This window comes from Serinus canaria, chromosome 5 (genome assembly GCF_022539315.1).
Source record: "Serinus canaria isolate serCan28SL12 chromosome 5, serCan2020, whole genome shotgun sequence".
In the NCBI taxonomy this organism is placed as follows: Eukaryota; Metazoa; Chordata; class Aves; order Passeriformes; family Fringillidae; genus Serinus; species Serinus canaria.
Window position 1 is genome coordinate 568682 of NC_066319.1, and position 72089 is coordinate 640770.

Sequence of the window (72089 nt, forward strand, 5' to 3'; positions counted from 1 at the left end):
CTTTCCCTGTATGCAGACACAAGTGCACATACTCAGGCCCTACATTTATATGGAATCATGTTCCCACTCCCGTCCAGTCCCCAACACTGCACCTCTACCTGGCAGGTATAAAAGAGCAAGCCCTTTCAACCACACCACATCCTTTATCTCCCTTTCCAGAGAGCTTGTGTTGTGTTGGCACTGGTGGAGGTGTCTGACCACAGCTCTTTCTCCTGTCACATTCTATGGCCTCACTTCCCGTGGCACAGAAACCTTTTCTTCCACGCACATGAGACTTGCAGAGACACTCCACTTCCCTACTCTTCACTTCCCTTCACTCCCCTAAATGTTACTGCAGTCACATTCCCTCATTACCCATGTGGTGGGTTTAAGGATTTGTCAGAGGATAAAATATTTTGCACCTGTCAAATCATGGCCCAGACCAGTGAAATAGTCTGTTAAGACACATTTGACAGCAAACCCCAATTTTCAAACACATTTGTTTCTCCACAATTTGCCCTAGACAATCACCTAACAATTGAGCTGTGCAAGGAATCTTGTCTTGTACTGCTGTTATATTCCATGAATATAACTTTCATGTTATATTACCTAAAGTGTTCAGTTATTACCTTACCAGATCAGGTTTCACTCACTTTTATTATTTACAAAGGCTCAACCTACATGGGAAAACAAGCCCAACATAAAATTTGAGGAATCCAAGGCCTGAACCTGAAGGAGTACAAAGCAGCCCCTCATCTGAGGCTGTCTCAGCCTCCTTCAGAGTGACCCACAGAGATCTCCAGGAGGCAGACAGAGAGATGCTGGCAGATAACATTTCACTGCTCCTTTGATGTTCCACATGTCAGTAAACCATGGCAAATGGTCCGGAGGCAGCAGGACTGCAGTCCATGACTCTTTTCTCACCAGCACGGGGAACACAGCACTCAGCAGGACAATGCAGTGGAATGCTGCCCCAGGATCAGCCCAGCAAGGAGAACAGCAGGTGCAGAGCACACACCCCCCTCCTGTCCCCTGGGTTTATTGTCCCGTGGTGTGGCTCACAGAGAAAGGATCACAGGAGCATTTGGTGCACTACTGTGCCCAGGCTGGGCTGTGCCTTGGAGCACAGGGAGCATTTGCTGCTGTGGAACAGGACACCAAGGAGCAGGCATGCCTGCCATTGCAGGGATAACAGCACAGCCCCCTCCCAGCCAGGGCCTCTGGGCTCCTTTTCCTCCTGCTAGGCAGGGTCACTGTGGCAGTCACATCTTCTGGAAAAATCCTTTGCCCAGGATTTTCTCCTGGGAAGCTGAGAAGCCTCAGAGAAAAAGGAAAACAAATTCTTATTCATTTGCTTCTCCCATGTTGTGCTCACATGTGGAATGTGTTTGGAGACTGTTTACCAACAGGTGATTATTTCATTGGTTTCATGTGAATTGTTTTGATTTAATAACCAATCAGTGTGTCAGGGCTCTGGAAAGATTCACGCGTTTTCATTATTATCTTTTTAGCCTTCTGTCTGTATCCTTTCTGTATTCTTTAGTATAGTCTAGTTTAGTATTCTTTAATAAAATATAGTATCATAAAATAATAAATGAACCTTCTGAGAATATGGATTCAGATCCATCATTCCTTCCTTTGTCTGAGAACCCCACAAATACAATAGGTGACACCTGAAATGGGGGAGCAGAGCTCTTGCACAGCTACACAGGCAGCTTTCCTCCACTGCCAGGGGCAGCACAGCCTGAGAACACTCGTGTCCTTGTGACTGCAGCTCCAATTACAGACCCATCTAAGCTCAGCAGAGGAAGTATGAAGCAGATGGACAGGGTATAGGTCACCTGAAAGTATTCCATGAACTGAACCCCTCCTCCAAACCAGAGTCTAATGCTGAGAAATATTTCTGCCTTCTGCCATCAGACCCCAACATGGTGATGCCCTGATCAGTGCTGAAAGCAAAATCCTTGCCATGGAGTGAGATCTGTCATCAGGGCAGCAAACACAACTTTAAAGCACATTCTTGCACAGCAGCTGTTAGTGCCAGGGACTGATGTTTCTCCCTGAGCTGCCACAGACTCTGTGCATGCTTTGAGATACACAGAAGCTCCTGCTCCTCCCTTACCTATACACACCAAACCAAGCCCATCCCAGGGCTGTTTCCATTGTTTTCCTTCAGGAGAATAAGGATAACTCGGGCAGGAACCCTGGCACTTGGAGAGAATTAGGACTAGAGTCCTTCCTTTAGGCCAAGAGCACTTTTCTGAGGCCAGCCCAGCCCAGCTGCTGGCACTGAGAAACTGCCTTCACTGGAAAGGGTGTCTGGTGGGGAAAGTGTCACCCAGTGTTCATGGGGCAGAGCAAGTGCACAAAACCTGCACACTGACATGATCTCAGTATTGTTTTGCCTATTACCTTCTAAAGATTGCAGCTGGTTAGCACACCTTGTCTGCATTTAAATAAGAATTTAATTTGCTGTTGAGTACTAACCCTAAAGGAATGGAGATGATGCCTCTTCAGCCATGTTAGGAATATCAGATGCTAAGCTTGACTTACCAGCAATACCTGTTATTTGATAAGAGTGAAACCAAATCCACCAACCTAAATCTGATAAATTATTTTTCAGTACAAATTAAATAAAGCAAATTTTGAACACTAAACAGCATTCAGATATTAACATTTGCTCTTATCATAATGGTTTTATAAAATAAGCATGTTTGCAAAGTAAGGCAAGGTCTTGCTTGACCTTTGAGAGATATGAACTCCCATATATATACACACCCTTCATTAGTTGTAGCAAGCCTGTACCATCAACCCCCATCTTCAAGGATCATATTTTCATTATCCACATCAAAGCACCAGAAAAGAATGAGAAGGGTGACATGGTATTAGAAACAAGGTCTTGTGTTTTCAACATAAAATACTTCAACTTGTAATTTGGATGTTGCCAGAGCTACTCTGAGGCTTTAACCAAGGCATTTGATACTCCAACTTGTCACTGTTCATGAGTTTTCCCATCTTCAAAAGAGAAATAATAAATCTCTACCTTATGAGGTTCTTCTTTCTCATTCCACAGGGGAAAGCTTTGAGGTCCAAAGTAAATTCAAACTGAAAGACAGAAAAATATTTTCAACTAAAGTAAAAACCATCAAGGTCTACAAAGACACTATTTTTTCCCATTAAAAAAAAAAATCAAAAACAAAGTGAGAGGGAGGCTTTCTGTGGAGAATGAAACCCACTAAATCTTACTCTCTCTTGCATGTCCTAGAGCTGCCCTCAGAAATCTGGTTATTGGGTCCATGGTGGGAATCTTTTCCTCTCTTGCATCTTGATGGCTTTCTGAAAAAATGGCCTTGATGTTTGCTTTCCTTACAGGACAGAAAGGGATGGGCTTTTATTGCACTAGTGTCTATACGAAAAATCACAGAATCATAGAATGTCTTGAGTTGGAAGCAACCTGAGAGGCTGCCTAGTTCCTGCTGTGGGCAGGGACACATTTCATTGGACCAGGTTTCTCAAAGCCCTATCTAATGTCAGCTTGAACACCTCCAGGGATGAGGCATCCACAGCTTCTCTGGGAAACCTGTTCCAGTGCCTCACCACCCCAATGGGGAAGAATTTCTTCCCAACATCTAACGCAGACCTGCCCTGCTTAAGTCTGGAATTCCTGCTCCCAGCTGAGATGTGGGGAGATGCAGTTGGACCCACCAGGAAGCAGGTTTAGCTCCCACCCAGGTTTAGCTCCCACCCAGAAGTCACAAGGGTTTCCTACCCTCTCTGCCTTCTCTGCGTGACAGCAGAATCAGCCAGCTGTCCTGGCAAGGGGGGAGGGGACAGCTCTGCTGGCCACTGAGTCACTCAGAGGTGTCAGGTGAAGACCAGAAAATCTTGTCACATCTGCCACACCACTGCCAGCATTTAGTCATCATTTTGTGCCCTCTGACAACATCAAGCTGTCACCTGGGAAGGGATCAGACTTCTGCCCCCAGACTCAGTTGTACTGAGAAGCCACTGAAATGATTAATGTCTATGCCAGCAATCATGGGCAGATATTCAGGTGTCTGTAGTGACCCGGTACACCTCTCATGCAACATTAGAAACCTAAGCTTGTGACTAAGTTGGAATAACAATATGTGTTAGACATTGTCACCATGGTATTTTATGAAAAATCCTTCGCCAGGATTTCTTCTCCTGGGAAGCTGGGAAGCTTCAGCTCCTCCCTGTTTTAATCCTCTGGAATGTGATTTGGAGAATTGTTTACCCCCAATGTGAATTGTTTTAATTTAATGACCAATCACAGCCAGCTGTGTTGGACTATGAGTCTGTCACAGGTTTTTATTATTAATTCTTGTCCAGCCTTCTGATGTCTCCTTTCTCTTTCTTTAGTATAGTTTTATATATCATTCTAATAAAATATAATATAAAATATATAATATAAAACAAAATATAAAAGACATAAAATATAAACTATAATAAAAATTATATAATATATAATAAAATAAAATATAATATATAAAAGACGTGATGAGATATGAGGTATGAGAGGAGATATATGATATATCAACCTTCTGAGAACTTGGAGTCAAATTCCCATCTCTCACCTCCTCCTGGGGACCTCACACCACCCCAAGACATCACCCAGAGATGTGAGGACCATCTGCACTCCTGCTGAAGCAATGAGCATGAACTGTCCTCAGGCCTTAGGAAAAGTCAGCTCCTGCAAATACTACTTATTTCTGCAATAGCTCATGGCTAGTCTAAGCATCAAATATGCAAAATAACAGCAAAAAAAACCATCTCAAATTACACTTGCTCATTACAGAATAACATCAACTTAAACCAAGAACCCAATGGCTTAACCAAGGATATCACTTGGTTTAGGAATGCTAAATAGGACCATTTGCACTGGTTAAACTTCAGCAGGAATGTGTTCAGCAATTGAAAGCCACAAAAGATTCATTTTACTAATTGTTATGTGCTTGTTTTTCTGTTTTGCAGACTGCTAATTACTTGTGCATGGTGTAGGTTGGCACATGCCAGTCAGGATTTTGTATTTTGGTCATTCTGCTGCCAAGAAAGGAATGACCAAAATACAAAATGCTGCAATTGCTCCTCCTTTGGCCATTCAGTGACAGCAGATAAAATGAATGTCCTAACATTCCAAATGAGGGGGCCAGGACACCTTCAACAGTCTTTATTTGGCTGTTGAACCAAAGCTGACAGTAAACCTGTAATATACTGGATTAGCACTTCAGCAAATTACTCAGTTGTTAATTGGAACACTGGAAATTAAGGGTCATCTGTTATGCTCCCACACGTATTCCTTGAGACAAAGACCTGGGTTTTACACATCTCTGTGATGCATGATAAATTTGGGGCTAAGCAGGCCTGGTTTAGCTGTCTTACACAGGTTAAGAAAGACTGAATTTGTCCCTCATGGCCAAACTCAAAGTTAAGTATTCCTTTCCCAGCATTCAAAAGGCATCCTGAAAAGAAAAGAGCAGATTTCCCTCAGCTCAGATGTTTCTCATTCTTGCCTCTTAATTGTCAATTTAAAGATACAGTAATTTTTACTTTTATTCTGAAATAATTACAGGCAGTAAAAACATGTGTAGTTAATACATTTGCCTAAATAAGGAGGGGGAGAAGAAAGAAAAAAAGGCATACAACAGCTAGGCAGAGTAAGTTGAGTTCTGATGAATACCAAATTGCAAAGATGGCCAGTGCAGTTGTCCAGGTATCTGTCCCCTAGAGTTGCTATTATTTACAGGTAATAAATGCAATTTATGAATACCAAACTGATATATAAATACTTGTACATTCATTTTTAGATAATTTATTTATAATATATATTTATTTAGAAATTGATATTTAAATAGCTATAAATACCAAATGTATACATTTGGTATTCTGGAATATACATTAAATTTGAGTATGAGTAAGGTGAATACTGTGGTAAAAGACACAACAAAAGCATTGCCCAGAAAGCCTTATCCTCCTACCAGGATTTCATCCTATCTTTTGAAACACAGGAATTCTTTATGTGCTTCACTTCCTGTCCATCAAGTGTCTGTTTCCCCTTCATGCATCCCATATTCCTACCTTGGCCTTAGAAAAGGGAATACAAACCCCTACATGTGTTTGGCCATGGGTGAAGATCTCCTTCTCACAGAGCTTTTCTGCTCCTGGGAGACAAGGCCTGGTACTGAAAACAAATGAGGAAAACACATTGTGGATACACTAAAAGTCTGGTCTCCTGCTAGCTTAGCCAAGCAAGGTTTCACCTCCAGAAATAACACACAGCCATTCATAAGGTCTCCATGAAAATGAAAAGCAAAAACTTATTTAGGTTTTGGGGTTTATGGAACAGAACATCCTTTGGGGTGTGGAATATATCAGCCTCAGGAACAAGCAGGCCATGTTCTCCTCCTCTTCCTCTGAATAAAAAAAAAAACCACAAACAGAAAGGCAGAGAGCCACTATGACTGAATGGCAAAAGCAAGTGGTGTTATTTGTGCCAAAGTCACAGAGAAGAGACAGAAGGAGAAATCCTGTTGGGGAGGTTACAGCTGGGGCTGACCAAAGAGGCTGAAGCATCCAATTGTCACTGTGATATTTTCTGAAAAATCCCTTTGAAAGGATTTTTCTTCTGAAAAGCTGAGGACCCTCAGAAAAGAAATGTCAACAATAATTATCTGATTGCTTGGAATGTGATTGGAGGTTGCTTACCAACAGGTGCATCTTGGATTGGTTCCATGGGAATTTTTTTTACTTGATGATCAATCACAGCCAGCTGTGTCAGACTCTGCATCTGTAACAGGTTTTTATTATCATTCTTGTCCAGCCTTCTGATGTGTCCTTTCTCTTTCTTTAGTATAGTTTTAGTAATGTAATGTAATGTAATGTAATGTAATGTAATATAATATAATAATATCAAATCAGGCTTCTAAGAACTTGGAGTCAGATTCTCATCTCTCACCTCATCCTGGGGACCCTCACAACACCACAACAATTGGTGACCACATCCAACCATTAAAAACTTTGAAATTTCAACTGGTTTCTTAGCAAGTTCCAAAGCAGAACCATTTGCATAATCCCAGCAGCTCACAAATCACAGCAGTCTGTGATGTGCTTATTTCAACAAAGGGATATTACTCAGGACAGGGTGCGTGTGCTGCATCACTCTGACAAGAACATAGGGCCAGATCAATGGCATCAACTCCCCACCTCCCAGCAAAACCAGCAGTTTTTACAAATCCCTGTTTATTCTTCAATTGAGTCTGGAATCCCACACCCAAGTTAAAAATAACTAGGCCTGACTCTAAATTACTGTTTAGCTATATGAATATCTAAATATCTAAATATTAAAAATATATAAATATTATATAGGATAATATTCATATATTTTTATAAAATACATAAATATTATTTATATGAATATTTATTAAACTACGAATAAAGGGGGGTGTCATTCTTATTGACACCTTATCAAGAATTTATTGATGATTATCCTGATTAAAGAAGACAAAGAATGCTGTTAGACCACACAGAAACATCATTCTTTAACAGTATTGGCCACTAAAAAGTTATACCAAGGTCCCAGACAAGCAGCCAAGAAAAAAAATCAACCCCTTTCCCTCTTCTAAGAGGAAACAAAAAACCCAAGCATAATAACATGGTAAAATTTCAAATAAACCATGCTTGTATGGGGAATGAAGATTAGAAAATTGGAATATCCTCTGAAATACTTCCCAGTATGAGATAATGAGACAAGACAGAAGTTAAGCAGTCCTCATAAAAAAGATTTAACCACATCAAAACTTAGTAACAATTTAGGTGGTTTTCAAAGTATTTTTTCGTTATGGCCAAATGAAGAGATTGCAATCCTAACAAAATTTAATTTTGACATTTAAGAAGATTTTGAAAGAAAACTTTATTTTTATGATGACAGACATAAGAGACCTGTGTTACGATGGCTTTGTTAATGGCAGTGAAAAATACTTTCTTTATAAGAAAACCAGGTGAACAAACCCAAGAGGGGACCATACACATGTTGCACTTCTGAAATTCTTTCTGTGCCTGTTTTCATTCTGCTCACTGCAGTTATTCCACACAATCAAGATCACTCCCCCAGCTGAGACTGGATACTATTTTCCCCAGTTAAAATAATGAGACAAAAAAGGCCACAGGAGTTTCAGAGGAGTAGGAAGAGCTCCTGGCCCACAAATCATTGCTATTCAAGAGTTAATTCATAAGAAGCCAGCCCTGCACACCAGTGGGGAGATGCTGTCAGCACAGAGAGAAGCATTTTCACCTGTGCAGCCCTGGAAATGTCAGCTCAGTTTGCCATGGTTCCCACCAAGCAGCAGGGAACAGCTGCCCTCCCTCCCTCCCCAGGTTCTGCCTCCTTCTCAGCTCAGCCTGCTGGCTCTGCTATGCATGGCAAACTCCTGAAAGGGTTAAAGTGTCACCATGATATCTTCTGAAAAATCCTCTTGGCCCGGGATTTTCTCCTGGGACGATTAGAAGCCTCAGAGAGGAATGAAAACAAAAATTATCTGATTGCTGCTCCAGTGTTTGCTGCTTTGGAATGTGGTCTGGAGATCATTTACCAACAAGTGAATGTTTGACTGGTTCTATGTGAATTGTTTTTAACTAATGACCAATCACCATCAGCTGTGTCCGACTCTGAGTCAGTTTTTATCGTTCTTGTTTAAGCTTCTGATGTAAAATATTATAATATAATATAATATAATAATATAATATAATATAATATAATATAATATAATATAATATAATATAATATAATATAATATAATATATATAATATAATATAATATAATATAATATAATATATTTCATGTATCATAGGCCATATAATATAGTATATATCATATATCATAAAATAATAAATCAGCCTTCTGAGAACATGGAGTCAAATTCTCATCTCTCACCTCATCCTGGGGACCCTCACAAACCACATTAAATAATTACAATTTTTAACTGACAGATTTCCTCCAAGCTTCTTCTGTTCTCCATCAAATAAGCTAAGTGTAGTCCTTTTAATAAGTGTTAATGGATTAAAATTCTGCCAATGATGTCAGGATGTAATTTTTCAAGAATGTGATATCTTCAAATGGTTTACACATTGCTAAAGCCCATAGAATTCAGTTCATTATACAATCATACTGATAATGTATGCAGATTTCAGAAAAAATCAGACCATAAAGGTCCATAATAACTTTTCTGTATATGGGATTTGGTATTGCAAAGAGCAGAAAAACTCACAGTAAAGGATTAGACTGTTAGTATTAATACCCACGTTTTACTGCAGCAGTCTTTCCTAAAGCTGAATGCATTTTATTCATGCCTACTTGCCCAAGATGAAACATTTTCCTGCCTCTAAAAGTAGTCAAAAAATGTAAATACTGTTTCATAATTTTTTTAGTGATGTATCTTATCAGCAAATACATGTCAACAGGTGTCCTGTCAATCATAGGGAACAGTTCATCCAGTGTAAACAGTTCTATTTACTGGAATGCTGTCAGTATAACTGTAGCTTTGAAAAGGTTCCTGCCTTCAAGCACATGATTATGTGAAATGCTATGGGAAATGCACACTGTGTTTTCTTTCACATTAAGGGCTGATCAAAAAACAATAATGAAAAAAATAATTTCTGAAAAACTATTTCAATACAAAGGATCTGAATTTTTTTGCATTCTCTTCTGTTGTTGCCTTAGTTTTACACCTTTTAAATCTACACACGTGTTTATGAATATTACAAAATATAATTATAGACTTGGGCATATTGAAAATGTACTTTTTGGCAAATTAATTTTAAAATTATTTTAATTTAAAAAGAATTTCAGAAATTTTTTTTTTTGAAATTTGAAAAAATTACAATTGTACCTTCATAGAAAAAAAATTGAAAGGGGGGCTATTAATCTATACCCCCTCCTTTTGTTATACTTTTTTCAATAGGTCCATGTATTATTGAAGGGGTTTTGTAGAGATACACTTACATGAGTTCTGTATCACATTACTGCTGATGAATGCCCAACACACAGGTATGTTATGAAAGGTCATCAGTTACAAGTGAAGCTGCGTAATGCATGCCTGCTTGAATACATCTGCCACTTCTCTGCACTGGCTCTGTGCCTGCTGTGGCAGCAGCAAGCAGGGCAGCTGGGAACACCTGTTTAACCCAGTTTCATTTTGGGGAGTCACTGGGAACTCCCATTCAGCACAGGCAGGCTTTGCTCCAGTGGCCATCTGGGCTCCTCTCAATAAGAGCCAGTGAAAAGGAACCCTAAAGTGCTCTAATGCTAGAAGGACCTCTAGAGAAACACCCAAAGATTTCCATAATTGTCTCAAAAATTTCTCAACACTTAAATTTTTCAGGTTTTCTTAATATAGAAAGAACCAAGGAGCCATTCTGCATGTGGATGAGAATGGAAGGGGGGTGAACAGCCCATGGCTTCTGCTGAAATTCTGTCCCACAGCAATTCCTCAGTGCCCTGGTAATGAGAACACCTCGTGGCTCGCTTCTGACATCAGGAATGTGCTCTCTTTTGCTGTCCAATCCTGTTAAGAACAAAAAGCCATTGCTGGCACACTCTCCCCTGCCTCTTGCCACTGCTAGCACTCCCACAAACGTCTCTCAGTCTGACCCACTGCTTCAAGGAGCTCTTGGAGCATAAAAGGGCAGACTTGGGGAGATGCAGTCACTCCTACTTTAGTTGGGAAGGGTTTCCACATGCCAAGAAGCATAAAAATATGCAAATAAACACATGCTCCATCATTCATTAGCAGATCATGTTTGCACACAGTGTTTCAAAGCTGAAATTTGATTCTGGAAAAGACCCCTATATTCTGAAGAATGTTGGATGAGCTGAAGTACTGTATAAAGCTCTCCTGATTGTTCCAGTGAACTTGTGCTTGCTTCAAAAGCTTGTGCAGCACTCCCCAGAGCCCAGCCCGGGTCAGGTGAGGCTGAGCACGTGGGGAGAAGGGGAGGTGAAGCCAAGCCACCCCGGCTGCCCATGCTCATCTTACCTGTGACACCCAGCAGCCCAGCAGGGTGCAAGGCAAGTTGCTCTTTTTCCAGCCTCTGTGGGCATCAATCCCATTAGGGCTGTGGAAGGCTGCTTCATTATCCAGACATCTATTTCATTATGAATATCTGTCTAGACGTGGCAGAGATCAGAGTACAGAGTGCTCCTGGTGCAGCACACAGCACCAGGGAGCTGAGCAGTGCCCTGAGCTCAGCCTGGCAGCTTCTCCTGCCCAGGCACAGCAGCAGCACAGCAGCTGGGGACTGCTCCCAGGAGCAAACCTCCTCCCAAACACCAAGGGAAGGCCTGGCAGTGTGCCTCTGCACACCCTTGCACTCAGTCAGAGCAGGGGTGTAAGGGGTTTTCTCCCCATAACAACTGATGTGTTTTCCAAGGAGAAAAAATTAAAGTCAATTATACAGGAGAGCAGATTTGGTTGCCATAATTCTTCAGTTCCCTATGGATTTCTGAAGGATGGAGAGGAAGACACACGGGTTCATAGCTCAACATCTGTCTGAGGGCATTAGCAGCTCTTCAGAGCAATAGCTGCCAGCCGCACTGACACTGAGAGGGGCAGGGTGCACAGTGTGTGTGTGACAGAGTGGCAGCGTGCACAGTGTGTGTGACAGAGTTTGCCCAGTGACACTGACAGAGTGGCAGTGTGCTTAATCTCTTGCTTCATTACCTTGCAGACATAATTGAATCAAGTAAGGACAAATTTACTTTTTTCACTGACAAAATTTAGAAGCAAACTGTCATTGTTCCAAGCCTACTCTTAAACTCACATCTAAATATTTCCAAAAATGCCTAGCCATGGATAGCCACCAATTTATTGCACAAATTATTTCTCCCTTGGTTAACTTCTACTTCCAATTTAATTACCTTTTAAAAATTAATTTACTAGTGGTTATTAGGTAATGAGGATGACACTTGACACAAGTCAAGTAAAGGCAATCTAAACATATTATCTGGGTAACTGAGGTAGTCTAGTGTGCAAAAACAAACATAAAAGCACTTTTAGAAAATAACAATGATGATGCTGAGAGCAAAAAGACTAACTGTGCATGAATCTGTAGGGGCAGTGTCTTAAATGATCTAATTCTCATCCTAAAAGTGAACAAGGTCTAGAAAGCATGTTCCCTTTTCTGCTCCAGGTTCCCCTTAGGAGCTGAAAGAGTAGAGCTTTTTTTGGGCTCATCTTTTTATAACATAATTTAGTAAAACCTAAATAAAAATTTAAGCCCCCGAAGAGAAAATTAAATTAGGATACTTGGACTTCCAGTTTTACTCTTTCAGTCCTGGATTCAGATGTGTTATACAGCTATCATTCTTACTGAGTGTAAAGTTTAAAGGAAAAAATGTTATGTCTTCAAGAAAAGAAACTGCAATCATTGAGAAATAAATATTGCAACTAAAACCCCTTGGTTTCACATTTGTCCTTTTCCTTCCCCCCCTTATTTTTTTGACATTTCTATTACTGAAAATTGGCAGGTGCAAACACCATTCTTCACAATCCTTAGTGCCTGCCTTATAGATGAAAAATCCACTTGTTCTGCCACAACACAGCATCTTCCTTCTTCTGCCAGTGCCCACAAACACACCACAGAGCCTGGACCTCCACAGTTTGCCCAGTAAATAGATATTCCTTAAATTCTCAAGTCACTTTTGAGCACCTAATTGGCTTAATTCCTTGATGCAATAGTTCAAGAAATTAACCTAAATTTCTATATGAATGTCTGGTTTGACATCTTTATATAAATGCCAAATGATTCTGTGTTTGTAGTATTTTTTTTTTCTTGTTTATTTTATTTGTTTGGCTGTTTTTCTTAGATTTATTGTCAGTTACTGTGTTGTTTTTACCCATGCACAGCCCAGAATGTCCCCATATGGGCCAATTAGTGCAGTATTTAATCACCTGATTTAATTACCTTTCCTCTGGTAAACATACTTTCTTAACAGCTCTCCACGTGCTGACCACATGGATTAATAACACCCACCAGTTCCCACTAATTTTCCTGGTTTTTGCCACTCTTCAATTTTAAATGTACACATTTAAATGAGATGCTGAATAAAGTCATGTTCCATCCACTTCTGGATTTCTATCAGCTGGACTGGAAGCAGCACAGCTGTTAACTGGAGTTTCTGCTTAAATGTTCACAGCTCTGAATAGTTTGAACAATTCTGAGTGGCTTATTCATTTTTACTCCATGGAACCATGGAAACACCAAAGAAGTTTGGTGTTTCCCAGTCTGTAAATGTCCAGATTATCCAACATAATGGGATTCTCAGGTTCATGACAGCAATTATAATGCACTTCCCAAGCTGTTTCTGGAAATCCTCATTCCTTGCAGTCTCTGTGTGCTGTGTAAAGCTCTCTGGCAGGTGCCTGAAATACCAGGTGTGAGCTTCAGAAGGTGTAGGGCTGCTTTTAAACCATATTATCAGGATTCTCTCAGGGGATGATTAAACAAATACATCTCATTTACTTGAGCACATATTAACAGCACTAGCTACATTTTATACTAGGAGAATGTTTAACTGTCCAATCAAAATCCCATTTTTGAGGGTGCAATATGAGGGTGTCTGTGTGTCCATTTGTGCAGTACAGATGCCTTTCCCCTCAACATTGCTTTCTGCGCTGCTCCTGGCACACAGGGTGGGCAGCACTCACAGAAGGGAGGAACACTTCCCAAAAAATGGGTTCTCTTGGTACCCCTCTCATGCAGTACATAATCCTGTGTGTTATTGACTTACCATAACCCAAAGCCTACAACAAATACAAAATTATTAATTTCCTTATGGGATTCTGCATGGTGATTTCACTACATCATCTGAATTCTTTGAAAACATTAATGAACAGATCCTCTCAACATGCTTTTGAAGTTAGAGGATATTTTTATCACTATTTTACACAAGGGGAATGGAATATTTAAGATAAAAGCCAAAATGTTCAGTGTCAGCTAATTTTGTTTGCCAATTTTGGAAGTCTGAGGTTCTGAGTTTTCCAAGAGCTAAGGGGTTTTTTTTAGGCTTTTTATATGCTCAGAGGAAAGAGCCTGATTCCACCAGTTGTTGCTGAGAACACAAAATGTTTCACGTGTTCAACATTATTTGATACCAAGCTTCAGCTGGTATCAAATCAAAACAAGCACTCGCAGCAGAGGAGCTTTGCTGTGAATGGTGAGCCCATTTCATGAAAGGAACCATCACTCTGGCCAAAAACCAAAACAGCATCCTTTCCCTTCCTTCCTTTAGTATTTCACAAGATTTCTTCCATCTTAATCAAGAAATGAGATTTTGGGTAGAGCTCTGTCCTCTTCACTGAATGCTCCAGATCACAACCAAAGGAATTCTACCAAAAGAACTGGATATTGAAGAGAAAAAAAAAACCCAAAAATCCATCTCATCTCTTTCAACTGGAGACTGGCAAAGTCCTGGAAACTTTGTCCCGGAGACTTTGTCCCCATTCCTCTGTGTGGTTCAGAAATAAGTTTTGCACCTTTGAGATTGGTTCTGAGAGCAAAGAGGGGGAAGAAGAGTTGGTTTTCAGAAAAAACTGCACTCTGTCATTCCTACCGCAAAACAACATGGTCCACAACACAAACAACCAACAAACCAGAGCTCTCCTTTATTTTAGTTAGTTTTAGCTAAGTGAAGCAGATAAGTTCCCTTAACCGTAGTTTTGTTTCCATTTCTTTAAACCTATTTAAACCTGCTCTAAACTAAAACACCCAAAACCCCACCAAAATCTCTCACCTGCAACCCACCAAGCCAAACCTAAACCACATTTCCAGCACCAAAAAAATTAATAACAGAGTAGACCAAGCTAGAGCCCACAAAAACAAACTTTCTGTGTTTATATAGTCTTAGAGAGCAACAAGAAGTTTCATTTTTTAATAATGGTTTTTTTTTTTTTTGTGCTAGTGAATTCTTTGCCTGTTAAATAAACAGTTTTTTCCACTTTTCTCCATAAAATATTTTTTCTGAACCAGTTAAGGGAAGAGCCACTTAATTTTGCTTTCCAAAAGAAACCCCTTTAAAAGTTTTCCTCCCAAAATTACCCTAAACCAGACCAAATATAATTTTTGGCACCCAACATGTAGCTTGATAAAGCAGAAAATACCCGTACTGATTGCATTTTAGTTTTGTTTACTCTGTAATGAGATAAAGCTGTCAGTAACCATTTTAAATTCCTAATGTCTCTCAGAATAAAAGTGTCTCTTCATGTATTTCTAGTCCCTAAGTATTTTTTAAGCTTTGATATCTTTCTAGTCACTAAAATTTTTTTCTTTTCCAAAAATAACTCCAATATTATCCCTAACACAGTTTTTACAGTAGAAAAGCACAGATTAAAATAGCCATCACACTAAGCTCATTGATAATAATTTATAGTTTACAAAAGTACTAGTCTGTTCAAGATAAATTTATGTTTTCTTCATCCTACCCTGCAACCCAATTCCATTAACATGTTTTAAGATGCTTTATTAATAATTGCACCCAGTTTGTTAAAAGAAAAGCAAAAAATGAAGCTTTTCAGCCTTTCCTTTCCTTCTTATCCTCTAAATCTATTACATAGCTTTTTAAAAAGGGTCAGTTTCCCCTAAATGTTAGACACACCACTTTCCTGGTATTTAATCTAGTAAGCTTCCTCTATACAGCCTACAACCTCTCTGAAATAAAAGCTAAAATATCCAGAACAACTAATAAAACCCCCAACCCAAAAGTAAACCCACGAGTAAAAAATCCTGAACAGCATAAAAAATAAAAAGATACAAGCCAAACGCTAAAAAAATTTTTCTTACCTGAAACTTTCCACATAAACAAATTCAAAACCCAGCAAAAGTAGAGAAATACCTAAAAAAAGTACCATAATGACTCTAAAGAGAAAAAAAATTCATTACAATAAGCAAAGCCCTAACCTATATTATCACCCACTCCTAAATACTAAAGACAAAAGAATAAATCAGCAGCTCCCCCAATCACTCAAGCTACAAGCAACAGGCCAGCCACTCAAGTTGAAACTTGTCACAGACATATTTTATGAAAAATCCTTTTGCCAGGATTTTTTTCCTCTGAGAAGTTGAGAGGCCTCAGAAACAAAATGTAAACAATAATTATCTGCAGCTGTGGAATGCAACAGGTGTCGCTTTGATTTTGGTCTCGTGTGAATTGTTTTTAATTAATGGCCAATCACAGTTCAGCTGGCTCGGACTCTCTGGTCAGTCACAGGATTTTATTATCATTCCTTTCTATTCCTTTCAAACCTTCTGATGAAATCCTTACTTCTATTCTTTTAATAGAGTTTATTATGTCATTTACTTTTAATATAATATATATCATAAAATAATAAAGCAGCCCTCTGAAACATGGAGTCGAGATTCTCATCTCTTCCGTCGTCCTGGGACCCCTGTGAACACCACCACAATAACTAAACCAAACATTAAACCTAAGCCTGTAAACTAAATCAAACAATAAACTGAAATCACTGGCAGCCACTGCAAAAAAGAAAAAAAAAAAAACCCAAAAAACCCCCCAAAAAAACCCCACACAAAAAACCCCAATTGGCCAGTGAGCAACAATAAAAACCCAGGGCAAAGACCCTCCCAAACCAAGCACTGAGAGCAAAGTTAAAGCAACTAACACAAAATCAAAAAGCACTAATAAAGTCCTAGTCCCTAAAAAACCTTTGTAGCCTAAAAAGAAATTACACTCAAAGACTCAATAAATCTATAGTTAGTTAGTTAATCCCTCTTTAAAATTACAATTCTAAATAGCACTAAAGCAAAAATATTGAAAGTCCCCATCACGTAATCCAAATATCAACCTAATAATAATAAGAGGTGCTAACTCTCACCATCTCTGGGCAGGGGTCCTAAGAAGTGTAACACAAAAATACCTATATACAAACCATCTCTGTATGCAACAAACTCAATAAAAAACAAGTAACCAAAAAATTCAATGCTTAAAAAATGGCAGTAGCAGAAATGGTCTTCTCAAATAACCTAAACACTATAAATCCAGACTTAATACCATGTACATCTGTAATATAGTGAAAATTTGTACAACTTAGACCACAAAAATACACTTGTACTTACACAATAATAAAAAAAATCCCAGAGAAACCATGCTTAGTACAACAAAAAAAGCTCCAAACATATACGAATGCTATATATAACCCAACACATACAAAAATCACAACTGTAAAAGCATATCTACAAAAATTAAAAAATTAAAAAATCACAAAAAACCTCAAAGAAAAAATTAAAAATTACCTTCTCCAAACCTCAGTAGTGCCACTCAAAACTTCTGATACTAAATGTTAATGTCCCCCAAACAGGGAGAGAAGGTGCCCCCACTACATGATGGTAAAAAAATCCATGAAGAAATTAGATAAAAAAATCTACTTCTACTCTAACACAACAAGTGCTTAAATAAAAAAAACAAGACTCAAAGAAAAAGTTCCACCTAAAAAAACCAGCTCCAGTGACCCATAACCAAGCTACCAAATATAATAACAACATATCCAAGCCCCTTAAAAAAACCCCAAAACATATACCCAAAGGAAAAAAAAACAAAACCAAGCTTAAGTAAAATCTAGAAAAAACTGTTTTTTTAAACTGTATAAATTCATTAACCTAGCACATCAAAACCACAAGAATATAAGACCTTAATCAACACTATACACAATACCCATTAATCCCACCAAAACATATAAAGACAAAATCTGTTTGTATTACTAGAGTAACAAAAAGATCACAAAGTTTTACTTTAGTAAAAACGAAAGTAAATCTAACTAAAAGGAAGTAAAAAAAGCCACTCTATTGTAACAAGCCCAAAGCCCCCATCCATTTTAAGCATAGACTTCCTCCATAGTCAGTTTTACAAAAACCTAAAGCACTCAGGTTAACATTTGAAATAACAGCTGTAAAACCAAAATGCATCAAACAATTAAATACCTGACCTTAAGTATCAAAAAACCCATCTACAGTAAAACTTCTTAAAAAAACCCAATAACAATTACCACCTTAACAATACATCAGCAACAGCATCAAACAACCCAAAATAGCATAATTCCCATCCAAAAAATACACTATATACTAAACCACCAAAAAATAATCAGCAAAACCCACCCACCCTTCAACAAGCCCATTTAGCCTATACAAAAATCTAAAACACATGAAAATTAACTATAAACTATCATACCTTAAATACTGCTGTATTAAACACTAATACCATCATTAAACCCTGCTGTAACAAACTTATTAAAACTCCAATACAAACTAAAATCCAAAACAACAAAATAACACTATTTGTATTACCAGTACCTTTTTCTCCTTTCCTCTAACAACAAAATACAAACCTGTTTACTCTCACATAAAAAACACAATACACCTAAAACCAACTACCCCAAAAATAAAAACACAACCCCACCATTTACCATAAACTCATCCAAACTATACTAAAAAGCAGTAAAGCTCCAAACCATCTACAATACATTAATTGCATCATTGAGTAAAAAAACCACAGCAACAAAAATGTCTAAAAAGAATCACCAAAATTCTCCTAAAACCAATTTCACCATCAGAGAAATTAAAAAGCCTACTCAAAAAAAACAGTCCCTAAAAATAAAATAGCAAAATAAGCAGCATCAAATTCCCACCAATTTAATCAACAAAATCACAACAATATCTCCACCAATCAACAATAAAACTCCACAAACTTTCCCAAGCACTATAAGCTTTTAAAAAATGCACATTCCTAAATGCAACCAAATTATAAACCCTCTTTACCTAATCATCTCAAAAAGAACACTTTCCTATAAAACCCCAAACAACAAGAAACCTTAACACCAGTTTAACAAAAAATTGCTCATACAATAACACTGAACAGAGTCCAAACAAAACCAAACATAAAAAATGTACTCTGCAACCAAGAACCATCATCTGTCCTAAAACCTTTAACAGAAAGTACCAAAAAAACCTCAAGGCCAACCACAAAGATTTTAAAGTCAAAACTAAAAACTCTTCCTAAAAAACTACTTAAAGCCAACTACAATCCCCCCCCCAAAAAAAACCAAACAAACAAACCAACAAAAACCACAGCTTATAAAGAAATCCAAACTTCGTCAGAAGTAATAACACTAAACCACAACTCCTCCTGGCACCCCAACTACCAATGTCAAAGTGAATACTCAAAGAAAAATTCCCTCTGCCCTCCACAGCATCAACTCCACCTAAAGCAGATTACCCTCATCACACAACACACCCATATTAAAACACTAAATCACCCTAAGATTTTAAAATATTTACAAATTAACCTAAAAGTAAAAACTTGAGTCTCACTAACAAAAACCCCCAAAAGTAACACATACTAAAAAACCCGCACCATGTAACCAACTACCAACAAAAAAAGTTAAACTCTTTTCACCATTTGAAAATCAAGCAAAAAAAACCCCAACCATATAAAACCCCATGCAACAAATCACAAACCTACTAAACAAAGTAAATCAAATCAACTCACTAAACTCAAAGCTATTCAATTAGCCCAAAACATTACTAAAAAAACCCCCAACTTCTACCTCTACACTAATTTTAAATAGTAACCAGTACTCTATAAAACTAACTAAAAAACCCAAACTAATTACCAGGGTGAAAAAAAACCACTTTAAGCTACTAAGAAGTAAAAAAATAAAATCACTATCAAAGTAAAAAAGCTTCCTATAAAAGTCCATCATATAAAGACCCATATTCTCAAAAATAAAGCTAATAAAAACCACCAGAACAACAAACAAGTAAATCAAGCTATAAAAATACAAGTATCAAAACCAAATTTAAATTCGGAACACAAAAGTGAATCCTAACTAAATAAACTCAGAGTGACTCCAGTCATCCATATAAAAATACCACCTGTAAGTAACACAAAACCAAAGAGTAAACCTAACCGTACACAATATTTCTCAAGTTGTCCATTACTGTAAAACATATACTACCATCAAACAAACCAAACCCCCATTACATAATCAGCAATAATCCAAATATAAATAAAAAAAACCCTGGCAATTTAATTACATTACTCTACCCCAAACACACCAAAACAAACATGATGTGCTCACAATAGTAAAAGCCACGATAAAGTAATTAAAACCTTACCTATAATACACTACAGCCCATAACACCAAGCTAAACCTTAAAAACACATCCTTTAAAAGCATAGAACTAAAAAAAAATAAATCAAACAACAGAACTCATTTCAAAAACAACTCTATCAACACCTAAGCTAAAAAACCTACCATTAAATATAGATAAAAATAAGTATATAGCATATCCCCTACCACATACCAATTACAAAGTAAAAAATACAATAGACTGTTAAAAAACACCCTAAAATTTGGGGTGGGGGATCTTTCAAAAATTAAGAACAACATCTAACAAAAGCCACCTAATTAATTAAGACCCAAAGTTCCAAACCAACCCTACCCAACCTAAATCCTTACATACAGTAAACAAAAGCAAAGTCCTAATAATAAATGTCAAAAGTTGATTAAAAAAGACAATTTCAATTAATTCTACCTCAAATACAAACAAACATATTCATAAAGTTGTTTTTACTCAAAGGCCAAATGACACAGATTAAATAATAAAAAAAAAAAAGGCAACACAATGTATACCTCAAAAAAATTTAATTATTAAGTGGGAACTATGGGTAAATATCACTGCTTGTTAAATGTTACTGCCATTGTCTATACATAACTGTACACTATATATACCTATGTATAATAAATATGTTTATAAAGTTAGAATATATATTAGTTTTAGTTATAAACCAACAACATAAGAATAAAAAGTAAAATAGCCTCAAGTAACTTTATGAAACTCATATCCCCACACATCTGTGTAACTCAAAAACAAGTTTCACACCTTTAAGATTAGTTCTACAAACAAAACAAAGAACAAAATCACAGAGTTTGTTTTCAAGAAAACTCCTACATGTTCCTACTGCAAAACAACAGTCTACAACAACACCACACAGACAAGAAACCAGAGCTCACCTTTATTTTAGTTGGTTTTAGCTAATTAAAGCCGATAAGTTCCCTAAACTGTAGGTTTTTTCTTTTCTTTAAATCTATTTAAAGCTACTCCAAACTATAATACCCAAAAAACCACCAAAATCACCCACCAAGCCAAACCTAAACCACAACACTTTCAATACCAGAAAAATCAGTAACAGAGTAAACCAAGCCCACAAAAAACCTGAGTTTATAGCATCTTTTAAACCAACAAGAAGTTTTATTGTTTAATATTGTTCATTATTTATTCTAGTAAATGCTTTACCTATTAAATAAACATTTTTTCTGCTTTTCTGCAAATAAATTTGTTTTTCCAAACCTATTAGAAAAAAGCAGCTTAACTTTGCTTTGTAAAGAAAAACCCCCTTTAAAAATATTTTTCCCAAAATCACCCAAAACCAAAACATATGCCTATGTGCAAAGGGGAAGACTTAGAGACAAATTAACATGTGCAAGCATCCTGATCATCTCTGAAAAGTCTTAGACCAAGGACTGAGGAATGGGAAGTGATTCAGCAGGAAAATATTCTATAATTCTAATATAAGACCAGGGACTGAAGATTGGGAATTGATTCAGTAGGAAAATGTTCTATAATTCCAATATATTTTATCATATTCAGTATACATTTATGTGAGCTTCCCATAGCACCTTTAAATTCTGGATGCATGAATTGTGTGAAGGCAATCCAGCTTCCAGAGCTTCAAAACTTCTTCGATGCTTAAAAAATTCTCTATCTTTTACACGTCAATGAGCCTGAAATGAAATATCCTGAAACAACCACAAAATTAACCCCCCTGTATCAATGTCCAACATACATTTTCTCTTCTAGGTGAAGGAGAACAGAAAAGTGTCACAGAAGAGGAAGCCTGGGAAATGATTTAAAGGTCAGGTGGAGGAAAAGACAAACTGAGAACCAGAGAAAAAAGCAAAGGCAGACTATGCAATAAGATTATGATGCAAGATGAAAAGATGAAAATCACTTTTTCCAAGTTTTATAGCTATACTGGAATATATGTGGATTCTGGGGTTTTGTTTTTGTTTGTGGTTTTAGGTTACTGCAGCTTTTTTCTGTCACTCTCTGTGGTAGTTTTACATGGGAGGCACCTACAGATGCAGTACAAAAGCTTTTACATAACAGTATGTCAATCTCAAAATTAAAAAAATTCTCAAAGAAACAAACCAAAACCACACCAAACAGCATTTGGTGCCCATTATGGTTCCTGGACCTCTTAATCTCCATGAGGGCAGACTCTCACTTACATCTTCCAATCTCAGAAAGATGCCCCAAACCAGGCCAAAAGGTCAGAAACTTTAATTCATTCCTCATCAGGGTGCATTATTTATTATAAATCCACACATATGGAATGATTATAAATCCACACATATAAATATGGAGAGTAAACACAAAACTCACTTGGGAGGAGATATCCAGAACACCAAGCTTTAAGGTCCTCTAGGACAAGACTTACCTGCTCGGTGAGTGCATTGCCAAAAGTATCCAAGCCAGCTTCCCACTCTGAGCTGCCTTCTGGAAGAGTCTCTCCCACCCTTTTGTTCTCTGTTGCCTACACAGGCTGTTAGGAGTACCAACCTCCTGTGTCACAGCACACATCCCAGCTGAGACAGCCACCATACCCAGAGTGTCACCACACAATTCCAGAAAGATTCAGCCCAAGCAGAGTAACACCCCAGCTCTTCAGGAGGCTGCCAAGCATCTGCTTTTTTTTGTCCTTCAGCCCTTTTATCTCCTCCTGTTGCTGCCCTGCCCCTGTGTGCCCTCTGCTCCCTGTGTGATTGCTCAGCACCCCTGGGCACTCCATGGCTCCTTACCTGCCATAGCATTCACTTGTCCTGCACAGCTGGAGCCACTGGGGATCAGCCACAGCTCTACTCCTAACCACCACAAACTCTGTGCCTGCATTTTAGTGAGTGCACTAGTCATTAACCAACACTAAACCCATACTGTGCAGACCTGCAATCTATCAAAGCATTAAAATAAATTTAAATAATTAAAATATTTGCTCTTTATATACTCAGCCCCACTCCCAACCACCACAAACTCTGTGCCCACTAGTGATATTACACAAGTACAAGCCCCAACCTTCCCCCTGCAAGGAAGTCCTTCCATGACTGTTGTCAGGTGAAGGTACTACCAGGTGGAAAATAATCATTCTCTCCCTTCCCCTTCTTTCAGGCTCCCATTTGCAGCTACTGTTGGGCACTGCTGGTGCCTTGTGAAGGCTAGCCTAGAACAGAGACTAGGCAGAGTTAAAGAATAAAAGTATTCCACAGATCTGAGTAATCAGTTTTGAATTCAACTCTTTTGACATCCATCACATTTTAAACTCCAGACTTCGTCATCACATATGCTATTCAGGGAGGAAATGCCATGTGTTTTGAACTTGGCATTTAGGTCTCATACAGTAAGAAGCAGTGAATAATTGTTGCCTAGTCCCTTTTTCCATGACTTGTTATTTCATACACTTTAAACAGAACTTCTCACTTGCAGGGTGAAGTGCTCCTAAACTATGTTATTTGTATTCAGGCTGTTCACTGCTTTAATTGCTCCTCTCATCCATTTTTATTCTTTTGTAATTCAACCACATTTATTTGAAATGTATAGGACAAGACCAGGATTCAGGCAAGAATTTGCACAAGGGTTTGTTCCCCATGAGTTTTTGTGCTATTTTGACCAGAGAAGATGTTTTCATGGCCATTTTTACAATAACTCCAAGGTCTCTTTCCTGACTAATGATATCTTTTTGACAACCCATTGCCACATAGTTTGGGCTGTTTTCCTTCTTGAGTTTCATTTTTGCCCACTATTTCAGCAACTAACATGCTTCTCCACCTCTTCATAGGTTTCAGCTAACTGAATAACTGAATTTCAATAATTTTTGTCAGTTTACCCTGGAACCCCTTTTTGAAATTATTTGTGGCTCTATTAAAGCCTCTGAAGTGCCTCTGGATCCCCTGCCCCAGCCTGGCAGGGGTGCCAAGCACAGGCACAAAGCTCCACTCCACCCTAACCCAGCTCCTGAGTGCCAAAGGACCACAAATGCCACCTAGGGAAAGGCACAGGGCTGTCTAAGGACAAACATGAGATGAAGCTTTCATCTTGACCCTGCCTTCATCTCAAGTTTCCATCTGAACACTGCTGGAACCCAGAAGGGGGAGTGTTCTTTTCTATCTTTCTTCTAATTCCCCCTTCTTGGAGTTTCTTGAGTAACTAAAAATCATATGGGCTCAAAGTTTGCTAAGTTAAATAGGCCAAGTTAATGGTCTGAGAAGCATTTTATATTGATTGAATGTTGTTATAATAAGCAAGTAAATGAATAATAGTACAAACCATAGCCTGCAGCCTCTGAATGTTTTTGTAAGAATTTCCCAGTGGGATGAGATCTTTGACATCCTTTTCACACTTGCAACACTGAAAAAACTTAACCCTGTGTGGTACAACAGTGAAATCAGCAAAATGTGTATTTCAGATAAATGCTATTCCTTAATTAGTTTGTAAAGACAAGCCAGCAGGTAGCAAAGAAGATTGGCAAGGAAATGAAGTGGGCTGTAGCACACCTCCACTGCTTCCCAAATACACATTGCTTTCTACCTAACTGGCAATCTGACAGAGAAACTTCTTAGGTAATGAAAAGTTATGAGAAGTTTTGTGCCAGTAATGTGTGTGGAATGTGCTGGGAAGCACTTTCTGCCTATGAAGTCTAGATATGTTCACAGTAGGTAAGAAAACAAATGCATGTACAATTAATAGTGCAGAACATTACTCAATAGCAATATGAAATACAAAAACCTCCCTTCAAGCTGCTGTATCTCTGGAAACAATTTATGCTAGTTATAAATGGTAAACATGTACCTAGCTAACAAATCTATGATCAACTTCTGATTGAATCCCTTCTCATATCAGGTTTTAATTTTCTCAATAACTTTTTTTTGTCCCTGCAAGTATTGCAATTGAACCAACTGATTCCACTCAAGTGCATGCCAAAGACATTAAGAAAACATGGGATTCATCAGTTTTATGTTTTGACTATCAGAATGGTGCATGCACAAGCCTGTCTAAAAACTTTTCAAGATTGCTATGGACATCTATGTATAAGTCTTACATGTCATGAGAGCAGTGAAAGTAACAAGTATATTTAGCAAAACCCAACATACCTCTTGTACACACAATATCAAACAAAGAAGTTCCCAGCATACATTTTACAATAAACACTGAGAATCTGAAAAAAATCCCATAAGTCAAAAATAGTCTGTACAACTTCAGCTGTATCAAAATCATAAATTAAAATTAATTTGAAAACCTTGCTGTTCATCATGATAGGGAAATATTGAGTGACCCTCCCTCTTTATTCTACTGAAATTAGATCACCTCACTATGTGGACATGTCCCACATCCTAGTTTTCAGGCTTCACACAAACCTTTTCCCAGTTCTCATTACTCTACAAGGTCCCAGGCTCACCACAACTATATCACCTACAATTTTTGAAAGCAACTAGGAGGATTCACTTTCTCTCTCCTAGTATTTTTAACTAGCAATGCCTATTTCTTAAGAAATGATTTCTTCCTCTTTGAACCTCCCCAATGAAGACTGCTTCTGCACCACATGGTCTGCTCCTCCAAGTGGTCTGAAAGTTTCTGCAGGCAGCTCCCATTTCCTTTTTCAGAGGTTTGTGGAAAGTGTCCTCCAATCTGTCAAGCATGAATTCTGTAGCACATTAGTGAACGGATCATGTGGGAAGCTCCTTGCTTCAGATACCAGCTCTGACACCACAAACTACTTACAGGACTTCTTCCTCTGGCTCTCACCAGACTGGAGAAATTCACTTCATTTGCACAGGCCCAAGACAGCAGAAAGACATTCTGAAGGCTGGGCAGGCTGTCAAGGTTACAGCACAGCTATACATCGCTCTGTCTCTGAACATTATTGATTAGCTAGAAGTCATTGTAAACAGCACGTACTTGTTATATAACAATATTTGTCAAAATCGATTTAGACATTTTTCATAAAAGAAAGGAACATTTTTTGCTAGAAATGCATTTCACATTATATTGCTCTTAATAATATTAAAATTTATTTGAAGTAATTAATAAAAGACATATTTACAGCTGAATTAAAATGAAAAAACAGAACAGGAGCATTTACAACCAAGTAACAGACTAAAAACCAGAAAGACAAAAAAAAAAAAGAAAAAAGAAAAAAATGTCAGTTTTGGAAATATTTTTTTCTGTCTCTTTGAACTCCACATGTCATCCATAGATACTAACAATTTAAGAACATCTATGGCATTGTAATGGAAAGCATGAACATGTTCTAATATTAGCATCTGCCTAACTTGCTTCCAAATGAAAATCTCTTATAAGATAAGGAAGCTACTTTGATGAAAATAATTTACGGGGTCAAAACAACTTTCATAAGATTTCTACCTCAAAACTCTCAAAACTATTTACAGGAGGAAATCACAATTCACCCTATTCACATTTGCTATCAATCAATCCTGCTTGAAATAGGGATCAACTCAGAACTAAATCCTATTTTTCTTCTTGGAAACACTAAGTAAAAGATTTTTTGATGTCCTTGATTTAACATCCAGTGATACATTTCCTTGAGAAAGGCTTCTAATGAAGTTCCTTGGTATATTCTGTTCTTGCTTCCTGCTCTTCATTTTAACACCTAGTGAAGAAAGAAATGCTATTAGAAATAGAGAGAAACTCCTTCAATAGACATAAGTAAACTGTAACTGACATGGATCTCCTTTTCAGAATAGGTCTAAGAATTTTTACACGTTTCTTTCTGTTACTGAAAGCCTCATTTTAATATACAAACGTGTAATCACTCTTAGGTCAGTAATCCAGTGTTTTAATTGTCTAGAAAGTCCCATGATTAGACCCTCAACTGACAGGAGATGCTATCAAAAAAGTACAATGGTCTATAAAAAGATCTACAAATATGCAAAAAATGTTATTGATCCTTCTTATTATAGAATAGCATTGAAATATGAACACTATGTCATTACAGAAAGTTCTGTCTTTTTAATCTGAAAACAACTCTTCCTCTCAGGTATTTGGTTAAGGTTTATTCTGCTCTTGTTAAGCATGCTCTTAAAAATCAAGTCTATTTGATATTCAGTTCAACACTGAATAATCAAAGTTTTATTCTCATTTCAAAACGTGCTTCTGCATTACACAGTTCCTTAATTCCAGAGTTGGGATTGAAGAGTGGAACCTTCCAAACCTGGTCTGCTGGAGCAGACATTGATACTGATATAACACTGCATGCAATCTGCCTAATAAGTCACCTGGTTAGAGCTTTGACTCAGATATTCAGCTTCCAGAAAGCTTCTTGTAACACAACCTCAACATTTCCAATGAATACAGAATAAGACCTTTTCCCTCACATTCCCTCACAGCAATTTTTACTTAAAAACATGCAAGTGCTGTAAAACCAGTGTATTGCCCATGGCACTGGCAATAGCTACACAGTTGAAATGTTTTCTCACATTGCTTTTCTATTTCATAAGAAAAGCAGACTGAAATTTTAAAACTAATATTGGATCTCCTCTAGATAGCCCAAGAAGATTGTTAAATTTATCTCTGAAGACAGAGCGGGAAAGGCGGCAGAGATGAAGGAAAATTGTACAGATTTAGCATATTAAAATCTGCTTCAGGTGTCAAGCAACTTAATGCCATGCACTAGAAAAGGCAGAGGTTTTAATAAAATTGTGAAGACATTTGTGAACATTGGCTGAAAAAATTATTTGTAACTGATTTTATCACAGAAAAGGTTTATACACCTCACAGAGAAGCCCATATAGTTGAGGCAAACTTTCACACAACAGAACTTGCTAATATTATTATCAGCAATATGTTAAAAGCAAAATAATTTTGTGTCAGTTATTGTTTTTGCCCAGAATAGCCCCAAATTTTAAGACCAATAAATCTCTGAAAATACATTTTATCTATTAAAACAAATCAGTTTGGTGCTGTAAAAAAAACCAAAGAATTAAAAACTGGTATGGAAATTATTAGAGAATTTTATTTCTTGATAAGCCACACTCGGGCAAAGACAAAATTGGTAATAAAGTTCACCAAATTTCTCAACAAGTTAATAAACTATTTTAGGTGGAAGAACTTGGCTCTTGGGAAAAAGGGTTTCCCAACACCCTTGTAATAATATTGAATTGAATTTTGATTAGTTACTATCTATATAACTGACATTCTGGCTCTTTTATTTTTAAAGAAAAGGATATACAATTCAAACCAATGGCCTAGTACACTGTCACAGCAACACGTGGTATTAAAGTGACAATTAATTGAGTGGCAATTTTAATTTTGCACTTGTGCAATCACTGTTACCAAGGCAATAACTTCTGTCCCTTTGATCACCAGAAGCTGATGCCTTGTGCAGGCTGCCCTAGAGCAGAGGCTGGACAGAGCTAAAGAATAGAGCAGGGATTTATTCCAAGGATCTCCTCCATGGACCCACCTTGGGCAGCACCAGAGCCCAGCCAGGGCTGCACCCAAGATGAACCAAAATGGCCCCAAAATGCACGAGCACTCCCGGGGTCTCTCCCTGGGATCAGTTCTGCTCCATTTGCACCTTGCAGTTCATTGTCCCATCCCAGCTTTAGCCCAGGCAGTCCCACCCTGCTTGTTTTTCTCTCTCCAGCCCACGGGGTTTGTGCTCTTGGCCTGAGATTTGGATCATTTGTCCTTGGTGCCCAGCTGGAGCAGGAATTGTTTTGTCTCCCTGCTCTGTGCAGAGAGCTCACCATCCCCTCATGTGAAGCTCTGACCCACCCACTAAAGCAGCACAGAATGTGAAAAACACCGAAGCCAAAGCCCGAGGCAGCAAAGGCAGTGTCCCCCAGCCCAGCCCTGACACTCACCAGCCCCCTGGGGCACTCTCAGGGCCGCATGGCTCAGCAGCACATCCTGCCGAGAGCGCTTGACTGAGCCCGGGGCCTGCAGGCTGCCCAGCACCGTGTTCGAGGTGGAGCTGCAAAAGTGCCACAAAGAGTTTGCCTTCAGTACAGTCACTGCTCACAGTGCTTCTGGCCTTCCAATATTGAAATACTTTAAATATTATCCAGTGTTCATAAAATCGTAACAGAATGCAAGGAATAAACTAATTTATTATGTATATCTATGGATACTATTCCCCTTTCTTCTTTTTAAAAATTTACAAGAATGCTTCAGCTGTGAAAATAAGAACTAATGTTGGCACTTGTATTCAAAGGCAGGACAATATGTCACAGTTTTGTTTAAACCGTAGAAGCCAGTTTGATGGCTCTCACATACAAATTATACTGAGAAATGATCTTAAGGCATGTTACAAAATTCTTGAAATGACCAAGCTATGTTTATTGAACAAATCACATTTTTTTTATTGCTACAATAACTTCTCTACAGCCTCCAACACAGTTGGAGGGGGTGGCTTCATAGCAGACAATACTTTTTAACTAAGCTGCAAGAAAACTGTTACAGCTTCAAATTCATTAAAACAAAACCTCTATATTTTATCCACAGCACTTTATGTGATGAACTTAGGGTCTACAGTGAAAATTATGAACCTATCTGATCTCACCCTTCTGCAATTGCCTCACAAACTTCCTCAGTTCCACTCTGCCAGACAGCCTCGTAAACAAGCTAATTGTATTTATGTCCCAAGTTCCTAGGCTTTTCCTATTCCTGTAATAAATACTGTATTATTTCCACTTTAGAGTCCCCTAACTCACACTTCCTTAATAATAATTTTCTGCCTAAATGAAAATATATAGCAAGCAGCAAAGACTAAGACTTTCCTTGTGCCAGTCCTAAAAATCTATTCATGCATGCCTCTGGCAAGAGAACTTCAGCCAATAAGAATATACCATTATTTGGTAAAATAGTCTCTTTTGACTGACTTGCCTCTAATCCCTTGTCCTGAAAATGCAACTGTTTCAAATTATACTTCTAATGTGGACCATGTGACTGAAATTTATATTTTTATTCTAGCATTAGTAGGAGATGAATGACCAGAATGAGCCACTTCAATCAGGGAAAGCATGGGGGAGAAAAGAGGGAAAAAGTAGAGAATGGAATGAAGACGCTCTGAAAAGCAAGAGCATATTCCTTTTCTCCTTCAGAAATGTGTTTTCATTCCTTCTCTTCATCATCAACTGCGAGACCAAACCATAAAAAATTTCATTCTATAGGCAAATTACTGAGACACATTGATCTCTATAAAAGGAACAGAAGTTGTGGGATTTTTCTGTGGTGTACTGGGAAATAAGTTTGAGACACAAAAGAAACAAGGTGAACAGAAACAGCTACTTTTTTGGGAAGAAATAAGCATATATATATATATATATATATATATTATTGCACAGTTATTACAAAAAAAATGTACTTCAAAAGCCTGTCTGAGAACTTTAACCTTAAGACTACATAAATCAGGCTTCAAAAGTTCCCTCACCTTTCCATATAGAGAATGTAGAAAAGACTGGCTTGGTTTCAGAGAATAGCTGATTTATGTTGCTAAATTCATAATCAGCTATTTGGAAATGTGAGCAGTGCCTCTTTTCTCATCCTAGAGCAGAACAATTTATTCCTCCTCCTAGCAAGACAGTTTAGAACAGTAATTGATAACAATCAGAACAGTTACATGAAACTAGACCAGTTGATTCTGATCTTTGAGGATAGCTCTCTATTTTAAAGGAGCTAATAAACAAAAAGGCATTAAAGTTTCTTCCATGTCCTGTGATCTGTCTATAGCCTTGTCCCACCAGTCCTGAGATATTCTTTATAAGACCTGTGTTGTGGTAGCTCCACTCAGGTCTAGCAGCAGGTCATTTGTAGCATGATTTTAAAAATGGTTGCATCGATTTCTGCTTTTGGAAGTAGGAAAAAGAAAGACCAGCTGTTTCATAGCTAATCGGGGTTAAATACAGTAAAAAAAAAAAAAAAAACAAAACCAAAGAAGTACATACACAAAGAAATTACAATTTAACTTAATGTCTATTCAGTTTCAGCTTCTCTGGTGCTCCTGGTAATAAACCTCTTTTAGGGCCATAAACCAGAAGTGATGATACAAAAGTTCTTCCTAGAGCAGACTGCAAAAATTAGGTCACAATATGAGACTGAAAATGAATTATCAGAAAATCAAAGTTGATCACCTAAGTATTGTCATGTATATTTTTTTCCCTGTTTTCCATTTTGGTAGCTTCTAATATGCTCCAGCAAAGGCAGAACATGCTCAAAAAACATAGATTTATTAATTGATGGCAAAATTTCTCTTTTCAGAATTATGTGCCATCTTTCTACTTTGAGTAGACAGCAGCTACACAAGACATTATATTACTTTGCAATTATTAAAACAGAAGTTCTTAAATCAAGACTAAGGAAAAAAAAAATCTACTGAAGTTACCCAGAAAAGCAACAAAACCATTCAATCAAATTCAAGCATATTTGAATCAGAACATGTCATATACAGGTCAAAATAACTTCTGTAAGAGGTTTTCAGACTTGAAACATTAGCATGAAACTGAAGTAAGAACATGAGAAACAAAAATTCATTTTGTATAGAAGGATTAGTTTAATCTTACCTTAGTATTTTTCTTTTTCTCTGAGCAGCTGAAGTCATTGCCATATATGAGGGCTTCTCAAATACTGGAGCAGAATTTTTGCTTCTTAAGGAAGAAAGATCAAGTCTAAATAAAAGAATTATACTTCTGTAAAACATATTCTTGGTAAAAGTCAAGTAAATTTGTTCTTAACTGTAAACAAATATATGGTAAGTTGAAAACCAAAACTGGGAATTAATTTCATTAATGTTATTTGAGGAAGCTTTGAAGACTTCTGACATGCACAGCAGCTTTAGGCATGGCATTTCACTATGTGGAGAGGTTAAGTATCCATTTTACAAACAGAAAACATAAGGCTTAGAGAAAGTAACTTGCCTGAGGCATCACAATCAATTTAGAAAATGCTGTATTTTCTTTTTGGTACATATCTTCTAAAACAGGATAAGCTTTCAACTCCATTTGTTGTCACTAACATACTACTCTTTTCAAATAATGGCAGAATTAAATTTGATGTTGATCAAAAATTAGGGTTTGATTTTCAGAATGCTGGGTTTATTTATAAAATGGACAGAAATGGAAAAACCCAGCTGTAAAGACAGGCAGGATTAAATGACTTGGTTATGTTTCTCACCCATAAAAAAGGAAAATACCTTTGCACAATGCTATTGCTGCATGGCTGTGGCTCCTTCACAGATGAGTAAGCAGACATTTCAGCTGTTTCATCTGTACCTTCATAGAGAATGATAGTGGAGTTCATGACAGCTTCGTGGCTCTCTGGGATCACATCACACGTGGTGTCCATGATGCTGCCCTGCCTGGCTGCCACATCTGCGCTGCAGGCACTGACTGTCCCCAGGCCTGCCAGGTGCAAAGTCTCCTTCACCACAGCCTCAGCACAGAAGCTGTGCCCTGGCTTTCTGCAGGAGTCTGGAGTATCGACCAGAGGGTACACCTCCTTGGCCAGAGAATCCTCCAGGTGCTGCAAGCCGCTGTGGCTGGAGGCAGGTGGGCTTGGAGCTACCACTGGAGAGTCCATCAGCCTCCTCCTCGTTCTCTTCTGTGGTGGTTCTGTGTATTCTAACACCTGTTGAGTGTTGTTATTCATTTCTTGTGATGGTGTACCAAAAGAGGTGCCTGTCAAACATGAGTAATGGTGATTAGCACATCTAACTGCACATACTACTCACATATGGCTTTTCCCTTCCTCTTCCCTAGTGAGACGTTACCAGAAATTATTACAAATACTATTTATTTCATATTTATATAAACTTGATCATGTAAGTGAAACTATTTCTATTGCAGCATAGTCTAAGATGGCATTTCCTGTGACACTCAAAGTATTATAAACGTGCATAGGTTGGCATAGTTAACCCCAGAGGTTATAGAAATAATCACAACTAAGATCTGACAGATGACAAGAGCAAATGCAAGAGTAAGAGTATTGAAAATTATTGCACCACCACGACAAAACTCCTACTTTAAGGTGGTACAATCACAGTAACCTAGAGCTGACTCCTGACCACAGCAGTTTTTTCCCCAACAAGTACCATGCAGAATAATGAGACTGTTGAAAAAGGAATGACACAGAACCATCTAGAAGGACAAAATTTTCTGACACTGCCCCTTTGCAAAACACTGCTTTCTCATTTGCAAAAAAAGAAGTTAAAGAAGTTAAAGTTACTAGGATTCTGTTGCCCTACTATTTCAACTGTGGGGAGCAAAGCTCTTGACTAACAACTTTCGCCACCCTCAAAAATAAAGCAAGCAATACAGTGCAATTGGCCATTCTCTTTCATCCTGATTTAAACTACTTTTCTTGAAGTGTCATAATGGTTTCATTTTCAAGCAAGTGGTAATAAAGGCAATGTCCAAAGTAAGACAGAAAAGGCCTTTCTCTTACTCAAGCTTTCAGTGAAGGAGGATCATTTTAAGACATAGCTTACTGTTCAAATGGTTATAATACCAAAAAGCTATGGAATTTTTTTAAACAAATCAAGAGCAGCAGAGGGCTGTCAAAACCTCAAGTCCTTCTATATTTAACTTCCAGTGCAAATTTAAGAAATGAAGCCTAGTATCCTTAAAATGCCTATGGATTGGATCCCCTTCAGCTGGCAGCCAGACTCACACTCCTCCTTTCTGTATTGCCTACTTCATGCCTATGAGCAACTCAACTGCAAAAAGAACTCCTGCTTTTTAAATTGATGCAAGTTACTCGGGAATTAGTTACGGTATTCCTAGAACAGTGTTGATAAATATTTATTTCTTCTAGATTTCATTCTATTTTTGCCTCAGACTAAGAAAGCTAGTTTGAACTCGTCAGTCTGAATGCTTCTATAGCTCTCTCTCATGTGTTAACACTTAGGGCATTTTAACTGTTCCAAAACCATTCTTTGAACACAACAAAGACTGATTAAGAACACGTATGTATTATTTCACCTCCACAAGCTTGATTTGTTACAGAAGACAAAGCTCAAATAGTTGTAGCTTTGCTTTTTCTCTGCTTACCATTTCTCAGGCCCCATTTAATGTTGACCTCATTGCCCAGTTGCATCCAAACTTGCCAAGAGGCTTTAAAAAAGCTGATTCCCAAGCACCCTTAGAAATCAGATATCTTGGGAGAAGGCCCAAGCAAGGTCCTCAGGAAGAAAAGCCAAGGAGGGTCAAACCCTCCCCCAACACTGCTTTTGGTACACACCTTGGAACTAGACATGCCATATGATGGGATACTCAGCTAGATGAGATGATGCCCAGTTAGAAGATAGAAAACAGAACTGTAAGGGACAGCCAAAGATTTAAGGACCAGAGTGAGACCTAGACCTGTTCCAAGAGGATAAAACAGGTAGTATCAAAGTATGTACAAGTACCAAGGAAATTAGATACAGGCCACAAGTCTATGCTATGTTGCCACAACTTAATTCAATAATGAAACCATTGAAAAAACAAAGCAAACATTAATCCTCACTCAGGGGCTCAGTGTCAGAATGAACAATGTTTAAACTGCTTATGAGAAAAGCAGTGTGGACAATTCATGAACAATTTAAATTCCATGACATTGCTTGGAGCTTTGAAGAAATACATACATGGAAAACTTTGACCTGAGAGGACTACCTGGTATGAAATAACTGAATTGGGAATTTGTCTATGTGTGCACTTAGGAGCAGCTCACTTCATGTATGTAAAGGACCTTTTCTTTGTTAAAATGCAAAATATGTTGTTATCTTGTACCACATCTAATCCACAGCCAGCTTTCACCAGGTGAAATGCAGCAGGTTGCTGAGAAGCTGATTGTAATCTGAACATTAAGCTAATTCAGGGCCTGAGTGTTCCCCAAATAATCGTTACCTCCACTCAAAATAAAGAAGGCCCACTGTGATAAAGACATATTCTTCCAAGACTTGGTTGGATTTAGTAACAAATTAATAAACTTATTTATGAACAATTTAAAACATCTACTCTCTGTCACTATTAACAATAATAGGCTTCATTATGTACTTGCTCTTTAATTTTGTTTAATAAGTATAATATATACCTCTAGTATAATAGACTAACAAATCTTAATAAAAATTTTGAGTCATCACAACCAAAAATTGAATCCAAATCTTTTTTTAAAGAGACTTTTGACATCTTATATTCTTAAATACAAGAATAGGGCTTATATAATCTAATGTTTGAAATAACTATCCATTAAATGACTCAGGACACATTTTAAATATTCATTTATTAGTTTTTACTCCTATTTATATGCATCTGAAAGTCTGTTTGAGGAAAAATAATGGTTAGAATTCTATTAGTCCATTGCTACATTAGGACAGGGAGGTTTCAGTTTCACAAAGTTTGCTTACTGTAAGACACTGAGGTTTTGCAAATGTCCTAAAGTTACTAGAAGGAAGTCTTATGGAGAAACATTTTGGTGAGAGTGCCAAGGTTTAGAAGCTTCTACAGGCCTAAATATTGGAAGCATTTTAAAATTAACTGTAAATACCAGCATTTAAATCATTAACTAAATACGTAAAGAACACAAAAGTACTGCCAACATAAATAATTTGATGAATTCCATCATACTGGAAAACATTTTTACAGTAATACAAGTAAACTGATAACGATAGTTGCAGGAATTCTATAAAAGGCAAATATAAGCTGTTAGTAAAAACAAAGACCTATTTTTAAAATCTATTTATTTCTGGAATAAAACTCACAGTAAAACAAAGTTAAAAAGCTTTTCTTGCCATTTAAGTGTTGGAAATAATACAAGGTACTTAAGAAGTGTTCCTTCCCACAGCTTTTTGTGGGGATATTAGGCTCCTAATACCATAAACAGGTAAACAAACCAGGAATATTGTATTTAACTTGGTTTCACTAAATAACATAAACCAAATATGATGTCACAAAAAAACAACTCCAAAATCCTAAATCCACTTTAGCTTCTTGTTCTACTGTATATAGCTCCAAACCGTTATGACCTCAGGTAAATAAATATACAGCAAGAAAAACACTGGGACCCACAAAACAAAGAATTGCCAGTGTTGTTATTTCCACCTTACTAAGGAAGCAAGATACTGAAGCTAAGTTCTAACTTCTTGGCAAGTGCTTACAATAGCTACTATGGAGAAGTTTATGTAAAAAGGACTCAGACAACAAGAGGTGATACAGAAACTCTATTACTTCCACCCATTTCTAAATACCTGGTACTGAGGATGATACAGTGGAGAACCAAGTGGGGCTATTTACATTTCCTTAAAGAACAAATTCAACTAATGAATTTGTGGATGGCTAATGATAATCATTAAATATTGTCATTATTTTCCTACTGAAAGATAAACAACATGCTCCAACTATATTAAAAAAAATTTCAAATGTGTTCCATAATGAGGCAGGGATATTATGTTTATAGTCTATATTTGCTTCATGTTTTACATTTAGATCAATCTTTTGCATCAATATCATCATCATTCAGTAATATTTTTTATTTCATGTACAAAAATGAATCTCTTATATTCTTTACAGAACAGCCACAGTTAACTTGATGAAGCAGCGGTGAAGAAAAATTTGGAAGCCTAATTTCCTTAACTAGTACTTTCACAGCTACAATGCATCTCTTTAAAAATAAACATTATTCCAAATATACTTCAGAGAAGAGATCACATATTTGCTGATCCTTAATTTCAGGCTGATGTTGATAAAAGATAATTGTCAAAATTCTTTAAGATACTATTTAAGAGATTCACTCAGAAATTAAACATAAAAGCCATCACCCAACCACCCCCATCCAGTGACATGAGGTGGTTTTGGTCCCAAGTCTGCTGGATCATTTGTCCCAAAAGACTACTCAGAAGTACTGATTTATCTGACAAGAAACAGCAATAGCAGATATTTACAGCCCTGGGAACTAATACCAGAAGCAGAATGCACTATGTGTGAAACATGAGTCACAGGAAAAGTGAGCAGAGCTCATGGCAAAACAGCTCTGATGAATTCAGTTAGTTCTAATTGACATTAGGGACAAAATAATGGCCAAGACTTGTCTTCTTCTGGAGCTCATGCTAATACATGCATAAGGGGATTATTTCTGGAAACTGTTCTAAATTAAGTCTAGCAGGTTGTTCTGCTAAAGTTAAATTAAATATTAATGTATTCATTTCAATAAACATTTCTGGGCTACCACTGATTGATCAAATTACAATTCTAATCATACGTTTTCATTCCTTTAACAACTGACTCATGGAATTCCAAACTGCAAATGAGGTCTAGTCAATGCATTTCAATTATTTCATATTCCTGTGACCCAAAGGCATCATCACTGTGATGGCAAGTTTCACAACAGGTTCACAAACAACAGCTGTGAACTGAAAAAGGCTCAAATCCAAGCTGCATTCTTGCAAGTCGCAGTGATCAGCTGTACTGCTTAACACAGCATGAGAAAAAACACTCAGAAGTTACCTAAGACAGTATGGAAGAACTGCTTAGCAAGATAAATCTTTCCTATTCAAGGCACATACTTTTCCTACTTTTAATAAAATCTTTACTATGTGCAACTATACATCAATTTTTCCTGCCATACTCAATAAAAACCTGACTTTTCAGATCAGAATATTTGTGACATGGGGAGGCAATTGATTCCTTTTTTTTTTTCTCCCCCTATAAATCAATTCCATCCTCTCAGTGGTAATGTACAGTAAGGCTTCTGGAAATGGGATGCTTGAAACAATGCCAAGAACTTCCCCATTCAAAGAAATACTTGCAAATACCAGTCAGAGCTCTCCACCCATCAGGCTGAACTCTGAATACTCTATAGCTCCCCATTAATGAACACTTAAGAATGGGTGCCCAAATAAATTCTTAAATGAACTTGTTTCTACAGCTTGTGCTTTCTTGGAGACACAGTTAAATTGTTCATGACATGCATGCTTATAGTGATATTAAGCACACACAAGCTTCATCTAAATTTTTAATATACATGGCAAAAAAACAAAAAAAAAAAGAGGATATTGGAAAGCCAGCATTTTCTGCAAAAGCAACAAATCTAACTTCTAATTAAAGTCAGAATTTTACAAAAGGTGCTTAAAGACTTCAAAGGCGAAAGGAAAAATAAGATAGAAGGAGGTAAACTCCTGTAGAGAAGACCTCCATGTGCTTTGGCAAAGCACATCAACTTTAATTAGCTTTCACTAGAAATCAAGAGCTGATTCACAATTGACCACCTTGCTAATTTGACCATAGAAACAGACACTGAATGAATGGCCAGAAAACATCTTTATCTTTTCCTCTCACACTATGACATTAATACTATTTAATATATGAGAGACAGTTTCCAAGGAAGTAATCCTCATTACAAACCAGGACTTGGGCATTACTGCAAATCAGCTGAAATTCTTTGATATTTTGAAACACCTGATTGGAAGAAGGACCTTACAACAAGATAATATCAAAATCAATTAATATAGTAAAAATATTTAGAATTATAGTCCAAGAACTGATTTCTTAGAAGACTTAACAAAACTAGAATAAATCTCTCTACCCTTTCACCTTTGCCATCCTTCTCTTTGCAATTTTCATATTCTTTTCCCATGTAAATTACTAGTTTGACTTTGTTCTTCAAGACCAGTTCAACAAATGTAGTCAATTCCAAAGAAAAACACAAGACCTTAAGGTCCTGCTTTCATACTTTTACCTATTCTGCAGAAATTATGTAGCTGCCTTTACCTTTTGGTGAGTCAAAGTGCTTATAATCAGAAAAAAGTTAAGGTCTTTTAAGTCAAATTACTTATGTGAAAACACCCAATAACAATTAATTTACATTTGAACATTGACATGGTTCTTCTCTCAAAGAACTGCAGGCAAAAGTTTCCATCATTAAAAAAGTTTCTGCGATGATTACTGCCTCATGTTCTGCAACACAGTATTCAGCAGTGTCTTTAAATACTGATGGTTCCCTGCATCCCTCCCAGTTTCAACACAGTAACTAAGGAGGGACCTGGAGGGACCTGTAGCTTGTTCATGATTGAAATTTCCAAACCAGATAAGGGGTGGATACTGCACACATCCCTAGGTACTTCTGAGTACCACAAGAGATACAATAATTCATTTTATAAGCCTACAATGAAGAGAAATGAACATTTTTCTCATAATGCCTTGTGTTTTATACATTAATGCTATCTCATCTTTGCAGAGGGATTTTTTCAAATAATTGTCTTTCAAATGTGTTAACACAGGTTCAAAGCAACACCTGAGATTTGTTACTAGCAGATCTAGTACACTCCCTTCCTCCATCTAAATGCTCCAGACTTATATTTCATAGCAAGGAATCACTGCATTGCCATCAAACAAAAAAACAATTGAAGAGGAGCTATTTAGTTATGTTTGTGCTGAACAGAAAAAAAACTAACCCTCACGCATTAGATTACTTTTTTCCTCCCCACTTGTACTGGTAACCTTTGCCTAAAGGTTGCAAAATTTGGAGAACAGTTGTTTCTACCATGCTGTATCCTGCATCTAATGAGAGGGGGACAGGAGTGACAGTAATGCCTCCTATTTCCTCTTCCAAAGACCAAAAAAAAAAACAAACAAAAACCCCCCAAAAAACCCCAAAAAAACCCAAACAAACAAACAAACAAACAAATCATAAAAATACCATAAAATATTTTTCTGATAATCTTCAGGCAAAGACATCATTTACAACTGAAAAAAGGTCTGTCTTAGCTGAAAACTGAAAATCATTGATCTACTTGAACATAAAGTTCAAGAACTTTAGCATAATAGAATATTTGGAAAACCTACACATAAGGTCTTCGAGGAAATTCCTTAAATAATGTCTAATGACTTTATAAAAAATGAAATATTAATGTGTTAATAGTTCATGTAGAATTTAAATAAGAGTAATTTCAGTATTAATTTCAGTAAGAACTGAAGCATCTTCCATCACAAAACTCCAAGAAAGGTGGAGAAGAAGTATATTAATAAAGAACTCTAATACAGCTTACTAGCATCAGAAACTAGAATTCACAAGAATGATAACTTACATACGACAAGACAGAATAATTACAATCAATATTTCCTTACAAAGGATATTACAGAGCTTCTGGATTAGTGTCCCTATCTATTCTGTCAGAAGAAAAAGAGTACCTCTACCCAAAACCCCAGTATCTAAAACCATATGCCCATGATTTAAAATAAATACCAGCTTTCAACCTTGCTGAATGAATCCCTGACTGACATGGGCAGAACAGGAAGTGTAAGCATGCAAATCTGCTAAATTTCTTTTCCTCCTCTCTGTAGAAACAAAATCAAACATACATTAAAAAGAAAAACCAAACCCAAACTAAAACCAAACCAATGCCACTCAGAAATAAAACCCCTAAACCAACCAAAACACAAACAAAGCAAACCAAACAACTCCAGCCCACTGCTAACACAGTCTGAACTTCACAATGCAGACAGTGAAACACTGTGTATCAACTATCTGGTACCATTAACAGCAACACAAACACATGCCAAAAATCACAGACACTACTTACGAGAAGAGGGGCAATACGTGGTTTTGATAAAATAATTCTCAAGCTACAGAGAAGAAGAAAGCTCTCAAAAGGAGGGAACTCATTTCACACTTCACCAGGGGTCAATACTCTTTTTGGGACTACCAGCTTTTGAGAAGGTGAAGTATTTTTGAAGCAGTATTTATCTCTTTCCCTAGTTACCTAGGGATATCTGTCAGTTATGGATTACTGGCAGTAATGAGAAAGCCTCAGGGTCTTGAGTGCTCCCTGTCCACAGCACAAAACACAAGCATGGGCCCCACAGCAGTTGCTCTATCAGGATAAAATTTGGCATGTAATCCATCAGAACAGCACTGTCTGTAAGGATTCTTCGTCCCTTTTTACCCAGACCATGCTCCAGGGCAACTCCCTTCACAGCTAAAGAAGAAAAGCCAGCTACATAGAATTATAGGGAAAAATTGGAGCCATCAGGATATAGCAAAAGTCAGTTCCATGGTAGATACGGTGAATCCTTTGATTCTTGGAAACAGAAACTCCTAAAATATTGTAGTAAATTGCTTCCAAGTGAACCTGTAATTAATAGTAAATCTCATCTCCCCCAAGGTTATTAGAAACTACAGAAAACTATAACCTGCTTAATGCTTCAAGTCTCTTTAACAGAATTATAACCAACTTACACTGATTCCTTTCCTATCAATGTCACATGAAAGATTCAAATGCAATATTTAATAGCACTCACAGGATCCATGAACATTGATACATGGGGTACATTATAACAAGAGGATGAATTCATCTGTTGCAGTGTGTGTCTAGCCATTGAAAAAGTAAATTACTTTCCCATATCCAATTAAGAACGGTGCAAAATTTATAGAAAGTGGGTCTGAGAATCAATTTTACATTTGGCTTCAGTGTCTGCAGAAGTGCACATCTGTGTTTATGGATGATATCTGACTGTTGCAGGAGATATTTAAAAGTACTTCCAACACAGAGAAGTTAATGATATACTTACTGCATGGGGTGTTAGGTCTGCTCACAAGCTGTGGGAATGAAAAGATAGCTGACATTTCCACTTCATGGTTTTGATTTTGATCCTTTTCTTCAGTCTGGTCAGCCCAAGCTACTGATTTTTTTCTCTGAATCAGCTGCTCGACCTTTGCATATTCAGTCTCACTTAAGTAATTTGTCAACCCAGCTTCTTTCAACATCAGGTGTTGCTTGCGAAGCACTGGAAGTGCAGTATTTAGTACTCTGTGAAACAGCAAGAGGCAAGACATGTTCCCTGAAGTAAACACAATTTTTTGTGTTTACTTCAGGGAACATGTCTTGCATCTTGCAGAAAACAAAAAGTTTAAAATGGAAGCAAGGTTCTTCTCAATTAAAACTAAATTCTCTAAATAGGTATTCTCAAGTTACAAGTCAGAATGACTTCTCCCCCCTGCCATGAACCCTTACTTACTTTTCTGTTTGCTTGTTATACTGATCTTGAAGGGACACCAGAGCCAACATGTGTTCAATCTGGGCCTTAAGGGCCTGAACTTCTAGGTTTAAATGGCAGTACTGCAGATCTTGACAAAGTTCCTTTAGGAAATTAGGAATAAAAATGAAAATCAAACAGCTGTACATCAAACTGGTAGAAAGAAACTAAAACTTCAACTAAAAATAATATGAGATCAGTCTGTATTGAAAAGTAAAGGAGTGGAGCTATATTATTATAATAATGTTTTACAGTAGAATAGTATTATTTGATTTTTATTTACATGCATAAATATAAATTTGTAGATTCCTTTGACCAATAGTGTGTGTGTGCTGCAATCAGCATTAAAAGTCCAACAGGCCCACATGGATGCTTATCTATGCATGCCCAAACATGTTTGCCTCTTTCTGTATACTCTTCCAATATACTTTACTTCAATTATTAAGCTATTCCTAACTCAGAGGTTTTAGCCTTTTTCAAATCCTCCCCCACCCCCAACCATGACAAAGTGAAACGTGTTTTACTTTTGGGATGCACCCATCTTGACCCAGGAGGCGCATTTCATTTTCCACACGGTGCAGCCACTTGGTGTTTTCCTCAAAGAGATTGCTCTGGTCTTCTTTCTTCTTCTGCATGCGTACATAGTGGCTGTTAAGTGCTGAAAGCCTTAGATCCCGCTTGCAAGTGGCCTGAAAAAAAATCCCACCCCCCAAATCATCAACATTTAAGGTAGAAACTTTCAAATTATGTTCACTGAATTCTCTTTATATATAAAGATTTTTTCCTTACTTTTATATAACATAACAAAATAATTCCTAGTAACTCGAGTGTGTCCTACAGAAAGCCTGCTGAAGGATAAAAACTGAACAAAAAGGAAAGCAACAGCAAGTTGGATATTAGCAAGGTAGCGTCCTACACAAGGCAGAGGGTATCCTTTTCTATTTAGAAAAGGACAACCATACTCTGCCCTTGACCTCAAAAATTAGATCACTACATCAACAGTCACAGAGGAGTGATAATCCGTGTGTCCCATTTTAATGAAATATTTATGCATTAATTCATTACACAGTTACTTAAGAAAAATTAACACAATTATACCAAAATGAAGAGATGAAACTCTGCACTACATTACAGAAAACTCACCTTTTCTACTCTTTCTTCAGAGCATATCAGTTGAATTTGTTCATGACATTGATTCTGGTAATATTTCTTTAGTGTATTTTCTTTCAGTTTCTTTTCCACCTTGAGGTATTCTTTTCTGATTTCCTCACGATTTGTAAAAATATTTTTAAGTATTTCTTTGTATCTAAAACCAAAGGATAATAATTAATTATTTACCAAAGACTTTTTGCGACCATCTCTTTGGTAGGGGAATTTTTAAATCCAAATTAATAAAATAAAGTAAAGGAAATTAGTAAAGCCTAATATAGATAGGCACTAAATAAAGTGTCAGTACATCAGTAAAAATTTTATGTGTTTGAACTGAAAATGAAATGGGAAATTTTGAAGGAGTCACTAAAAATAAATCCTTTTAAAATTATGAAGACAACACTGGGATTTAAAAGGCTTATGTGAAGAAGCTTCAGATGCCTTTCTCTAACTCCAGAATATACTAAACACCTATGTTCTCTACTTCTTACATCTATTTATTAAACAGATCAGACTACTCTTGCCATAGACACACAAGGTGCTCAAAACCGTGCTATCCTCAAAAAAAAAGGGAACCACAAAGGGCTTTGGATGCTCACTTTCCCCGAAGGAGCTGCACAATTTCCATGACTCATGGAAGACAAAAATCAGAACATTCACCATGTTTTAACACAGGGGGGAAAACCAAACTGTGGTAGACAGTAATTGAAGAGTTATTGAGTGACCAGTTATCTGGGTACCCCTAGCCTGCAACACAAGTCACAGTAACAAGAACAAGACCTGGAAGCATTGCCATACTGAAATATAACTTTCACTGGTGGCACTTCACTTCACCACTTCACTCCTGAGTACTGAAAATGTACAGTACTCAATGGCCAAAAAGATACTGTCCATCTCTATAATAACCAACCACATTTACAAAGTATTTCATTACATCCTGTGTTGCTAGAACTTTGCACAAAATAAAAGTTTAACATGCAAGTGTTCTAAAGACATGCAACATTTGAATTTATACAGTCTTTGGTATTAAAAAAACCTAAAAAAATTAAAAACTGTAAAAAAGCTAAAAAAACCCATGTTCAACTCCAGAACAAGCTGAAGAGACATTCTTGTCATGTAATTGACTTCTTGCCAGTGTTTCAGGAGTAGCAATTCTATCTCACAGTCTAAAGTTTGAATGACGGAGTCCTTTATTCTATTCTGAGTGTTTTATCACTCATCTTTTAAAAAGAGACAAAATTAAGAAAATAATTCTTCATCACAGATTTAGCAATACAAGAATGTCTAGAGGATGCTATAGTATCTAGGTAAAAAAAAAATGTACTAAAACACTCACAGAATTTAGAAGAGTTATTTGTTTAAGGAACAATAACAGGTTGGAGTCTATGATCTTTGAGGTCTTTTCTAACCTAAAAGATTCTATAATAATGAAACAGCCAGCTGCACAGTATCAGAGTTCTTACCCTACACTTTTTCTATCTATACAACTATACTACTGATTGCACTGCTTGGAGAATTTTTGTCCTCCACAGCATCCACAGAAACATGCTTCCTCCCAGCAGCTTGGGAAACACAGCAAGAAGGAATCAAAGTGAATCCTCCCAGTTTCCATCACAGTAAAAAGTGCGGCATACTTCAGGTAAGGGTGGATGGAGATTCTGATTCTTTGTACTCTCCTTATGAGGAGCCACTGCTGGAAAACCAACTTTTTGTGTACTTATATTCACCAGTGTTCCAAATACAGCATCAAGTACAGAAGTCCTTGTGGATTCAGCCTTTCAATTAGCACATTTCTGTTTTTATGGAGTTACCTTTACCCTCTGGTCGGCACTGTCAAAATTAGAAAGTTACCCTGTAGGCACACCCAGGGAATGAATCCCCTACACCACCTGGTGTCCAAGAGCTCAAGGACCTGCTGGCTGTAGTTCTGGAGCCAGTGCTCACTGTCTACCCTAAAAGGCTCAAGACTTGAAGGGTTGACACACAACCCATCTCCAAGTGTTAGCAGAAGGAGGAATGACTTTTAGGTTTGAAGAAGAAAGTGATGTCTCTTCAGTGATGCAAAATCCATGGGTGGTTGGACCTAAATACAAGACCATGAACAAGGCTCTCTTCCCTGTCCCCACTAAAAGGAAGAAGGCAGCACAACACCTTCAAAATCTGTAAATGAATGGGAGAAATCAATTCATTACCCACGCCAGCTCAGTATGATGAACCTGGCAGGATACTCATGAGAAGGAAGAGAATGAGACACGCACATCATTTCTGACATCCAGAGGGACTGGGACAGGTTTACATGTGGCCCTTTGGATTTTCCATAACAAACATTCTCTGACCAGCAAACCTTGGCATAGAATACATCCAGCCTTTTGAAAAGATATTTTAGAGACCTTGCCCTTGACTGACTCTTCCTACACACAAAGAATGAAATAAAGGGCAAATCACAGGAAATTAAATCAATCTTAAAGACATACAGTGCAAAAATATGCAGGAAAACTGTCAGAACTATCAACATAACTTAGAAGCCCACACTTCTTTTGAAAATTTAATTTAAATAACCTGAATGAAAGGGTTTATTGAAATGTCTGGAATGCCACTAAAACAAAACAGTTAGAGAATATCTTGCTTTGAATGATTTCTTACTATACCTCACAAAGTTTTCCAGGTTAAAAAACAGCACATTCAAAGGGCCAAATAAAAAAAAAGTTAGCTGAATCAACTTAGGCGAGTAATTGTCAGAAAGATGAGATGAGACATCCAGAGACACATCCAGAAAGTCTTTCTCTCCAAAACCTACTCTCTTCATGGAATATGACTTCTGCAACAAATTGATACTTCACATTTTAGTTTGTTACACTTTGTGTTCTCTCACGAGACTGTAACAAGAGAAAAGATAGGAACACTACCAAGAAGAAAAAGAGGCCAAGAAACATTAAAGCAATAGAAAATAAGGAATCTACAAACATTAAGTGAACCCTTGGTAGAAAACCTTCCAGGTTTTGTCTCTCTCAAGCCTTGCAGGAAAGATCCCACTTGAGCTAGTGCCTGCCAAGAGTGGAAGAGCTGCTGTCATTTATGCAAACGACATTCTGCCTACCCACAAACACAACCTGTTCAGGAGCTTTGCTGGAAGCCAGCACTCAGATGCTCCTTCCTGTCACATGGCATTTCCTACGTCCTCCCCTTTCATTTTAAAACCTCCAAGTTGCTCTGAACAGAAACAACACGTTAGGCAAAGCCATACCTAGATCTAAGTAAAGCAATGTTAAAATGAGAAAACCAATACTGAAAAGAGTAGGTTTGTTTTACAAATGCTTTTACAATTTAGACAAACTCCAGCTTGGAAGCAATAGTGATTCATTTACCTTTCTATTTCTACTTGCTGGTTGTTTGAAAGTTCTGCAGTATTATGATTTTCAGGAATGCTTGCTTGTTTTTCTTCATATTCTCTCAGTTTCTCCTTCAACATTAGGATCTAAACCAAAACAAGCACCCTTTAATTGAAATACGGTTTTTGGTTTATTTCCCAAAATTATCATTCTGTGCTGATACTGAACACCTTTAAAAATGGCAGCAGGTGATATTCCTCTCAGAAGACAAATTTTTCTTACTTCAAAATACATTAGACCCTTATAGATTTAATCCCATTAACTATTTTTTTATATTCAAAGTTAACAGTTAACCTTTCAACCTCTTAACAACAGATTTTTTTACGTACCTCTTTCTTTTGCTCATTGCAAATTTTAGCATACTGGCTTATGTGACTGTCCAAACTAACAACGTTGCTCTTCAACTGTAAAGAAACAAGTTAGAATTTAAAGGCAGCTCCTTCATGTTTTCATGCATAATAAGCACACTGTGTACCTGTAACACATACACTATGTTAGGAGGAAAGAGATGAATAAAATTCTGACTTGCACAATGAGAATATGACTGTTAGCTTCTTCTGTCATCTGTCACACACCCGTGGCAAGGACATTTCCCTCAACAAACCAAGAATAATTACATTTACATATGTAAGCACATTTTGCATTTATTCAGATTAGTTCTGCTATTTAAATGTCCATCTTGTGAATTTTATTATAAAAGCTACCTTTAAGTATACAACAAATGGAAACCAGAGTGGACCCTCTATTACACAGAGAATTAGGAGCTGCAATAAAAAAGATAACGAAAAATAAAATTAAACAATAGAGAGAGGAAAAGGACATTCCAGCTTTTCAGTTATTAAGATAATCTCACTGAGCTTCTTGACTCCAACTGAATTCTACCTGTACAAACCTGGACTGGCTCTTGGACAACTGGTCAGAATTTCTTTAATGTACATTACAGTTCTCTGAGAAAGTAAGAGCAAAATTGTAAAAAAACTATGTGAATTCTACCGGCTGATGATTATTTCTAAATCTCATGCTCACAAAACAAACTGTTTCAAACTGGCAGCATCATATCCTTAACAAAGATATGCTGCTTTTAAGTGAGATCTAGGATCTACTTTGTATCTACTACACCTACCAGCCAGATAAGGAAGAGTTGAGTCAGAAGGAAAGGAAAATAAAATATTCCAAAAGAAATAATTTTTCTTTTAATACTAGATTATCGGACTTAGACAAGAGATCAGTAAAAGCAATATACTCACAGAAGACTTGATATCCTTTGCTCGGTTTGCATACTTCAGGGTGTTATAGGTATCATCATAAAACAAAGAGGATGGGCTAATAGCAGCTATCATGATTGTTCTGCAATTTCCTCCAAGAGAATCCTTCAATAAACGAGTAAGCTTGCTGTTTCGATAAGGAATGTGCTTCTTGCTCTAAGAAGAGTGAGAGATATTGATATGGTTTATTTAACTGTACTTTAAATAAAAGTCTGCTTAGAATTTCAATGGTAACACAAACCATGACAAACAGCCATGAAAATTTTCTTGGACACAAGTAGTTTTTCTTTGAAGTATCTCTACATCTTAAACAGTTTAAGTCTCTTGGAACTGTTCAACACCTTTGCAACACATGTATTAGCTATGTTATTTCCTAATGTCTGGATATGTAACTCCTATTTCTGTGATGGGGCAGCTAACAGGAAAAGTAAACTACATTAAATTACATTCAGTTTACAAAATCATCCAGATTGGGAAGGACCTCTAAAATCCCTCTAGTTCAATCCCTCTGCTCAAAGCAGGGTCAGCTAGAGTAAGATTGCAAGGACTACGCCCAGTTTTTCATTACCTCCAAGGATGGAGTTTTTACACCTTTCTAGGCAACACATACTCTGCTTTGTGAAGCTACAGAATTTTCATCTCATACCAAGTTTGGTCACTAGGAACCCACCCTCATATCAAGTAAATCAATGTGATTCTTCCAAATATCTGGGGCACAGATGTTAAACTCCACCTTCCCCTCCAACAAGATGGTGAGGAGAACATGTAGCATCAGGAAGGAAAATTAAATCTGATTTTCTCCCAGCATATTTGAAGGAGGAATTTGCTAGTTGAGTTGAACAGAAGGACAAAAAGAGTGTTATGGTAGATAATGGACTTCACTTTAGGAAGTTTTATCAAAACTTCAGGAGGTTTTATCATTCTCCTACACAACTGTACCTATTCCTTGCCTCGAGCTGGTGAGCCAGATCAGGAGACTGACTCATTGCTTTGAGCAGGGATGTGTGTGTGTATGGATGTATGTGAGATCCCAAAATGAACAACTAGGAAGAGATACTGTTTTATCCTACAAAAGCTGCTTCCCCCTAAGATTAAAGGTTAATTGTAAGGTTATTCATGTACTCATGCAAGCTTCTTTATATATGCTTGGTTTTGAAGAAGCTAGATAAGAAAAGCAGGTACCATTCATCTTTGATACTATCCTTAGGCAGCTGCACATAATTTTTGAGAATTTTCTCTCATTGGGACTGTCTTTCAGCTATCACGGAAATGATGGTGGAAACACTTAAAACAATCTTATATGAGAATGATGATGTGAGTAGCATCAACAACGTAAACCACATTATTCAATCAGATGAGCACTTTTTAAAATGTTTTCTGAACACCAGGAGGCAAAGACTGCATGGGAAAGCAGCACATACCTTAGGATCTGCCAGTGCATTAATGACATTTCCAAGAGCAAGCAGGGACCTGTTAATATTTGTTCCTTCCACAAAGCGAGCCCCCTTGGCACTAGTTGCTTTGGCACGTTCAGACCCTGCCAGGTCAATCAGAGACATTTTGGCAATGCGAATATTTTGATTAATGCTAGCTGTCTTATCTTGCTGCCGTAAGTAAATCTACAATTTAAAAAAAAAATAATTAATTTCATAGTGTAACAACTATTTTAAAACATTTGTATTGGATGTCCCATCACTTGGCCTTCACTTAACTGAATCACAAGGTACCTTCTTCTCTTGTTTCTGATTCTCTCTCCCATCCTGCTGCAGAGGATTACGTGACCAACTGGCCCAGGCTCACAAATCAGCAAAAATAAGTGAGTGTTTTTTTTTTTTTTTCAGAGGAAAAATTAATTTCACAGTTCTTGATTCTTCTGCACCAAAAATGCATATTACACTCCTGAACTTGAAATTGAAAGAGGTGTTCCTTTTTCAAATGCACATGTAGGAGTACACCATAAAGATGCATAGGGATAAACCAGGAAAAGGCTGACCCTTCATTGATTTAGATTCAATTGTATCTTCCATTAAGAGGAACAATACTCATTTACTGCTGCAAAAATACACTCCAGGATCTTTTCAAATGTGATGCCTCCTGAAGCCACTTGCTCCCCTTCATCCCATCTTTCCCAAAATTTTCACAGTACCAAGATGTACAAAGAACTAAATGCTTCTGCTGGTGAAGGTAATCTTTCTTTCTTCAGGTTTATAAGGAGGCAGGCAAAGCATGAATATGAACAGTCAGTAAGAAGAAGCAAAGTTATCCTTAGATGGCTTTATACTTTATACAGTATATATTTCCCCTTCTCTTGTGTTGAGTGCCCCGTCATTTTTGTTAATATGCCTAATGGTTAGTGACACATTCATGAATGCCCTACTGGACAGTGAATTAGCAAAGAGCTGCCATGAACACAAGGTGACTAGTAAAGACTCACCACTTCTGTAGCATTAAGCTTTGTGCATGAAAAATGAAGCCTTCACAGTAAGGCTTCATCACAAGTTTCTAACAGAAAACAGATTGACAAGTATTGTGAAAGAATAAAACAAAATTCCTATGACTTGCCATGAAATGTACATCTATTTCAAACAGATATTTATCTATATCAAACAGTACAACTAAATTCAGTTGTACTGATTACAGTATAATAGACAAAAAAAAAAAAGAACCTCAGGCTGGGAACACGCTACCAGAACAACACAGTAACTATCATTTAAAGAAGGAGGGAAAGGTAGAGTGACAGCCAAACTGTGTTGTATGACTCAAGCTTTTGTAAAAATTCAAAAGATACAGGAAATGCCCCAAAGCAGAACACTCTCAATAGAACAGTGTAGCAATTCAGATTTTCCTCTCAGATGCAGTAATTGACTGACCCAGATAGATATTTCAAACCTAAGACATATGGTACAGTAAAGCAAAACTTGCATCTCTAAAATCAGCTCCAAATGTCCTGGGCCAAGACTTACCAATTTCCGAGTCAGTTTCAGAAAATATCCTGATCCCATGAAGTTAACAAGAAAAGCCAAAAATAACCTATCTCTACAAAAAAGCAACTCTTAAAAATAATAGAGACTTTAAAAATAAAGAGCAATCATGACAACACAGGGGATTTCTCACCACTTACATCTCTGGAAACAAAGACAAAATTCCTTTACGCAGAATGTCACAGATTTGTGGAAATACAGGAGGAACTAAAGTGATTTTTTTAATTGTTTGCCACATGTAGAAATGTACTGAGAAAAAGGCTGCCAGATAATAAAATGCAGAGCTTTTTCCCAAGAGGTGAGGGAGATAAGAGATCCCAGCAGCAAGTGAATAAACAGAAAGCAGCAGTTCCCTCTGGTCTGTGTGCAGCACTGCACCTGGAGCCTTCCTGAAAGCAGCACACACCCATGACAATGCAGCTCTCGAGCCAAACCACTTCAAGAGAACTCTTTGTGCAATCCCGTACAAAGCACAACAAGGGCAGGCCTCGGGGGAAATTCAAAACGGGTAGGGCAATCGCCAACATAAGTTAAAGGTATATAGCAAAACAGAAGCTTTTAGAGTGGCAATGGCTTTTGCTCTGTTCCATACTTAGAAGATGTTTTTTAAAACTTTATTATGGTTCCCCGAGTGGAACAAATAAATCATTCAAGATATTGCTTTGCAGTATGTAACAGCAAACAGGAAAAAAAAAAAAAGGGGGGGCATTGTTGATAACAGGACTAGTTTTTAAATATCACAGGTTGTATTTAAAAAGAGAAGTCAGAAGAATAAGGCAGTGTAGCCAACCCCAAACATCTTTGGAGAAGCCTTAATTTTGAGCATATTTGTACAACTCATTTAAACTGATTTCTAAGAATCATCATTTCAGTTTTCTAAAACTTGATCGATAGCAGCATATCAGGAAATCACTTGATTGTAGAAATTAACATTAACCAAGTAAGTACTACTTGGTATTCTTAGTTTATAGTCAGACATAACTGCATTCTGTAAATTATTTTTCCCAAAGGAATGCTAAGCAACATCATGAGACCAGAAAGCATTAAAAAAACCCCCCACCAATAACTTTCAGTTTATAAAATGAATATGTGGAAGTCTATTAAAGCTTTAGGTTACCATTTTACATAAGTTATTTCTTTCAAGGAATATAAGTTAAGAAGGTATAAGTACATATTTTATATATATAAGCTCAAACAATTGGAATTTGAGAACTTTTCACTGAATTCCTTTTTTCCAACATAAACACTAACAACCATTACATCATTCCAAGGAATAAGGAGTAACAAGGAGGGTAAACTGCAAACCTTCAAGCCCCTCTTCCCCAAACTGAGGTTCAACACAGTTTAAGAGCTTCCATTGTATCCATCTTTAAAAAAAGCCTGCAACTGGCAGTAATGGCCACTGTTTCTGGCTGCATCACCTTACCTGAAAGACAGCATGGGACCGGGAAGAGGAGGCATTCACATCTGTGGGATGCTGGGTCCTATTTTTGTTCCCGTAATCCAGCATCTGAAGGATTTCCTCTGCTGATTTTGGCTTTAAGAGTAGAGCACATGACAAATATAGGGTTCTTTTCTTTACCATCAACTATAGAAACACAATGACTGTAAAATACATTTAACATTCACCTTCAAAAAAAGGCACTTTGAATAAATATTCTCAGCTGAAAAGCAGTAAGGTATGAGAGGTAAGCACTTAAGTGCAGCAACTTAAATAAGCAAATAGTTTTAGCTTAGAACTTAAACAAATATGAAAGATTCTCCATAGTTAGAATCAGCCTCTTTTAAGAATGTCTGGACTTAAATTAGTGTATCACTATTCAATGCATTAGTACAAGAAAAGTTTTTTCCTCACAAGACTCAAGGTTTGCAAAGAAGGATGTTCACAGAGCTTAGAATATAAACTTAGAGTATTGTTTCCTGTCACGGCACTTAACATACACAAGAAAGCTGCTAGAAAATAAGTCCACAGGAACCGATATTCAGATTGGAAAATGAAGTTCTATCACTGACCTTACAAAAGAATTGCTGCACTGGCCTGGAAAAGTAATTTAACATGGAACTCTTTAAATACGGTTATTTACAAACAAAAACAACCTTTAGACTTCACAGCTGTGTAGAACACTCCAAGGTGGTAATGAAGGCAATACCAAGATATTTTAGTCCAAAAGAAATCTTCCAAAATCAGCTGGATGAGCATCAAGCCAATTGTACCCTTTTGATAACAAGGACTGAATGGTTCTATATTTGCATTCAATTAGACTAGCAGGTTTTTCCACAATGTGCTTTTAACAAATTAATTAATTTTCAAGTTACTGGTGCTTATGGCCAGGAAAAAACCCACTAGGAAATTACCAAATTCCATACAGCTTTCAGAACAATGGGAATGCCTCTCAAATATCTCAAGCACATTTTAAGTTTCTAGAGATATTTACATACCTGATGCAATGTCAGACCTTGAACTATCACCCCTTGCTGGCCATCCTCACGAACAGCCAGAGGTCCAGAGTTGACCAGAAGATCACGAATCTGTTCGTTGTAAACCTTTGAAAGGGAATTTACAATATCTTGTTAAAATATCCTCCCATAGCTGACAGAATTAAATAAACAGAAATCAGCAGTCTTTTTTAATACTCCTTTAAGACAAAGTAATGAATTCATGCTATAAATTTTTTCCACTTTTCCTATACCAAGCTTAAAATATTCAATTCACATGATTTCTTTTTAGATTTCAGGAGTAATTTTTTTTAGTTAATAATCTTTATTGAAAAAAAAGTTTTTTTGCAAAAACCAGTTTTGCAACAAGCATCAATGCAAAGCATTTATTTTTCTCCGCTGTACATCACAATCCATACTTCAGCTACATTGCTTAGTTCAAAGATACTTCTCTTAATATTTTTAATTCTTTAATTTCTTGGTCTGTGAAAGCATATGGCAATGCAAACTTTCCCCATCTCCTTCTACCCCTCCAAAATACCAACAAGAGTCCATGAAGACTTTGAGGGAGCTAAAAAGATAACCATTTTACTAGCGCCATTCAGCAGAGGTGCCAAAACACTTCCTCGTAAAAACAGAACATCATTTTGTTGTGCTTTTCCAGTGTTATAGGATGTTACTGTGAAGTCCTAAAATGCTCTGAAAAGATATTTTCTTGTAAACATCAGCAGATGCTCAGAGGCATGTAATTGGTAAGCAAGACACAAATCACGAAGGATCAGTCAATATATTAGAAGTGGTGGTTGTTTTTGTGCAGCCTTCTGCAAATCAGTGACAGGTGCCCAGGAACACCAAGTGTGCCGAGCACAACACAGCACCACTCCTCTAAGGACACATTTTGTCAAGCCCCAGAAGAGAACAGAGGAAAGCAAAACTAGCTTGTCTATTTATAAAATATGACTTATTAAAAGTAACATACCAAATGCAGGAACTCACCTCTAAATAAGAGACAGCAACATCACATGTTTTATCAGCTTTGATTTGATCCATGCGTTTATAAAGTGTCATCATGGTTAAATACATGACCCCAGGGTCTTCAGGAGAACCTAACATTGTATGAGTCTTTCCAGCTCCTGTTGCACCATATGCAAGTACTGAATTTTCCCCAAAAAAAACAACAAAGCAAAACCACGTAAGTTATTTGTCAGCTAATTAGGAAGACCAAAGTCAAACGAACATTCACAGACCTCTGTCATTCTGCACAACTGTTTCATAAATTGATAAAGCTTCTTACTTAGGCTTTACCTTTCAGACCTTTAATTAGAGAGAGATGTTTCCAAACACCAGTTTTGAATTTTTAGTTCAAAATTCATTCACTGATACATCTCATGAGAATATTATTTACTTACTCTCACAACTCTAAGCCATCAACTTACTGCTGATAAGCATTTAATTTCCTCACCACATTCCAGCAGCCAATTAAAAAACCCCAAGATCTAAAAGAGTTCATAAAGCAGGTTATGTCACACTCAGTGACACAACTGCTCCTGCTTGAATAACTCTAGATGACTCCCATTAGCACATATACTTCAGATAAAATTCCCAAGTCTATTATAACCTTAACACAAACTTATTTTTAAAATTGAGTAGAGCTAGCCTAACTTCCACATGCCAAAAGTTCAGCCTTCCATACCTATGAATTAAACCACAGTGTTTTATTTCTATCTCAGGCTTTTTTAATAGCTCTGCAGCCACTGGACAGAACAGTATAAATGTTGAGAAAGTCCCTGAAGTTTTTTAATTAAAGAAGATAAGTAACAGTTACCTGTACAGTTATATCCATTTAGGAAGCCATCAATTAGATTTTTGGTGGTATGCTCAAAAACTTCCAACTGGGATGAGCTGTCATCAAAAATGGCATCAAACATGAACTTAAGATCTTTCTTTTGCCTTTTGTTAATATCCCTGTGGGTCACTTTCCTCCTGTTGAAGAAGCTGACTTCCTCCTCCTTTGGATCAAAGACCAGCACGTGCTGGTCGATGACACGGACCACCCTGCTGAAGCTGCCCTGCTTTTCCTTCTGGCTCTCTGGGCGCACACGGACCACCACTCTGACATGGCTGCAGACATCTTCTTCCTTGGCTGGAGTCATCCCTTCTGCTCCCCAGCTCCACTCCCAGCACTCTCAGATCCAACAGCTGAATCCTTTCTACAGTAGACAAGAGAAGTTTCATTTGCAATAGGAGCCTTTCACTCTTCCGAGCAGTTCACACGTTTGCTCAGGCCCCTGTGCTGGGCCCACCTGTGGCTCATCAAGGGCTGCCCCAAGGAGACTTTGGCAAACTCTGCAATGGCCTCGAAAGGTGCCTTAACTCAGCACGGCCTCCAGAAATCCAACCAGCACTGCCCCAAGGAATTCTCGAGTTCATTTCAGAATGTAAACTACTAAATGGCCTACAGGCTTTCCTTTATAACAGAGCAAGTTTTCAGGCGAGACACCTCATTTCTGTGGACTAAAGCAAGCAGTCTTTTTGTTCTTCAGCACAAAGAGGAGCCGCCCGTGTTGCCCTCCCTGGACTGATCCAGGCATGTCGCTCGTACATTTAAAGAGAGTTAAAGCGGGATTGACGTTAACGTGCCCCGCAGGGGATGCGGTAACCGCCCCCAAACCGGAATTCCCTTTAAACAGCCCATTTCTGCTGTTAGCAGCGCTGTTGGCTCACCCCCGGCAGCGGGCACGGTCAAAGCTCTCAGCGCCACCGCGGCCGCTCCAGGGCCGGCTCGCCTCTCTCAGACGAGCCCCTCCCAGACCCTCCTCACCCACCGCAGGCGGCTCTTCCTCGGGGCACGCCGCCAGGCTCGGCCCTGCGGCCGGAGAATGCCCCCGGGCCGGCCGCAGAGACCCGCTCACCCTGCGGGCCGGGTCTTTCCTGGCCCGGGCTCACCCCCGACACTCACCCTGCGGGCCGGGCCAGTGCCCGGTATCACCCCCGGGCCGTGCCCTTGGCCGTTCCTGCTCTCTCTCTCTCACCCCCAGGCCGGGCCGTCTCTGTCTCTCGGTCTGACTGTCAGCCTCCCTCTCGCACCAACTGCAATCCACCGGCCGCGCAATTCAAACACGGGCAGGCCGCGCTCCTTGCCTCCTCATTGGCTGTCCGCCGTGACGTCAACAGAGCGCCGGCGTTGGACTCTGCGCGCCGGAGGGAAGCGGCGCAGGGAGGGAATGAGGCGGCCGTGAGGGAAGGGAGCGACTCCCGCGGCTGACGGGTAGCGGGCGGCCTGCGGCTCCGTGGGTCCGGCTCCAAGTCCCGGGCTCTCCTCCCGCGCGGGGCCTGGCGCGGAGCGGGCCGCGGGCGCTGCTCTGGCCGGCTCCGATCCAAAGCGCTTTGGGCGGGGATTTCGGTCCTCTCCGCCTCTGGTTGGTTCTGCTCCAGCGCCCGTCCCGGTCCCGAGGCGGCGGCCTGCAGTAGTACCCGCTGCCCCTTCAGGCGTGCGATGTGTAAAATGAAATAAAACACAAACTCTGTGCTCGCTGTGAGGAGATGTCCGGTGTGCACGAGGAGGTGGCTCCCTGTGAGCAGAGTCCCTCGCGTTCCCCCAGGGCAGGGATGGGATGGGATGGGGGGCCGGGGTCAGCCGCTCCTTACCCTCAGCAGAGGGGCCGGGACAGAAGGGTATGAAAAACGCGAATCACTTGTTTTTAAAATTTTAAAAGTTTAATAGTAATAAAATGGTTATAAAAATAGCAATAGAGGTAATAAAGTTTTTAGACAATTTGGATTAGGACAATATGAGACAATAAAAACAGTTACAGACAGTCCAGGTACCTTTTTCTGGGCAAAATAAGCCCGAAAAGGGACAAGCGTTAACAGAGGAGTAACCCTTTAAAAGCATAAACCTGTTGCATATTCATACACCTCATACAGGATCCATAAATTCCATTCAAACACACGATTCTGTCTGGTCATTGTCAACTTCTTCCTTGTAATGCTGACGGCGCCTGTAGACTGAGCGAGGCAGGAAGAAGTTCGTTTCTTCTGATAATGGAGCAATAAATAAATTCTCTTTCTCTGAAAGATCTAGGTGTCCTGCATAAGATACTTTTTTTTAGAGGACTCGCAGCTATCTCGCGGCGAGTCCTTTAAAAAAAGAATCTTACATAGCATAGTTTCTATTTTAACATTATGTTATAACCTAAAACTATATTTAACACATTACTTAAGAGAATTAATACAGCATAACTTTCTACCATAACACATACAATACTCATTTTAAGATTTGCAAAAAGCCAATCATAAAATACACATTTTTCACAATGGGAAGGGACAAAAGGCACAAACTCTGCAGCTGCCATGGAGAGAGTTCAACAGGTGGGTCAGAAGCTGTGCAGACAGGCAGGGCAGAATGAGGAAAGCCTTCCTGTGGGCTCAGCCACCTCCGGGAGAGTAGGGCCCATGTCAGGTGATAATTAATGGTCACCAGTATTGGGAACACCAGTGCCACCACCCCAATCCTCCTCTGCCCCTGTAAAAGCCAAAGTAAGGGATGCAGGACTCCAGGCGGCTCTCCAAAATGCAGTTTATTCCATCCAAGATGTTGCAGCAGCCCAGGGTCCTGGGTGACAGAGCCTGTGCCTACAGCTGTCAGCTCTAGCTGCAGGCAGGCCTGGAGACCCTTTGGTTTTGGTCAGAAATGCATTATATACTTTTCTTTGGTTCTACTGTATTAAGATGCTCAGCAATCTATACCTTAACTTTTATCTCATCATAACTACTCTAATTACCACATTCATGTTACTGTTCTCCAATCACTAAAAGTCAGTACATTACAGTTTAAGCTAGAAGCTGTTACTCAGTTTTCTTGCAGTGGAAAATTCTGAGACCTTTTTTCTACTTGCCACATTTGCTGACTTGTTTGCCTGTGCTCTCTTCCTGCTTGGTAAAAATACCTTCTTTGGGGTGGGTTTATCCTTAGCTCTAAGTCATAAAAACCCCTTCCAACTAACATACACTTTGCCTCCTTGGTCATCCAGTAAGACTGGCTCAGCAATTCTTTTCTTCTATGATCAAAACTTGCTTCCATCTCTATTCCTTCTTCAGATTCTACATTTAAAAATCTTTCTGCTAAGCATACATATCTGTGAAACTTTCATCCTTCCCACACGCCCCCTTTCTGTCTGGAGCATGGTGTCCTTTGCTCTGGGGTCTCCCTTCAGTCCTTGGATTGCTGGCCCAGCTGTGTCTCCTCCCTGCTGTGCCCAGCAGAAATCCAAAGCAGCCCCAGATCAGCCCCTGGGGAGAAAATGAACTCCAGCCCAGACAGAGCCAGCAGGGCACACTGGTGGTGTGGTGATACACGTGTTTTCTGTAGGCACGCTGGGGTTTGCTGCAAAACACACATCTGTGTGTCTGCTCTAAGTTAGTGATGTGCACTTTCAGATTTAAGGTGGCGGGATTACTGCCAACTCCCTGTAGTAGTCCTGTCTTTGAAGCAAAGACTACAAATTAGATTTTACCAATCTACCTCACTTCTCAATGAAAAGTCAGTTGCACTAAGTCCACGCACAAAGAAAATGCTTAGAATGCATAATTACTCAAAATACAAAATAGATAGAAAAAAAAAAGGGATGTTTTTCTTTCTAAATATCAGAAAAACACTAGATGAGATATTCCTTGTTGTGTAAAAAGGTTTGGAGAAATTTCTCCTTAACCCACACCACTGAATCACCCTTATGTCAGGCTCCATCTGCAGAATTCTTACTCATGTAAATAATATAGGGCTTCGTGTTTTCTCCAGTGAGTTTTCAACCTTCGCATCTCACTTGAAAAAGAAGGGAAAAAGTGAATCTCAGAAGCCTGATTTTGTCATTTCTAGCAGTGTGGAAAGGGGCAAACACAGAAGGAGAATATTTTTTTAATTGAAAGAATATGTAAGGTTGTGAGACAACATGAATTTCAGACTTTATCAGTAAAATGAAATGTGTTGTATTTAACATGCATGAAGTCATGCTTCCCATAAGAATATTGGATATCCCTGAGATATGTCGATTTCACAATAATATAACTGCCACAAATGAGACCATAATTAAAACCTTATATTGAAAATGATCTGTTTCTAAATTAATAAGTGTTGGAATAAAGGATCAGTTTCTTAAAAATGTTCTCATATCTGAAGCAAAACATCTTGCGTGCTCATTTGTGCAGACAGATACAAGCGACAGAAGGCAGTGACCAATGCCATAGAACCAAGCAGGGAAGAAACTGTTGTCTTAGATAACACGAGTTTTAGCATCACCATAGCACAAGGATTTAGTATTATCAGAGCTTCATACCTTCCTGATGTTCCTCACAGGCAGTTCCTCTACACACTGACTGTTCCAGGTCCTTGCAGTAGTAACCTGACTCCCCTCACGCCTCTTTCCTTACTCTTATATATCACTAGTTCTTGCTGGTTACAGGTGTGGCCTGTCAAGATCAGGCCCGCCACCAATCTTCAGCAACTGATCCAGCTGCAACTCACTGGGGGACAAGATCACCCTCTACAATCACCCTCTACAAGAAACAGTTACTGAAATTGAGAAAAAAGCATTTTTGTCACACACATGTCATGTCCCTGCTATGCAAATGTCTGAACAGTCACTGTGTACACCCAGACAGTGGCATGTGGAGTGAGGGAAAGGCAGGAACACAAGGCTGGGAAGTGGTGGTGGTTGTGGATGGGAGTTTTTGGAGACCTTTTGGTTAGTTCAAGGGAGCATAACCCTGGAGCGTGGCATACGTGCAATCTGGCAGAGCAGCTGTGCCACCATCCCTGTTCAGACCAACCTGGTCACTGCCAGCAGCAGAGCCCTTGGCAGAACAGGAATTAAAACAGGAGAACTGACAGGGAAATATTCCCCTCGCAAGTTGGGCAGATTTCAATGGCAACATGGGAACACAGTCATTAATGAGAACTGAACCAACCTTTTTATCATCTCAAAGTTGGTGGTGATTTCTCCAGACTTTATAGTCTCCAGTGAGAGACTATTATTATATTATTATTTATATTATTATATTATCTATAATAAATTATTATATTATATTATATTATATTATATTATATTATATTATATTATATTATATTATATTATATTATATTATATTATATTATATTATATTATATTATATTATATTATTATGTTTCTACACAAGAGTGAGACAGATATATATAATTATAGCTTTATATATAATATTAGCGCTAGATATATAGTTTTATATATAATATAGCTTTATATATATTAGATATCTATATATAATATAGGTATAGTTTTATATATTATATATAGTTATATATATTATACAGTTATCTATAATATTAGCTTATATATAATACTAGTATATAGTTATATATAATATGATATATATAGCTTTATATATAACAATGTTATCTCTCTATATATAACATATTTATCTATAATATTAGCTTATATATATAATACTAGAATATATATTATACTATATATAATACTATACATAGTAAATACTATATATACTATAATACTATGTATAGTATTATATACTATATACTATATATAATGCCATATTTGTAGTACTATACTAATATATATAATAATAGTTATATATAAAATATTAGCTGGAAGTGTGTATGGTTACATGCCACGGAGTGTGAGACATTTCTGCATGTCCTCTGATAGAACTAAGGGTAAGAGGTCAGCATATCTATTTTTCTTGGTGAAGGGCTGTTATTCTCATAATTGAGGAATGAACAGATAAACCATAAAATTAGTTGAATTTCATTATATAGGAAAAGATGAAAAATAGCAAAATAGGTTACTGGGAAACTGATGAATTTTAAAAGAAAAAAATAGTCTTTGTTAATTAAAAATAAGAGACATTCAAGAGAAAACGTCAAACTCTGAAATAAAAATGGTCAGTGATGACTAGGAACGCTATCACATATTAATAAGATATGTAACTGAAAATAAAAATGGCTGAGATTAAATAATGGAAAGTGAATTAATGAGAGGAAAATCTGCTACTTTTCCTAAAGGTAAATGTGGAAGCTAAAGGAATAGCTAGTATTTTAGGTATTGGAGAACAGGCAGTGGGATTATTGAGGGTGTGAAGAGAATGTACTGACATGAAAATAAATTTTGGGAAAACACTATTGAAAATATTAAAGCAAGCTCTTTTGTGGATTCAACAATGAAAATTAAAAACATCTTCTGGTTTCAACATGTAAAGAGCTATTGCCTTCAAGATTGTGCAAGCAGCAATCCCATAGAAAGCCAAATGAATCAGAAAAAATGTAATGCTTTTCTGGAGAGGAGGATGGGTTGGTGTAGAGAAAGTGACTGAGGGTAGAAGGTCCATCCCCCTTCCTCCCCTGAGCAGCAGGGAGGGACTTGTAAAATGCAGTTATCTGACAGCTCTAAGCTGTAGACAGACAATTCAACAAGCAGCAGATCCACAAGAAGGAAGAAAAAAAAGGGTCTCTTAATGGCCCAGCCCCAAACTGAGCAAGAGCAAAGGAGCAAATCCAACACCCACAACTATGGAAGACTTGGAGGATTTGAATATTAGTTAATTTATTTTAATTTAAGAGAGCTGTTTCAGGCATGTGTTATTTATATGAAAAAGTATTTTGGTGACAGGACTGTTAAATCCTCTGGTTTATATTTCTTATCTGCTGGGGTTTTGTTATTACTAGTATTAGTGCTACCAAATTCACACTGTAGAAACGTCAAACAGTGCAATAGAAGTTAGGACCCAGGCCATTAAGAGCAGGAAAATAAACTTTCCCAGATGACAAACATTATTAAAAGATTTTTTTTAAAATGGATAGAGGGAAGAAGTGAACCTGGACAAGTGTTCCACTTCTGCACATGACAGAAATACCAGGAATAATATTACTAAGAATATGTCCAAAAGGTGTGGTACTGAAAAAGAGGAGCTATAACTAAAAATTTTTTCCTGACTTTTGTAACATGGTCTTATATTTTAATAGCTTTAAAAATGCTTTATTAAAAATATCCTATAAATCATAAACTATCTCACAAGATACCCTCCTGTTTTTCATACATCATTCTTCCCCCTTACCAATGTTTCTTGACCTTCTGATAAAGTTTATTATCACCTGAGTTGTGGCAATTCAAAGCGTTTATGTTATAGATGTTATAGGAAATATGTTATAAATGCACTCAGTTAAAGTTTTCAGGTTAAATAACAAACAGAAAAAGCCTGAAACCTTTTTTCCTCACTCAGGGAACTCCATGTGCAGGAGTGTTGGCACAACCAAAACTGCTGCATGGGGTCAGGAACAATTGCCTAGAAACAAAAGCCTCTAAAATTGGATTTCTGGCTTAAAAGAAGAAAGAATCCTACCAGAGTATGCAGGTAGGAAGGCTGTATTAACCTGAGATGTTGAAAAAGCACCATGATACTCATCCTCTAATACAATCTGTAAGTGGGCCAGCATAACTCACTCAACTGATATAAAAAAAGAATCTCTGGCATGTCACAGAAATACTCATGAATAAAAGAAAAAAAATCTTCTTTATAATGTTAACATTGAACATCTAGTATGGCTCTTAAAATCCCCTTCTTATGCACAGATAAACAAGAGAAAGAATGGCCTTGGATTCTTACCCTTTATTTGCCTTGAACGTCACTCAGAGAACAAAGATAATAGACTTCTTCACCTTGTCCCCTTCTTTTGTGAGAAAGGACATCTGCAACATATTTATAGGAAAAAATGATGCACTATGTAATGAAAAAACCTCTTGATGTATGTATGTGGTAGATAAAATAATTTGTTACACTAGAAAAGTTAACTCAGCTCTTCAGAAAGGCTGATTTATTGTTTGCTATGCCTGTGTCCTGGTCCTGGCCAGGACTGGGTTAATTTTTGCAGTGGCCAGGAGGGGCCAGGCCAGAATCCAGAGGGTATTTTCCACCACCTCATGTCATTTTCTGGGCATGGGGAAAGGGTCCTTTCCAGGGCAGGGTAGTGTGGGGGCAGTCAGGTATTGTTGAGCATCCTGTGGTACCATGGTGAGAATTCCTGTGGGGATGCCTCGCCTCCCTTGGGCACTTTGGCTGTTCATTTGTTGGTTGCTTTTAATTTTCTTATCCCATTGCCATTTCCTGTAAATTGTTATTACCTCAACCCACGTTCTTTGCCTTCTGTGCTTCCAGTTCTCCTCCCTCCTCACGCAGGGTGTGGAGTGAGGCAGGAAATGGAAGGAGCAGTGCATGTTTTGGGGTGGTTCCAGTGGGAACACCAAATTCAGGAGTGCCATTCCAAAACTGCAACAGCCATGTTTGGTGCCCAGTGTGGATCATGCAGGGTTGAGATGACAGCAGACCTGCCCAGAGCAGGCTGGAATCAGGTCTGATCCCAGCATTTGCTGTGTTGGGTCTGATGCCCTGCTCCCTGCATTGCTTGGTCTGTTGGTGTGGCCGTGGCCCCTGACCCTGTGCATCTTTCCATCCCTGCACTCTGTGCCCACCTTGTGCTCTTGTCCAGGCAGGGACAGGGGTCAGGATTGCTGTGCTGTGCAATGTCGGTTTGTGGCATGGTGACATCAGAGGCAATGAAAGCGTTGTGGGATGTGGGGGCAGTGCTGCTCTCCTGCCCTTATCTCAGGTGTGGTGGTGTTTGCGAGTCCCCAGGATGAGGGAAGATATGAGAATCTTGACTCCATGTTTCAGAAGGCTGATATATTATATTATGATATATATTATATTAAAATGCTATACTAAAGAAAGAGAAAGGAGACATCAAAAACCTAGCGAAGAATGCATCATAAAATCTTGTGACTGACCAGTGTCCTGACACAGCTGGACCATGATTGGTCATCAAGGAGAAACAATTTACATGAGACGAATCAAAGATGCACCTGTTGCATTCCACAGCAACAGATAATTATTGTTTACATTTAGTTTCTGAGGCCTCTCAGCTTCTCAGGAGAAAAATCCTGGCGAAAGGATTTTTCAGAAAATATGTCTGTGACACTCGGACACTGCCTTTGGGAGTCCATTAATAATCATATCCACTGTGTGGATCCAGGGGAGGGTGATTTTCCCCAGACTTTTACCTCCTTTTCCTCCTTCAGGCCTCTTACAACAGCTTTTGAGACTTGAATTCCCTTTGGATGTTAAGGAAAGCATATTCTTGTTCCTAAGTCTTCCAGGTCTCCTCAGTGGGGCACACACAACGTTTAGAGTCATGAAAGAGATTTCTAGGGAGATGTGCCCCAAGAGTGGATAGACATGAATGGCATGGAATGAGGGAGAAAACAGGTCATCTTCTGAAGGATTGTTCTGCTCCAGTGGTTTGGAAGTTCACCTCTAAACAACTACAGGACCCTGATAAAGTGGCATAATATTTGAAAAAAAAAAAAAAAAAGAAATGCTTTGGCAGTTCCATAGAGGCATGGAGAATACCACTCCTAAAGCATGACAGACTGGTTTTTTTAGTCCACTCCTTCACAATCTTTATATATATGTACATATTAAAGAGTTATTGATGTACATGTAGGAAAAGTATGAATTGAACCTCACTGACATGGGAAGGTGTAAAATGTTTCTCTACTCTCTCTAAAACTTCCAACAGCCTTTGACCAGTTAAAGCACCTTGACCTCCTGGCACAATTGTTTACTCATCCACACTGTGAACCAAAGTGGGGAACTGATCTCACTGACAGATGTCCACCAGAGAAAATAATAGGACTAAGCTGGTTGAACTCCTCAGCTGCACAGCTAGCTGTCCCAGCACACTGAAAGGGAATGAGAAGAATTAGCAGCTGGAAGTGGAGCCTAATGCAGCCTGATGAAACCAGCACTGCTGCTGAAATGCTTGGACATCCCAGAGCAGCCTCAGGCCCCCTGAATGTTGATTAAATGTCAGACAATATCACAGTGCTGCAGTTTACTTTGCTTATTTTTAGCAGCTAGCTTCACTCCAGTATACATCTTTTGATGCGATTTTTAGGTTGTGGACAACAAGGAACCTTGTAATTTTTACAATGTTAAGGTGTGTGCCATAGAATTGTACTTCCCGTACTTAAACTAACAGTTTAGATATGAATATTTTAACAGGCACGTTATTCCTAGGACTGCATGTTTTAAACACATCTGGGTTGCTTTCAGGTTTTATTTTCTGTGCAGCTGTTGGGTAAATTGAGAAAGCGAAACTAAAAGGAGCGTATTAAACGGGCACCTAAAGCCTGGGCATTCCTTTGATGACATGTGGAACTGATAACTGCACTGAGAACAAAGCTAGGAGTGCCTCAAGATGCAGTAAGATGAGCCAAGAAAGTGAAATACATAATTCTTGTGAAAAAAAAAGTCCTAACAAGAATACACAGATTTGACCAAAGGAAACTGACATTTGCAAGGATTTAAGAAGAAACCCATAAGAACTCTCTTCCCTGATAGTGCTGGGACTTGTGATACTTTCATGAGACTTCATGTATTTTACAACATGAAATGCCTTGACTCAGACTTCCTACATTTTTTTAACCTTACAACTCGAAGGCAAGATGCAATAAATCTTCCAGACTGCTTTTCCAAAAAATGAGATGTGTGTGGGCCTGAACCAAGAGGCACAGCTTTACTAATCAAGGATAGCAAGTAATTAACTATTAACTACTGAGTAAGGGAACACATTCTTCCTTCCCTGACCCCTTATTTGACTTTAGGAAATCCACCTAAAAGGAAGTTTAAATGTTCAGCTGCTCATCTTTTTGTCTTTGTGTATGTTTATTGAAAATAATATTGTGCTTCTGTATAATTTTGTAACAGACATTTTTATAAAACCTACACAACATTGCAACTTTCTACTCTTTGTAAAGTTAAAATGAATATTTTAATTTTCTATCTTAATACTTATCTAATTAACATATGGCAGAGTAAGCTGCTGTAATGTGGGCTCTTACACAAACCTTAGGTTATGCAGATAATTAGAGGCTGACAGGACTCCACCACATGACCCTTCAGGGCACAAACAAGAGCAGCTATGCTAAGCTCCTGCTCTAAACTGCCCCTTGGAAAAGTTGCTCTGACTGCTCTGAGAACTGAGGGAGATTTATCCTGTGCTATAATTAGCTGGTGTGCATTCCTGCTCAGTACCAATGCAGATGTCCATCAACATCAGTCAAATTTCTACTCCATCTTCAGCTAGTACAGTGCCATTTGTGAAAATATCTCACATTGAGAATTCTGCTATATTGCCTGCTTGGTAGGAAAAAAAAGAGATTCATAGCCTCAATTCATAATTCCCATTTAAAATTTAATTTTTAATATTAAATATGTAAATCTGCTACCCATAAATAATTCCCAAATGTTAGTGGAATAATTTTGCACACTGCTTTCATGTACCTGGTGTGATTCTTGGAGTCGTCCTGTGCAGGGCCAAGAGCTGGACATCAGTGATCCTTGGGGGTCCCTTCCAGCTCAGGATGTTCTGTGTTTCTATGATTTTAATTTAATCTTCAAAGTAAAACAGAGAAATAAAATGTGTTCATATATGGTTTTGGAGGGTAAAATCCTTTTGCATACCCACAGTATCCACATATAAAAGTATATCATTACAATTACTATTACTGATTAGCCTGGAAAAATACAGGCTGCTTAGTAATAGTAGATAGAAAAATACATAATTGGTCACAATCTAGTAATGAAACAAAAAAACTTTTTTGGGAAACTTAACTTTCTTCTTGTGCCTGAGAGATCAGACAAAAAATCCCCAATACACAGAAATGGATTAAAGCATAGTCTAAAATGTTGCATATAGAGCAAAACAAAGCAGTGCAAGTATCTAAATCTGAAAAGGAAATCTTAGGAGCTCTTAGAAAAGATTAAAGCATAGTCTAAAATGTTTCATGTAAAGCAAAACAAAGCAGTGCAACTACCTAAATCTGAAGAGGAAATCTTAAGAACTCTTGGAAAGATAGGTAAGATGATTAAAGCATAGTCCAAAATGTTTCATGTAGAGCAAAACGAGGCAGTACAAGAATCTAAATCTGAAAAGGAAATCTTAAGAGCTCTTGGAAAAGCAGGTGAGATGAGAAGCTGGAAGTGAGCACTGCCTGTCAAACAAACAAGGCAGAGCCTGTGTGTGGCAGAAGCCCTGAGCTGGACTCCAAGACAAACCTTTTTCACTGTACAAGTGTTCAGTGTGGGGTGGGAAGAGCCAAGCTCGTCCTAGCAAGGACTGTTTTGGGATCCTGCTTCCATGGACACTCCTCCCAGTTCAGCACCATCTTTTCCAACTTTTTCCTCTCCACTTGTTACCCTAAAGTGCTGCTTATGAAATCGTCAGCCCCATCAATTTGGCCTGAAAATGAGCCTTGGAAACTATCTCCACAGGACAGGAATGAACTGCTGACATCATGGCAAGAGCAGCCTGGCCTGACACTCCTGCTGAGAGAAACAGATGTAATAATGTTGTCATAAATGAGCAAATAATTGTTGATTGTGATTTTACGAGAGCTCAGTTCTCAACAAGCGGGCTCTACACAAAGCAAACAGAAAGGACCATTTTATTTAGTTTTCTTGGGAGAGATCTCATTGATTGGACTAAAAACATGGTGTTTACTTACACCTTGTGTTCTAAAAGAGGAAATACAGGGTTTGTGCCAATATTGTGTGTTTCCTGCTTTTTTAATGGGAAAACTAATGCCAATTTTGGTATTTGACTCTGGCCTTTCTAGCCTGAAATAAGCTGGGTTGGCACAAATGAGAAAGTTGAAATGGACAAATACTTTCTTCTGAGCTAAATCTGAATGCTAATAGAAACAAAACATGTTAATTTTGGTAGGCAAATTCCACACATAATAGCTCTTTGACCCCAGGGGAGAAAAGAGGGGGAAAATACAAGGCAAATTATTCAACTTTGAAGGCTGATTCTCAGAGTCTGTAGAAACTTGTCTTTTAATCTACCCTGTGGCAATGAATGTTTGAGGAGAAGGTGCAAGTGAAGAAGATCAATAAACTCCACAGGTTCTCTGAAAAGACACCAGAAAAGTTTGTATTTACCTGAAAAGGGTCTGTCATTCATAAAGATGGAGTTCAAAAAGTCCTGTCACTGAACCTTTCTTCCTATCTCCCCCAGGTGACTCAAGTATTTTGTCTTCACACAGAACATCTGAGTATCAGGAGAAGGGGGAGAAAAAGAAATGAGGCACATTTCTGTTAGATTTATGTTTTTTTAACCATTTAAAGTAATTTTTGTGTTAAATACTTTCTCATATACTAAGATTTTCTCATATACTAAGCTGATAATTTCTTAAATACCTAGATTTACCATTATTCAGTACCTTACATTGTAGTGATAACTAAAACCCCACTGTTGAAGAGCTTTTTTTTTCCAACCAACAATCCTTTTTCTCTAAACATGTAAGTACATACTTATTTGAGTTTCCAGATTTATGCATTCCAAAGTTATGTGAATGGATTTCCATAAAACTAAGCTACAGCTAAGAAAAAGAATCTTTAAACTGCCTAAGCAGTGTATTCAGGCAGGATAAGAAACAAACAAACAAAATTATTCAATTAATGGCAGTACTTGAAAACCCAGTCCGTGATTTGAAGCATGGGGATAAGAGCACAAATCATATGTCTAAAACTTTTCAGGATTTTGTCATCCTTTATGCAAAGGGTAAGACAAGATATGATAACCCTCCTCTTGCTTAGCCTGAAGCAATGCTGCTGCCAAACAGGTGCTACCCAAAAGAGCTTTATGCAGCAGGGCTGCACACAGAGCAGAGCCCAGGAATGCCTTTTATGTCAAGTGCTCTGCAGCATCATGCTACATGTTTCTTTCCCAGGCACACATATTGATAAGCACAGCCCAGTAGAACCCAGTGATGGCTGGTCCCTTGTCACACTGCTGCTGTGGGGGCAGAGACCCCTCTTCCAATGACCAAATTCTCACACCAGGCTGATTTTGCAATGCCAAAAGTCCATTTCTTTACCAGCTCCTGCAGCTGAGCAGAACATCAGAGAAAGCTGGGAATGCACAAAAAGGCCTCAGTGAAACATTGTGAGACAAGCAGCAGCTCTGTGTGATGCCCTGTGTGCATGCATCCTTCCCTCATGGAAGGGGAAAGGCAGCAGGAAACCGAGGCACTGACAGCTCAGCAAAAAGTGGGTTGGAGGTCCTCTGTCTGGTACCAGACTCAGCACCAAACCTGCCCATTTTCACCATCCTGAAAAGCTGGGACCTGAGTCAAAATGCTGCTCTTTGAGGAGGTTATCACCATGGTAACCAAGTTGCTAAATGATTAGAGTGAAAATAATAACTGTTTGTATTTTGATGAGTGTATTAATTATCAAGTAAAAAATTATCTGAGAAAACAATCTTTTTTCTCAGGAGTTAGTGTACAGTGGTTTGTGACTGTGAGAGGAATATAGGCAGCTCTCTGTATTATCATACTCTTTTAAGTGACAAATCCAAGGAGATGCATGCCAGTAACCACAGAGGAGATACATCTTTGCACTTTATTTGGGACAGGACTGAGATTGCCAAAGGAAATCACAACTACAGCAATTCATAGGAGCTATCTCATAAAGCAGGTGGCACCCTGGGCACACAGGATGAAAATCTCACCTACTGCTTCTGGAAAACAGAAGGTTCATCCATCTGCAGGTTCTTCCCTTGCAGCACAGCCGTTCCCCTGTGACACAAGGACAGAAATTCTGCTCCATTTCCATTTCTGGGGTGATGCTCGTTGGGAGCTGCTCCTTCTCCCCGTGTTTGTGCCACTGAGCTGACCCACCCTGTCCCCAGCTGTGCAAACCCAGAGCACCAGGAATCTTTCTCTGTCTGCTCTGGGGTGCCCTGACCCCCAGGGGAGCACTGACTTTGACCCTCATTCATGGAGAAAGTTTCCAAGACTTCAAGATAGACTAGAATGCACAAAAGTGTGAAATAGATTATAGAGAGTAGTGTAGGTGTGTCACTTGGTGAGAAATTAAGGTTTTGGGATTTTTAGTATGTTGTGGATGGAAGCAAGATGGAGGGCACAGGGTATTGTCCTGAGTTTCTTCTTCATGCTGCTTCTTCGTTCTTCTCCATGGGTTTGGGTGGCATTCTGTAATTGGGCAGAAAATCTGCACTGGGGGCTCTGTTATTGGATCAGTTATTGGGTTAAAAAGGAAAATAATAGGGGTGTCAATTCTTAATTGGATAACTTAGTCTTAAAAGACCTTGGAACAAGAGGTTGTTGGCCATTTTGTGCCTTGCTAATGAAAAGCTGCCAAACTCACAGTAGTGAGACTGTTTTACTGATGAGAAATAATAAACACCTGAGTCTGAGCATGAACTATTGCCTCAAGTGCCTTCAATCCAGACCCAGAGAAACCCACAACTGGGATCCCCACACCCAGCAAACTTCCAGGACTGGATATTTTACATATGACTTTAACAAAGGGGTTTCCATCAAATGCCAAGTGGCCAGCAGAGGAACAGCTTGTGTAAAGCAATGCACACATCTGTCGTCATATCAGACCACTGGGGCTTTGCTCTCATGGTTACCATGATATCATCACCTCCCTCAGAGTGTGCACTGCCTTCTGCCTCAGAACAGTGTCAATTATTAATGCTGCTCATCAGAACAGCACATCATCCAGAAAGGCCTCTTCTGTTTCCCCGTGTGTCTTCAATTAAAAAAAAAAATCCCCTCTCTTGATTTCTAATATGAAAGCATGAGTTAAAAAAAGAAGTGTTTGCAGATGTCCTAAAGAATTTGTCTCTCCTGGATTAACTGGTCTGCTAATTACCCACAACACGAGCAGTGAGTATTTGTCACTGGAGGAGAGATAAGAAAGGCAGGTGGGAAATGTTTACACAGGCCAGATAACTGAATGTTCCTGGTGCCAAAACAAACAGGTGCGGGTTTTATTGAAGCAACAAACAAGGAAACAAAACCAAACACACAGTTGATGGGGAATATTTCTGTTCCACAAAAACAGTACCTACAAAGTAAAACAAAAGATGTTTTCTCTCCCGGTGGCAACACTTTCAAAGCTGGGACTTCTCTACCTTCTGAATTTCCACACAAAGGATTACACCCAGGGAATTTCAAGAACCTTGTCTCAGAGCAATTCCAAGGGAATAACTGATTCCATTGCATCCAGAATCACACATCAAACTGAAACACTGATGCAGATGCAGCCTGGGAGTTTTGAAGCCTGCCAAGTGAATAATTTCTACTGTGCCCAGGTAACCAGTGTGGTTCACCAGTGTTAGGGTGTGCAAAGTAGAACTAAACCAGAAGATGCCCACAGCTTCTAATGGTGTTCTGCCATAAAACCAGCACAGAGCTCATCTGGAGCATATTCACCACCCTGAAAAGCCTACACCATGAGCTCTGGATCAACAGCACCTAATGTTCTACTCAAGAAACTCATTTTATTAAGTAATAACTCTTACTAACTCCACTGAGAAACTCTAACCTCAATTTTTCCCATCTATTTTGGGCCAAATTAATTTTTTCTCCTTTTTGCTGCTGTCAAGCAACTTGCAATTTACCTTCCTGCACAAATGTATATACACAAATGTAAAACATTTGTTTGTTAAGATTTGTTTTAAAAAACAAAATACAGCTGAGAAAAATGAAATCTGTGATGGCTGTATGGTAAAATATGCATACTATCAAATAAGAGCTGCAATAAAGTCCACTGTTAAGACTGTACAAAGACCTGAGCTGCTTTCTAAAAGA

The 72089-nt window shown here is 38.2% G+C and overlaps 1 protein-coding gene across 3 annotated transcripts; it reads right to left on the reverse strand.

Moving 5' to 3' along the window:
- Positions 1-26197: 26197 nt before the first annotated feature.
- KIF18A (kinesin family member 18A) lies at positions 26198-56533 on the reverse strand. 3 transcript variants are annotated; one of them, XM_050975599.1, is made up of 17 exons: positions 56321-56533; positions 55187-55571; positions 54358-54515; positions 53365-53469; positions 52352-52462; positions 49366-49563; positions 47927-48100; positions 47009-47083; positions 46656-46765; positions 43285-43447; positions 42666-42830; positions 42124-42245; positions 41677-41915; positions 32328-32811; positions 31699-31782; positions 29002-29111; positions 26198-26786 (listed from the first exon to the last, which is right to left on the reverse strand). In XM_050975599.1, the coding sequence occupies exons 2-17, from the start codon at positions 55512-55514 to the stop codon at positions 26638-26640; spliced, it is 2775 nt and encodes a 924-aa protein (XP_050831556.1). In that variant the 5' UTR covers positions 55515-55571; positions 56321-56533; the 3' UTR covers positions 26198-26637. The 3 variants fall into 3 exon arrangements, with proteins under 3 accessions (XP_050831556.1, XP_050831554.1, XP_050831555.1); XM_050975597.1 differs by having other exon boundaries at positions 31699-31803; XM_050975598.1 differs by having other exon boundaries at positions 31699-31803; positions 56394-56527.
- Between the last annotated feature and the right edge of the window lie 15556 nt (positions 56534-72089).

Excerpts from the sequence above, each read along its gene's own strand:
- KIF18A (XM_050975597.1), bottom strand. The coding sequence starts at position 55,514 with ATGACTCCAGCCAAGGAAGAAGATGTCTGCAGCCATGTCAGAGTGGTG. Across the intron at positions 42,246-42,665 it reads AAGATGGGTGCATCCCAAAA|GAACTTTGTCAAGATCTGCA; the intron begins GTAAAACACGTT and ends AATTTCCTAAAG. Across the intron at positions 29,112-31,698 it reads AGAAAAAGAAAAATACTAAG|CTCCACCTCGAACACGGTGC; the intron begins GTAAGATTAAAC and ends GCACTTTTGCAG.